At 34.4% G+C, this 71,510-nt stretch overlaps 4 protein-coding genes across 7 annotated transcripts in view; 2 read left to right on the top strand and 2 right to left on the bottom strand.

Annotated features, from left to right (window-relative positions):
- Positions 1-12,958: 12,958 nt before the first annotated feature.
- LOC105032364 (probable ascorbate-specific transmembrane electron transporter 1) lies at positions 12,959-17,456 on the bottom strand. Its single transcript, XM_010906806.4, has 4 exons — positions 17,212-17,456; positions 15,790-15,838; positions 15,507-15,706; positions 12,959-13,498 (listed from the first exon to the last, which is right to left on the bottom strand). Exons 1-4 carry the CDS (start codon positions 17,359-17,361, stop codon positions 13,190-13,192), a joined length of 708 nt encoding a protein of 235 aa, XP_010905108.1. The 5' UTR covers positions 17,362-17,456; the 3' UTR covers positions 12,959-13,189.
- A 20,090-nt stretch (positions 17,457-37,546) lies between these two features.
- LOC105032362 (uncharacterized) lies at positions 37,547-43,602 on the top strand. Of its 4 annotated transcripts, none has more exons than XM_029261002.2 (11): positions 37,547-37,570; positions 37,781-37,871; positions 38,036-38,221; positions 38,388-38,591; positions 38,661-38,783; positions 39,092-39,129; positions 39,240-39,369; positions 39,926-42,067; positions 42,617-42,709; positions 42,813-42,955; positions 43,097-43,602. In XM_029261002.2, the coding sequence occupies exons 3-11, from the start codon at positions 38,144-38,146 to the stop codon at positions 43,341-43,343; spliced, it is 3,198 nt and encodes a 1,065-aa protein (XP_029116835.2). In that variant the 5' UTR covers positions 37,547-37,570; positions 37,781-37,871; positions 38,036-38,143; the 3' UTR covers positions 43,344-43,602. The 4 variants fall into 4 exon arrangements, with proteins under 4 accessions (XP_029116835.2, XP_019701829.2, XP_019701830.2 ...); XM_019846270.3 differs by having other exon boundaries at positions 37,554-37,570; positions 37,970-38,221; XM_019846271.3 differs by lacking the exon at positions 37,547-37,570 and having other exon boundaries at positions 37,635-37,871.
- A 97-nt stretch (positions 43,603-43,699) lies between these two features.
- LOC105032383 (protein SHORTAGE IN CHIASMATA 1 homolog) lies at positions 43,700-53,976 on the bottom strand. Its single transcript, XM_073256470.1, is given in 11 exon segments — positions 43,700-44,047; positions 44,132-45,607; positions 46,428-46,937; positions 48,038-48,242; positions 49,458-50,646; positions 50,649-51,507; positions 52,923-52,997; positions 53,157-53,219; positions 53,322-53,393; positions 53,477-53,563; positions 53,644-53,976. Coding segments are annotated over 11 exon segments (4,977 nt in total). The 5' UTR covers positions 53,971-53,976; the 3' UTR covers positions 43,700-43,933.
- Positions 53,977-70,164: 16,188 nt separating this feature from the next.
- LOC105032382 (receptor-like protein EIX2) overlaps positions 70,165-71,510 on the top strand; it is a 3,595-nt gene continuing 2,249 nt past the window's right edge. Inside the window, 2 exon segments of the mRNA XM_073256125.1 lie at positions 70,165-70,938; positions 71,060-71,510. The exon segment at positions 71,060-71,510 is cut by the window's right edge and continues 153 nt beyond it. Coding sequence (XP_073112226.1) covers positions 70,180-70,938; positions 71,060-71,510 — 1,210 coding nt within the window. The 5' untranslated portion in view covers positions 70,165-70,179.

Below are 71,510 nucleotides of genomic sequence, written 5' to 3'. Positions count from 1 at the left end.
TAGTACATTATAATTGATCTATTCATTAATCATTGTTTAGAAGATTATTCGAATTGTAGTAATTAAAGGAATGTGTTTTTTTTGCATCTATTTCATTACACTACTTGACTGAAAATGTTATTATGTTTATGTTTTTGAAAAAGTTGTATGAATGCTTTTGATTAAAATATCCGTGCCTAAGCTTGTCCTATTTTTGTTATAGATATATTATCTCTCAGTGGGTCTTATGACTCACCCTATTACTTTAATTTTTTTTTTCAGATACTAATGTTGTGAAGGGTCCAAGTTCCTCAACTTGATAGGAGCAGTCATCCTTTTTGGTGAGCCCAGCACTTGCGTGTGTGGGCATTTACTTTTGCTACCCTGTAGTTGTGTTTCCTTTTGGATATATTTTGATTGTATATAAACTTTAGACGTGCTCCATTATCTACAGACAGGATCTAGCTTCCATTGTATTTGCTTAATTGGAATGACTGTATGTATACATCGTATAGATATTTTGTTTGTTAGAAATCTGAATTTGTACATACATATATGAATATACTGGATTAAGCAAGAAATCATACCTTTGGAAATGTCCAACTTTTAGAAAAAAATTTGTCAAGTTTCAATATAATTTGTATATTTGATTTATCCCATTTGATATATTTGTTAGGCTTGCTAGGTTGGCTAGTCCATCCTATGCACCGGTCATGACCCCGGGCTCGGGTCATGACATAGCTGTATCCTAAAGAGATTCTTCTTCTTTCTTATAATAAAAAATAACACTTTAAGAAAGTGATTTCTTCATACCTCTAAGCCAAATTTATCTTCATATATATTACTATTCTAACAATCTAAAGGTGTTATCTTCCATGAAGATGGATTCAAATTTTACTAGCAAAATCCTAAACTAAGATATCAAATTGGATCATTTTGGTGGAACAAATTTTATGAGATGGAAAGATAAGATGGTGTTCCTACTACCTGCTTTGGAGATATATTATGTACTTGATCCAAATCTACTACCATTACAAGAGTCTTCACCAACTGATTCTGAAAATATGAAGGTTGACAGAAAGAAACACGAAGAAGATAAAATTGCTTTTTGTCATGGGCACATTTTGAATATTTTAATCAATCATTTATATGATGTTTTTTTTAAAGATGAAGTCACCAAAAGAAATTCAGCATGCATTAGAGACACACTACAAGAATGAGAAGCAAGGTCTGGACAAATTTCTAGTTATGAAGTACTTTGAATTTAGATTACTAATAACATATCAATCATGAATCAAGTTCATGAATTACAAATTTTGATTTTAAAACATGTTGAACTTGACATCAAGATTCATGATCCACGTCAAGTCGGAGCTATACTATCAAAACTTTCTCCTACTTAGGATGAACATAGGAAGAAAATTCTATATTCATCCAAAAAACTTATTTTGAAATAGTTTCAAATGCATTTACAAGTCGAAGTTGAGACTTGTATCCGTGATGTATCATACATAAATTCTAAAGTAAATTTTGTTAGTGAAACTGGTTATAAAAAAACTTAGATAAATCTAAAAGTCCAAAAAAAAAGGGATATTTAAGAATAGCATGACCAACAAAAGGAATAGGATGTGCTGTCATTTCAAAAAAAAGGGCACTACATAAAGGAGTGTAATACAAAAATTTTAGAAAAAAGAATGGCTCTGTAAATAAGGTAGATCTGATTGAAAATTAAGTCAAGGAACTTGTTGCTATAGTTTATGATCTTTAAAAAGGAATGATTATCGAGTTGCATATGGCAGCTATAACCAAGTTTAGTGATTGGTGGCTTGTTTCCAGTGCGCCCATACATGTTTGCAATAGCAAGGCATTGTTTAAAACTTAGGAAGAGCAAAATGAGCTTGAAGTAGTTCTAATAGATAATGACAATTCTACCAAAGTTCTTGGAAAAGGAATAGTTGATTTGCTTTTCACTATTGGATAGAAACTTACTTTAGTTAATGTTTTTCATATTTCCAAAATTAGAAAGAATCTTATATTTACTAGCCTATTAATTAAGTAAGAAGGACTTTAAGATTGTTATGGAGTCTGAAAAAGGTTATTTTGTCAAAGAGTAGAATGTTTCTCGAAAAGGGTTATTCATTTGATGGTATGTTCAAACTCAGTATTAATGAAATAAGTTATTTTTTTACTTATATTGTTGAATCTAATTCTTCTTTATGGCATGCTAGACTAGGTCATTTGAATTTTAGAAATATGAAATATATGTCAAAATATAGATACATTTTATATCAGTATAATCATAGTGATAAATGTGAAATATACGTAAAGACAAAAGTGATCAAAAAATCTTTTCCTAAAATTAACGAAAACACATAATTGCTTGAATTAGTGCATTCTGACATTTGTGAGCTAAATGGTATATTAACTAGGGGAAGAAAAAGATATTTCATAACTTTTGTTGATGATCATTTCATTATGCTTACATGTATTTATTAAAAAATAAAGATGAATCCATTAAGAAATTCAAAGAATATAATTCTATAATGAAAAACTAAAAGAAAAGAGATTAAAACACTTAGAAGTGATCAAAAAGAAAAATATTTTTTTAATGAGTTTTTTACATATTGTGAAGAAGCTAAAATAATATTCCATCAAAGAACTGCACCCTACACTCCACAACAAAATGATTTTGCTAAAAGAAAATAGAACACTAATAGATATGGTGAATGTTATGCTAGTAAATGCAAATTTGCCTAATATTTTATGGGGGGAAGTACTTTTTACTGTCTGCCATATTTATAATAGTGATCCAACTAAGAAATTATAAGTATCACCTTATAAAATTTGAAATAATAGAAAGCCAAATTTAAGCTATTTGAAATTATGAGAATGTATTACTTTCGATAAAGTTCTTGACCCACAAAAAATTAAGTTCAGACCAAGAGATCATAAATATGTGTTTTTAGGTCATGTACAAAATTCTAAAGCATGTAGACTTTTGGACTTAGAATCTAATGTAACGGTAGAAGCTATTCATATTGAGTTTTTAGAAAATAAATTTATACATGATTTTACTATTAATGAACCTATAGAATATGGTTCAAATATGTATGATTCTAATGTACATGATTTGGATTCTAATTTTATTTCTTCAGATTCTATTATCTTTTTGGTTGAAGGAGATAGAATCAAACTATTCAATAAAACATCCATTTTACTAAACATATAATCCAAAGACCGTCAATGAAGCTATGTTTTCTATAGATATAACCTTTTGGAAAGAAGCTATGAATGATGAAATAGACTCAATTTTGTCAAATAATACTTGGGTTCAAGTTGATTTACGTCAAGGTTCCAATCCTATAGAATGTAAATAGATATTTAAAAGAAAACATAATACTAATGATTCTGTATAAACTTTCAAGATGAGATTAGTTGTTAAAAGCTTTATACAAAAAGAAGACATAGATTACTTTGACACTTTCGCATCAGTGATAAGAATAACATCCATAAAAGTACTAATTCCTTTAGCATCAATCTATAATTTATACATGCATCAAATGGATATTAAAACAATCTTTTTAAATAGGAATTTAAATAAGAAATTTTGTATGGAGCAATCTGACGGTTTTATAAATGAAAGCAAAGTATGTAAATTAATAAAATCTTTATATGACTTGAAGCAGGATCCAAGATAATGGCATGAGAAATTTGATAATGCGATCTTATCAAATGGCTTTAAACATAATAGTGCAGACAGGTGCATATATTTTAAGTTCATAAAAAATTAGGATGTAATTATTTATCTTTATGTAAATGATATGTTAAACTTTGCTACCAACCTATTTGAAATAAATGAAACTAAAACATATCTAACTTCTGTATTCAAAATGAAAGATCTTAATAAAGTAGATACTATTTTAGGAATCAAGGTTCAGAAACATAGCAAAGGCTATGCACTAAATCAGTCATATTATATTGAGAAATTGCTTCAAAATTTAAATATTATAATATAAAAGAAGAAATAATCCATATGATTTTGGTATGAAATTGACTAAAAATTATGATATGGTAATAACACAATTAATATGTCAGTATTTTTGAAAGCCTTGTGTATGTAATGCATTATACAAGACTAGATATTGCCTTTGCTTTATGCAAATTTTCAAGTACACAAGTAAGCCTAGTAAAGATTGTTGGAAAGCCATTTGTAAAGTCATGAGTTATCTCAAAAGAATCATTGATTTAGGCTTATATTATTTTGATTTTTCAACTATACTAGAAAGATATTGTGATGCAAGCTAAATAGCAAGTGCAAATGATAATAAATCCACATCATGATAGATATTTACTCTGTGCAATATCTTGGGCCTCTGAGAAGTAAACATGTATTTTATATTCAACCATGGAGTCAGAATTTATAGCATTATCTACTATGGGCAAAGAAGCAAAATGTCTAAAAAATTTATTGTCAGAAATAGAGTTATGGCCACAATCAATGCTATCCTAAAGCATATAGTAATATTTATAATGATAAGTCTAAATGTATAATTCTTCGACATGAATATATTCGAGAAATAATCTTGAGTGGACTCATTACTATTGTCTACATGAAGTCTGGTAATAATTTAACGGATCTGCTTACTAAAGGACTATTTAGAGATATGGTAAGAAGAATATCTAGTAGAATGGGGCTGAAATTGATATTTAAAGAAATCAATAATAGTAACCTGGCTTTAAATTAGTGAACGCTAATTTTTTAAATTTAATGGATAATAACAAGTTACTATTATATGCTTGAAAAGCATTGAAAATAAATAAATAAATAAATGTTGGGCTTCATTCTAGGATGTTTAGTGCTGATTGTCATGTAAGAAGGATGAGTAAAATTTTTAATGAAGTTCATCATTGTCTATAATAACAGAGACTTTAAGGAACTTCAGGTATATGAATATAGAAGTGATGTCGCTTCTAACAAGAGTTTGAATTTCTCTTATAAATATTCATGAAATTGGATAAGCACGTGGCTCTAATAGTGCTAAAACAATTATAAACTTCTTCAAGGATTTGGACAATATTATATGTAAAGTCTCTCAAATTCTATCTCAAGGAGTGTTGGTTTAAATTACAAACACCAATAGCTACATTAGAATTTTAAGGACTCACAGTAATTAAAAGTTTAATTCAAAAGATACTTTCTTATAAGTATGGCATTATCATGTGAAAAGAAACATACTTGTAACATTACAATCTAGTAGGGAAATGTTAGTATAGATTGTAATGTGAAAGAGTTTTTAAGTATGAGCTATGAGTATAAATATAATTTTAGATAAAAGTCATATTTGTTGGAGCCTGTATAAATATATATATTTAATTATCTAATGATGGTACTTGACACTTGGCAACTTAGAACATGAATTTGTCTGGTAAATGTATTTGGTTTTTTAAATTTTTGGAATTAGAGAAGTCAGTTATGATTTTAAACTTATACATTTTCAAATGATAGCTATTTCTCAATATCACAACTATTAAAATTATAACTGTCATTTCTAATAATTGTAATTGTTCATGTTCTATAAGTGTTCCAAGACAGACACAAACGAGATTATCTCTTCTCCTGCCTTAATCTTTTCTTTAAATTCTTAAGAGAGTTTAGAGGCTTAATTACATGCTAAAGATGTTTTTGTTCTCTTTTAAGTAGAAAATAACATCTTTAAGAAAATAATTTCTTCACGCCTTCGGGCTGAATCTGTCTTTATATATATTACTATTCTAACAATTCTTGCATCAAAGAAATGCTAAAGGAATACTATCTTTCTTGGAGATATTAACCAGACAAATGGATACATGCAAGTAGCATTTGATTAATATCACTGAGATCCACAATATTTGATTTCAATTGCATGAGTCCTTGATAGGTTGAATGTATTTATTAACAACAAGTCACTTACTCTTTCATGAGATAATAGATAAATTATGAAACCATTTCTTAAAAGTTTAAGAGAAAAAATGTGATTGAAGAACCGCAACTTGTAACAATCGAGTAAGGGACTGCCAAAAACTTTTACCTCTGCAAAACAATGGATGTAGGGTTCTGCAGCATGGCGCTCGTGACCACCTTAGTACACTACCACTGAGAAACTCGGTGCAGAATGGCTCCAACCATTGCAGAATGCCAAAGCCAACGGTCAAACCTCTTGTTCTTCTTTCTTTTCTTCCACCACATCCTAGTAGTAGAGATGCCCCTTGGATTTAAGAAAGTACCCCACCTACTATTAAATCTAAGAAGCAGCTAGCACATGTTTCAAAGTATCTTTGGTTATGTTATGTATAAAGTTAAAATCAACAAAGTTCCATCCACCATAATTTTGAACATCTCGAGACCAGAGAAGGTCTTCAATCCCCCCTACCGAAATAAAGAACTTCGATGCAGTACCACCCTACGGCCGACCCTTCCTTACCTAGAAACTACTTTTGAAATGAGCCAAAGCATTAGAGTATATATTCCCACACTGTTCCCCACCCGGTTGCATCCTTTCCTCCCAGCCCGCCCGCTGTAAAAAGACCCACTGTTTGCTCCAATCAAACAGAAAACTATTTAATCTCCATCATCGTACTAAATCTCAAGCTTAATATCCTAAAAAAACAAAAAAAAAATCCATGTGGAAAGCATCCTCTTTCTAAAACCAGGGGCCCAAACGTGGGGTCGGTGATGTGGATTCATACCAACCATTTTGACTTGGAGTCTACTTACTGAACTTCAGTCAACTTAAAGCCTCTTCTTAAGTCTTTGATTTTTTTTTTTTTTCCTTTTATTTTTTAAATTTTACAGCCCAAAGGTTGGGACTAAGACTGTGTCAAAACAATGGGCAATTTTTGTGCACTCATGCTACACTCAAGATTGGAGTAGGTTTAATCAGTTTGTATCAGTGACATGCATGACTTCAAATTTCAAATTACAAACTTCAAACAAATGAAATTATACTTTTGTGTTTTCTTAACCTCTATCAGAGCATGGTTTAGACGATTTAAAGCGAGAAATTCTTAAGTAGACTTAATCAATTATGAGGAGGTTATACAATTTTTCAATTCAAAATATTAATATAGTATATTTTGGTTGACTTTGCCTGTAATATATATATATATATATATATATATATATATATATATATATATATATATGTTAGATCAAGTCTCCCCAAAAATTCTTCCTTCAGGGTATCCCTGCCCAACGTATTGTACAGCCAAGGGAAACAAAAGCATTACGACTCCCCAAGTGTGTCCAACGGGAGAGAAGACACTTGATACAAGGACACCTGGCGGCCACGTATGGTGCTGGCCATTCCCAGCAAAAAAAAGGCCGTGGGGACAAATGGAAGGACCCAGCGCCACCTTTTTGTGAATACTTTCTTTTCCGTTCTTTGCTAGAAACAGCAGGAGGGAAACTGGGACTCATGCCCACTGGATTCCTCCCACCTCCAATTAATCCGTTGCCATAAATACCACCCCACCTTCATGGTAGCTTCACTTATCTCTTCTCCAAAGCTATACCCCACATTGTTCCCACTTGCCCAATTCTGCCCGCTTCGCTAGAATAATAATAGCAATAACAGGCATTTGGGGAGGGCGTTTTGGGTAATTCAAATCGGCGATGGACGTGTACATCTCGGAGGAGTACGTGATCAGACGGCGGAGAGAGAGGCAAATGCGGGCGGCCGCCGATGGTGGGAAACGGCGGGAGTTGGTCTCGGAATCGGGCGGCGAGGAGAAGGCGCCGACGAAATGGACGGCTTGGATGGCCGGGAGAGGGAGGGAGAAAGGTGGGGCATTGGTGGGGAGTGGGACAAAGGAGGAGGATATTGTTTTCAGTTGCTTCTCGGCTTAAGTAGGGCAGAGATTCTTTTTGGAGGTGCCATGGTTTTGGCTATTCCGGCTTAGTTTCGGATATCTCCTCCTCTTGAATTTGTAAGAGAGTTTGGGATGTGTTATTCGGGATAGTGCAGCATGGCCAATTTATAATGGTTTGTGGTTTTACAACAAGAATCAGAGTAAAATCACTGTTTAAAAGTAAAAAATCGGTAGATATTTTTATCAATTCATTGGTTTTGATGGTTAGCATATTAATATATTTACTAAACCTAGATGACATTTTAATCTTCAAAACGAGAAAATATGAGTATTGGGATTCTGATTGTAATGAAGCTTTGCTAAGGCTCTCATCCTTACCCAGAGGTTATTATTAGGATGCTAAATTTAGCTCTTGTTGTGTTTGATTATTTGGAAAGGTTTTAGAAAGAAAATTTTGACTTCTGAAAAATTTTGAGTTTTTCTGGCTAAGCTAAAATGATTTGTAAAATAATTAAATTTGATTCGATGTTTTTTTGGTGAAATCCTTCTTTTTTGCAATTCTTCCTTATCTTTTTCTGAAATTTTCCAAACAATCAAACAAGCTCAAAGATGTAAGTTTGTTTGAGTTTTATTTGCATTTCTAAGAAAAAAAGTTGAGTTTATTTGCTAATAGTTATAATACACGACAGAAGAATCGGAAATCTCGAACTATCAAAAGTAAAATGAGTTTATTTGCATTTCTTGAAAAATTGAGTTTTTTTGCTATTACCTTACAATATGTTTTCAATTGGAGGAAACGGTAAAACTACAGAGTACAAGTATTTCCCTCCAACTGATTGCCGGCAAAAGATGGGCCCGGAACATAAAGCAAACGTGAAAAAAGAAACCGAGTTAAAAAAAAAAAAAAAAAAAAAAAAAAAAAGTAAGAGCCATCTGGCCTCGATTAGGGCGGGAAATTAGTGCCTGGATCGCCAAGGTTGCAAATCGCAGACAATGGATACCAAGCGATCGAGAATTCATGAAATACAAAGGTTAATGTGGCGTATCATCCACTGTAGAATTGGGGTGGTCTACCTGGACGTGGACGTGGCCCAAGCAATCGTTTCTCGATTTGGGCCATGCCCAAGTTGCTGCCCTTGGTTTGCTTTGACATCAATTTTTTTATAGATAAAAAATTTATCTAAAAATTTATATTTTTTAAATAAATATTTTTTAAATAATATTTAGATAAAAAATAAATTATTCATATTTTTTAATATATAGAAAAGTACCTTTGAAATCTATTACACATGTTTTTTTACATTACTATTTTTCTGCGTAAATTGTAAGGGCGGCAATTTGGTCTGGCCAATTGGATACTTGATCTTACCTTATCTGAATGGGACAAGTTTTATCTGACCCGCTTAAAATTTAGGATGGATATGGATTTTAGAAAAATAATTCGAAGCGTGTATGGATCGGATATAGATAATAGTATGTCCTACTCCGAACCCGACCTTATATATATATACACACCCAACTACCTAATACAAAATCCTAGCCATATAAGCTTTATATATTCAGTCACTCCATCTCCCCTAAGCTTCTATATTCGGTCACTCCAAGCCTCCCACCGGATTGGGACTTTTGAGGATGGAAAAAATAGAGAAAAAATTGAGAGAAAATAAAGATAAAAGCAAGGAAAACAAAAGAAAAACGAAAAAACTTTAGGTAAGTCCTTTTCCTACATAGATATTATCATTTTTTTCTTTTTACTTTTTTTTCTTTTCTTTTCATTGCCTTTTTCAGAGATCTGTGAGAAAAGAAAGCACTTAAGAGAGATTAGAGAAGTTTCCGAGGTTCCGATTAGATTTCTTTTCCTTAAATTTGTGGGATTCTATCCGAGTTGTACTAGTGTGAGTCAGTTCCTTGAGGTTTTTAGAGCTTAAATCTTGGTAGAAGCATGTTATTTTGTAGGGTTGGAAATTTTTGATCGAAAAGATTATTTTTTGGCTATAAAATTTTTAATTTTTGGGTCTCTATTCCAATGCATAATTTTTTTATTAAACTATATAAGATTTTAAGTATATCCGATCTGATCCATTCTTTGAGCTCAGCCCAATCTGATCCGATCCGAAATGAAAATGGGTTAGAGATGGGTATGAGTTTTTTGCTAGCGGGGCAAATATGGGTATCGGTCGACTCGACCTATATCCGACCTATTGCCACCCCTAATAAATTATTAAAAATTATCCCTATTTTTCATAATACTCTTTATACTTTTTAGGTTTAGAGAAAGTAGATAATTGAGTTATTGGACATTGAACGATAAAGACATTGAAAATGATGATGTGATATTTTAAGAATAAAATTAAATACATACTTTATTGGTTGATGGAAAAATGATTTAGCCATCTTTTATGTGGGTAAGATTTTTTTTCTATTTTATGGGTACATACTATTCATAAAAAGTAACTTATCTATCTTGAAAAATGTGAGAACATGAACAAACTGGTCAATGAAAAAGTTGACTAATTTTTGTATGATTTTATGGGTAAAAGATTTATCTAAAAATCTATATTTTTCTAAGTAAATATTTCTTAGGCAATATTTAGATAAAAAAATAATTACATATATTCTTTTATGTATAGAAAAGTGGTTTCAAAATTTACTATTCATATTTTTTTGCATTACTACTGTCCTACATAAATTACTAAAATTTATTTATATTTCTCATAATAACCTTCATGCTTTTTAGGTTTGAAGAAAATGGATGATTGAGTTATTGAGTATTGAATGATGGAGATATTAGAAATGAGAATGGAATATTTTAGAAATAACATTAAATGCCTACTTTACTGACTGATGGAAAAATGATTTAGCCATTTCTTAGATGGATAAGATTTTCTTTCTATTTGATAGATAAATACTATCTATAAAAAATAATTTATTTATTTTAAAAAATATAAAAATATGAATAAATTGATGAATAAAAAAATTGATCAATTTTTTTATCATATTTATCTATAAAAGAATGGATCACGAGGTATAGTTCCTTGGCTGTAGCACCACTCACACCTCCCGTGCTTGACATAAGGCCGTGACAGTGCTATAATGGACATTTACCAATATGATAAGATTGTATTAAAGGAAGATTCAAAGACCGTGATATCCAGGACCAACGATAGGGGCTTTATTCAACACCCCAGCACAAAGGAGTATCCTCGCTCTCGGAGCACCATAACAAATTTCGGCTGCACCCATGTGTATCACAAGGCAAATCAAGTGGCCTTGCAAATCTTGGTATTGCTAGCATGTCGTGCAGTCGATAAAAGTGCCTTCACCTATAAATCTCCTTATAATGGCTGATGCACGAGGGATTTTATTTGACAGACTCTGGTGGCTCAGCCACTACTGTAACTCAAAAAATAAAAATGAGGTGAAAGATATCTGTATGTTTGAGGAGGCCAGCCAAATCTATCGGTAAAAACATTGGAGGTTGGATACAAGTAATTAGGAATGCAAATGAGTCAAACAGATCTTGAGTTGCTTGAATTTGATTTGATTTGATTATTATGGAGTTTGAGTAGTTCGAACAATTTTAATCGATCATGAATAATAAAATACTTAGTTTAAAGACTCATGAGCTTACTTTTTTTTTTTTTTTTATTGAGTTGAGTTTGAACCTCAATATTGAAACTTGATAGATCTCAAGTCAAATTTCAAATCAAAATATTTTGAATTGAATCAACCTTGAACTCGAGTCTTTAGCTACTCGACTCAGCTCAGCTCAACCGCACATTTACTAGTACTTTTATATCAAACGCCACCATCCTCACTATATTTCATGATATGTGTAAAGTTGAATGAGCTCTATCCATCTTCATCTCGAATGAAAATAGGGAAGAACACCGCAATGGATCGAGCCATTTGTATACTAGTTTACCCGTTGACAGCGTAGTTCTAACTATTCTTGTTTTTTTCTTCAAAAATTTCCCGAAGTGAAGTGACATTATTTAGGAGTTCCAGAGATAGATTAACATGTGATGTTCTGGAAAAGGCACGACTTTGCTTTCACGCTCATATTTTTTGCCCTCTTACCGTTTTTCTTTTCCCCTTTTTAGGGTGGGCAGGTTGGGTTCAGTAGGCAAGACATTAATATGGTCAGGAGGGTTGGCTAAAATCTAGAATAGACGCCTTCAAGTTCTTTATATTTTCTTTTCTTTTCTTTTTCCTACCAAAAATCTTTTTCCTTCCATTTCTTTTTTTTTTTTGGTACAACCTTCCATTTCCTTTTGAATACTTTGTTTTGTTATAACGTAGGAACAGTACCTAAAGAATTAAAAGTTATCACATATTGAGATATAAATCATTTTTCTTATTAGTCCTGGAGAGAAGTCCTCGATTCCATGTCACCTAAAAGTTCCCAGAGGAGTTAGAAATGTATCTCATATCATAAACAAGTTTTCAACTTACAACAAAACTAAACATTAGATCTACCTACACAATTATTTCTTTTCCGATAAACTTCTGTAATTAAGGTTGGCCTGCTGTTTCTGATGATTATGTTGATGGATCTCTGCCACAATCTTTTGTAAAGGGGCCTTTCAGAATTCCTAATCTGAAGTGCTAATATCATCTTGTGCTCTTCTAATGTTGCTTATCTAATATTTTTCATGACTCTATTTCTCCTCTAGCCATTATAAGACCTTTTCCCCACTTGCCATTGTTAATACTAATTGACAGTGAATACATCTGGCATCAGCTTTTCCCATAAAAGAATGTTGGCAGATGAAAGGAATACAAGTTTAGGCAATGCCATTTCAAGCAACAACAGCATCACCTTATGTGGACAAATATATGCCTTTATTAAAATTACCTTTTAGTAATATGTTTTTGTTCCATTGATGTTTAAGCCATTATCCATTAAATAATGTCTTCAATAACTCATTAAATTTTGGATTACAAAATCAAATTAGCATGAAAGCAAAAGAAAAATTAACTTTCCACAACCAAGTAATCTTTGCATAGTTTAAACATGCAGTCACAAATATTAATACCACTAGAAAAGAAGTTACAATGTTCAAAATATTTTAAATATTATTTAAGTTCCACTGAAACGTAAAGCAGAGGAAAAGAAAGATAATCCAGATTGCAAAAGTAAATGATTTGATTAGATATTTGCTCTTCTCAACAGGATAGAAACTTTGCATACAATAGAGCCTATACAAATCCCTCTTTCAAATAACCATTCAACCAGCAAATTACTCACAGGGTGTCATGCAAGCCTTACATAGAAGGATAATTCAGAGGTAAATATATGTAGAAGTGATAATGTTTTGATAAGAGAGAATAATGGTCATAAGAGAACTTGTAAAGTACACTAATTTTCTGATATTGGAGAATAACTATGGGGTTCTTCAACGTGGGCAGGAGCCATGGCAGATATCACAACAGATACTCCCAACAATATCACAACAAGAGCTGTGAAATTTACGAGAAAGGCTTCTGAACCATACTTGGCGAGGCCTGTGCTCTGTAGGAAAGTGAGCTTCTCCAGAAAGCCTAATTGTGCACTGGCCAAGGCCAATATGTAGACAAAGAGCCCAAAAAATACGTGCCATGGAAGAGCATCACGTCTGAGATTTGGGGCGGCACCAGGAAAGAAAAAGGTGACAAAACCGAAAATCCACTGAAAAAACAAAAGAAAAAGAAAAGCTGAAATAAATACCAAATATTGATGCAGCAAAGCTTCATAAACAGAAAGCATGAGAAGAAATTAAAACAATACAATGATATTATTTGTGTGTAGCAAATCATTTTGTGACACAACTATGCTGCTCTTTGCTCCAAAAAAAAAAAGAAAAGATATAATTATGCTGCTGACAGCTGATCTCCCATGATGGCACCAAAAATACGTGTAATTCTAATATCATTATGAAATTCTATTTTTCATTTATCTTATTTAAAATATTTTCACTTCCTCATCAGTTTATTCAATCTTTTCATCTTTTTGGAACTGCCATTTATATTTTCAGGTCTCCCTCATTTCATACAACTCGATGCATTTAATCCAACTCTCTCCTCTTTGAAACTTCTCAGCCTTCACAGCTAAGAGCCAAAAACATCTAAGATAGTTCTTCATAATCTTTATTAGGGTTATGAAAATTCAGGCTTCTAGATACGAAAAGTTCAAATTCTATACTTCAAAACTAATACCCTCCTTGACTTAATAACAAAAACTCCAAATTGCTCTAGCAGTATTAATATTGATGGGTTTCACCAAGAAATGATAAGCAATAATGGTAGTGCATATTAACACATAAAAATGTTTGGAAGATGATATAGTTACACACGTTACAGTACATGAAGATCATCAGGATAGCTGCTGTTTTGTGTTGCTTAAAATGCCTCTTCTGAGTGATGCTGGCTGAAGTGTTGCCACTTTGAATGCTATTGTAAGCAACATGTATAGAAATATCTTTTTTGAGAAATTGTCACTTCTGTTAATGCAATATCTGCTGCTTGCCTTGCTGTTTTTCACACTGCTACTGTTATTATGAACAAGGCTGTTCTCATTTTCAGTTGTAAATTTATAATCATAAATCCATGTCTACGTAGCATCAAGCATGGATGTAAGATTAGGACAATGATACAATAAAACACTATAGGGTTTTAAATATTGCCATGAGTAGACACCATCTAACATACTATGTGCCATGCCATGCTAAGGCCCACAATATCAACAAAGTATTTCCTATTTTCAGTTGTAAATTTGTAATCATAAATCCATGTCTATGGAGCATCAATATGGACATAGGATTGTGACAATGATACAATAAAGCATCATAAGGTTTTAAACATTAATGCGAGTGTGCTAGACATCCTCCAACATATTATGTGCCATGCCTTGCTAAGACCTGAACTTTGCTAGAACATATTCTTTTTTAAATAAAATTATTAAAGGAGTAAAGTGAGTGCTGTGCTGATCCATGCTAGGAGCTGGTACTGGCTTTGCATAGATTGTGCCAACCACCATTGTCAGCACTCAAGATCATATACAATACAGTTATTTTAATATGACAAATGTTGAAAAAATATTGGATATGATATAACTGCGATATAACAATGATAAACACATGTTTTATGTATATGCAAGTTTATATAGTATAATGAATTGTCACCATAACATAGTTCTTAGTCCATTCAACAACATCAACATAAACAAACTCCGTGACCATACACACACACACACACACACACACATGCACTTAAATACATACCTCTGTGTGTGTGTGTGTCATCATTCAAATGAATAGACCATCATCTGCATTCCATATACTCATATCAATAACACAAGGTCTAATTTCATTAATCCGTAGTATTCATCGTTAAAACATTCATCCAAAAAAGAAAGGCTTCAGCATCTCTCCATGTCAACCCAAAACATATCCAACAAGTATCCTAAATGTATCTGAAGTCTTTTCTCATATCCTAGCCAAATCTAACACCATGCTGTTATCTGATACATGTGGCACATGCAGTATGCAGCATGTATATTGTAGATTGGCGTGCTAACAGAGTAGGTGTCTATGTCTTCCAAATGCACCACATGCCTTCTCAGATGTATTCAATTCTAATATGCATAATATTTGAAACTAGTTTGTCTAAGCATTACAATGTAGATTGTTGTAATTTACCTGAATGCCATATAAGCAGATTGTACCAAGCCCAACCCAGGAATGCAGGCTGTACAAATTATCAATTCCACTTTCATTATGAAACTTGAATGCAAAATAGATTCCCACAGCTCCAAGTACAAGAGCAATTGCATGCAGAACCAAATGGACCACTTTATGTACTTCATGACTCCCAGGAAAAGCTTTGTAACTCATTATAGCTGCATATCAGTTTGAAAAAGAAAATTACATATCCATTATAAAATATACAAGGCTGATGATCAATGTCCTTCAGCTTGCTTACCTTCACTTCCCATGATAATAAATCCAATTGTCATAAGAACCGGATGAACCTGTAATGAAAAAAAATATTACAAAATGCAATGGTGAATCTTTAAGCAAGAAGAAATTATTCCGTATTTCCTCATTCATCAAATCTATTTCTTGTGACAAATAAAAAGAACATCACAAAGCTATAAATTATATGGGAAAGATGATAATTGCAGTCGGAATGAAGTTCTCTAATGCAATTTAGATTATAATTCAAAAAGGGGTGGTCAGAATGATGGGGAAAAATGATCAGCCTTCATGACAAAAAAAGGTTGTGTCCAATCAGCAACTAGAACATAAGCAATTGTGGTAAAATATGCCACCAATCATAAAAGTTCAAATTTAATCAGATTTTAATGTATTTAGTCACAGAACTTGATACATCAGTTATGCTTTATGCGTTAAACACTGGGTGTCCAATAACCTATAAAACAGGATGCTTGCCATTTCGCCTCGGCTTCCAATTAAAAATGTTTTGATGGGAATAGCTGTGAACCACTAAACTTGCCATTGAGGTCATAGAAAAGCATTTAACATTCAAAATTCACTGATTTGATAATCTTCAGCCTAATCTGCGGTCAGTAAAGATGAATTCTCCTCATTATGACAGACCATTGGTCAGATCCCACCAAACAAAAAGCATGTGTCATTTAACATGATCAATATTCTTTAGGCATCAAACTTATTTAAAAGAGCTTTTTAAGCTCAAACGAAAGGTTTTTTGAGTATCAAAGTTATCTAAAAGAGCTATCTTGAGCTGAAAAACAGAAGAAGAATGTCCTTTAGAAGGAACTTTCATACTGTTATATCCAAAGAAATGAATCACATAAACTGGCCCTAGAGAAGGTCTCACTTCTGAAAAATACCCAAAAGGTGTTCAAATCCAAGAGTCAAAGCTGGCAAACTTTTTTTGTTTGATAGAGCAACAGGTGTATCCCATGTCCATTACAGATTGTCCAAAAACACTTATAAGAGCATAAAAATACAGAAAATTCACAAATATTAGAGGGCATCAATTAGCTCCAATCCAAAAAAAAAAAAAAAAAAGAACAACACCACACCACACCTTCCAATAGAAATAAGCTCCCGTGACAAGCAACCAAACAAAATTCCTCCTCCTTTTTCGAATAAAACAAATAAAAGTAACAATCGCACTACATGAAACACCCAATCAGAACAATCAGACAAACTCCACGTATGCATGCCGTACCACCAGGTTATTTCAAACTTAAGAAAACACCAATGAAATGTCACCCTCCAACCAAAATAAATAAATAAATAAAAAGGACGAATTTGATGCATCAGATAAAATATCTCTCATAACAATCCCAAGAAAACGAAATAAAACGCAACAAACGATGAAACATAACGAACAAAGAAATCGAAGAAGACGTACATTAAAGATGAGATTTTTGTTGGTGGACTCGAAGGCGAGCCCTCCCCGAAAATGGATGTTCCACACGAGCACCATCACCGCCGCCGCCGCCGCCAGCACGTGCGACGCGTACGTGAACGGCAACGCCCTCACCCCCACCAATCTTCCCATCTCCTCTCCTCTCCTCTCTTCTCTCTCTTCCTCTCTTCTTCTTCCTTCGCAAGAGATTCACAACGCGGTCCCCGAATTCTCGTGTCTTTGCCTTCGGGCGACAATTATTAATCATAACTTTGGAACCGGATGCTGCGAAATCTTGGCCGTCCGATTCCCACCAGTCTGGGAAGGTGGTGGGACATGCGGCCGGATATCGGTGAGGAGAAGGTGGTGGGACGGCCGAGAAAGATCGATCACGATTCTATCTTCGAATTTTGAAGAACACCTGTATTTGCTCGATTGGTCCGGTCTCTGGTGGGGTCGGCAGTGATGCAACGGAGCGAGGTAGGTTGCGGAGCAACGAAGAAAAATATTCCGGTGTTAGACCGGAGAAACGAGAAATTGTGAGGTGGACCTGTTCCACCCTGGATATAGAATAAATTATACACAGAAAAAAAAGAATAATAAAATGATTCCATGCTAGATGCATAATGAATCTAGTCAGAAAAGTAGAATTCTTGCATTTGATAGCTACAACCACGTTTTAAGTGCCGCAGCATCACGGCTACCCCGCCGTCTTAGGATAATGAGGAGGGAAAAAAGGGAAAGTAAAGAGGAAAAGGAAGAAAGGAAGAAAAAAAAAAAAAAGAAGAAGAAAAATAAGAAAGGAAAAGAACTAAAGGGAGGGTGGATGAAATAAAAAAAAGAATCAAGGAAGGAATAACTTGGGAAAGAAAGAAACTAAGAAAGGCAAAAAAAATAGAAAAAGAAAAGAAGAAAGCAAGGATAAAAAATAAGAAAAAGAAATGAATAAAGAAAGAAAGAAATAAAAGCAAAAAGAAAGAAAGTTATAGAAGGCATCTACATGGATGATCGATCGGAATGGTTGCTGGGACAAGCAAGTGGAAAAATTGGGATATTCTTATCCTATGTGAAACCTTCTCCATAGATTTGGCACATGTCTTGGATTCTGTAACAAATCCAATCGAAATATCTTAAGGTGTACGTGTTAAATATTTTTGTTTTATTTAGCAATCAATTTAATATTATCGGCAATTGTTAGTATAGTTATTTGGTATCTTATTTCTAAAAACTTACTTTTTAGCATGTCCAAATTCAAATCCAAAACATTGGTCAAAATAATTAATTTGATATTTACTTGAGAGAGTTGTTCTCTTATTCATTTCTAAGGTTGAATCTTCCATTGAAGCAATATTGAAAACCGTCATGAATAGCCCTAGAAAAATCTACACAGGTATTCAACATTGTTGTTCATGGAGAAAGACTATCTAATTATGTAATTCCTAAAAATTACCATCAAAGTCGCTAATGAGATATGGATTCAATTCGCATCCCCGTGGCATTGTTAGATAAGGCTTTCATTCTTTCCACTTTTTTTTTTTTATTTAAGAAAATGAAAAGAAAAAATCAAGTGGGCATCAGATTGTTGCTTATAAGAAATCTAGCAACCAACCATGCATGTGGTCCTTTGATGCCAAACTATAGCTAATTCTCATTTGTTCCAAAAAGGAAAAAATTTCTTTAGAACATGATAACTGAGCATTTTTTAGCCAAATATTCTCTTTGAGCTATTCACAACCAAATCTTGCGTCCTTGTCCTTGAAGGCCAGTCGCCAGCATTTAAGAATGTATCCATCTAGGCGGGACCACTCTACAACTATAAGTTTACTAGTTGTTAGGTGAACTAGGTCTACTGTTGAGCTTGTGGACCCATCCAACCATGAAGCAGCACACGTAAACATATATGCATTGCACATTTTTCCATTTTAAGAGTGGCTTTGCAATTGGACTAGTACACCAACTCAATGGTTAGCTTGGTCCCACCAATGGGCTCCCACAATTTTGGCCATTAGAGGACGTGGATTTCTACCTTGGCGGCCTTATTAATGGCATATGGATCTGTTGTTATCAGGTTAAGAAGAATCCAGGGAGATCAATTGAAAGAAGTCCGGTGACAATGGTATATTTCGCCTCTTCTACCGTTCTAATCATTAAGTATTTTTTATTTTTAGATTCTGACCGACTATTATCATTGTAAATATAATATTTTAATATATATTTAATAAAAATTGATGGAAAGATCTTTCTTCCTTCATTTGTTACTCAAAAAAAAAAAAAAATCCTCGAAAAGTTGTCTAGCAGGTACAACAAATACAACCCACTTGCCATAAGTCAATATTAATTCTGAAACAAGACGGCTTTGGTGGTAAATAAATAGGAGAAAATATTCGTTACAACGTTGTTACCGTTGTAACAAACCAATAAAAAATTGAAATGGATGAAATACACGAGTAATGTGGGATATTATCTACGAAAATCGATGTAATATCCGGCAATCGATGAAATATAAAAGTTTTCTTTGATTTATTACAAATTTGACATGATACCACCGTTGCAATGAATATTTTTTCAATAAACAGATGATTATACAATACTTAAATTGGCTCTACTTGGTAAGATGGGATGACATGCTAAGCTTTGAAATGGTGAGAAAGGATTCATTTTTGTATGGCATGGGAGTTAACAGGTTGATACATCACGTAGAAGTCAAGAAATACTTTGAGCAAGTAAAAGCTGTTTATCTAATTTTAAAATGTGCTACAGTGGTACGTGTAATATTTATGAGCAAAGAGATTTCTCAAAGCAAACAAATGCTTATTATCACTTTTTAAAAACATGTCAAATTGATCGTTTTTGTGTTAGTGGACGATTTGCTGCTCGCCTTACGTGAATTAATGTATTTAACTGAACTAATTGATGCACAGAATTTGTTAATAAATGCCCACTTAAAACAAGTCAAATCACACGTAGATGCAGCTATGTGAACCCTAGAATCTGTCCTCAACTAGTGCAGACCCGGTCTTTTTGGAGCCAAACACGGTCGATAGTTTGTCAGGGGCCAAAATACAAGCTTTGTCCCTGATAGTTGAAGAAAAGGAATAAATGTTACGAGTTGAACAAGTTTTGGAGAGAGATTGTCATTTTGAGGAAGATGAAGCATTCCAGGACCATCTAGTGTTGGTCTACAATATCCTAAGCTAGGAAAGCCAAGACCCAGCTTTTTCGTACCAGGATTCTTTAGAGTCCATTGCTCCAAAACGATTAGAATAGAGAAGTAATGACTCTTGGCTCATTCCATACCCAATAAGATGTATGGTTTATAGGTCTCGAAGCTTATCTCCTTCGTAAAAATACGATTGGCTCTTTCGAAGCAAAGGCCTTTTTGAATTTTCACTCTAATGGATTATGGGCCGGGCATTTGTCTTGACTCTTGATAGGTTGCACCTTGACAATATCATGTTTGCAAAATTCTTTGTGCATCAGAGGCGGTGTAAAAAATCCAACATGGAGTGCACCATTTTATCTGATTGATCAGCGTAATCATCATTTTTTAACACACATTTAATGCCTGCAAATCAGCTTTTTCGTTTAAAAAATTTGTATGATAAAAATACCCGATGCTTTGAAAAAATAATGGCATTCTATATCCATATTATGGTATACTGCGTATAGAAAATTATAATTTTTATTATTATAATTTTTATTCACTGGATGTCATAATATAATGTAGAATAGTATAATATGCATAGGATGCCATTATTTTTTCTAAAGAACAGAGGTATTTTCGTCATTCAAAATTTTTGAACAAAAAAACTGACCTACAAGCATTAAATACGCGTTTAAAAGTGGTTGGACAAAAATATATCTCTCATATTATAATATCTTAAACCATATTATGACATCCTGGACTATATTATGTCACAAGATATCATAATTTTTTCTAAAGGACAGGGGTATTTTCATTATACAAATTTTTTAAATGAAAAAGCCGACTTGCAGACATTAAATACACGTGAGAAAATGATAATTATGTAGACCAATCGGACAAGACGGCGTGCTCCACATCGAATTTTCTGCACCGCTCATAGTGCACAAAGAATTTCTCTATCATGTTTTAGTTGGGCTTGTATTGGCTTGTCCTATTGGTGGGCCTCTAATAGTTGTTGCGGGTTGGGTTTGCTTTTGGGCTGGACTTTGATATTGGGCTTGTTGCACTCCTTCCCTTACCTTTCTTTCTTGTTTTTCTTCGTTTCTTTTTTTTTCTTTTCTTTCCTCTTTGTTGTTCTTTTTGTTTCTCTCCCTCCGGTACGCATTTGATTTCTAATGAAATATATGATAATCTTTCTTATCTTTTATTATTATTATTATTATTATTATTATTATTATTATTATTATTATTATTATTATTATTATTATTATATTTTATTTTAAAAAAGAAAAGCTTACGAAAGCGTTAGATGTACCTTAAATGTGCCAACAAATTGTATATCCTAAAGGTTGAGAAAGAAGCATTTTTGAGAAAAAGGTATCGTGGTTCAACTTTGCGTCTTTCTTGCTGTAATTTTACAGTGTAAAAGGCAGGTTACCGTAATTGACTTGTAACTTTATGCCAATATTGCAGGCTGAAAAATCTGTCAAATCTATCCATTCTCTTGTCATGCTGCCTGGCGTGTCTCAAATACATGTATCTAGGATTTACTTGAGGTGAATAATATCACCAGTTCCATCTCCTAATTTAGTTTTCAAATAAAATTTATTTAGTCTTTAGAGGGCATTCTTTAATACACCATATACGAGACCCTTTAAAACCAACCAGATCAATATTTTTGTAAATCTTAAAGTACATCTCAGCTATTATATTTATGTGAAGTATTATCATCTCTCTAGGGTTGCATTTGGTGCATCACCAAGCAATCTTGAAAGATAATTTGAATTTTCTTCGAGATAGATTATCATCATTAAATTGTCAGTGATATTAATTATTGTGTTTGATACATATAGGTAATGTTGCAGTAAATTTATTGAAAATCTTGATCGATATGTTTGGTATGACAATCAGATTATCGATACTATGAAATCAAATTTCTAAAATACCCTCTTAACTTTATAATAATAATAATAATATATTATATTATATTATTATGTAATATTATTATATATAATGATAATTTTTATAATATAATATAATATAGTATATTATAATATTATATTATGATATTATAATAAACTATTATAATATAATATAATAGATTATATTATTTTAATAATATAATAATATAATATATAATATTGTATGATAATATAATAATAAATTATTATAATATAATATATTATTATATTGTTATATATAATAATATTATATATAGATATTAATATAATATAATATATTATAATAATTATATAATAATATATTGTAATATAATATTAATGATATTTATATAATTAATATAATATATTTTAATATAATATATTATATTATTCTAATATAATATACTAATATAATATATCACACTATATTATTATATATAATAATATTATATGATATATTATGTTATATTAATAAAAAATATTATTATAATATATTATAATATTCATATATTAATATATTATAATATATTATAATAATATATAATATTATATGATAATATAATAATAAATTACTATAATATAATATAATATACTATATTATTATATATAATAATATTATATTATATACTATATTATATTAATATAAGATGTTAATATAATATAATATATATTATTATAATATATTATAAAAATTATATAATAATATATAGTAATATAATATTGTAATAATATAATAATAATAGAATATAATATAATTTATTGTTATATAATAGGATTTATATAATATATATTATCATATGCTTTATTATTGTAATATAATATAGTTACTATAAATATAATAATAATATAATAATAGTATATTATATTATATTATAATATATTATATTATTATATATAATAAGGAGAGGGTGAGAGCCATCGGAGAAGGAGAGTGGAGGGATAGATTTTGTATGAATTTTTTTTAGGAATAATTTTGTCTAAATTTTTTTTTGCAACATTATCAAACAAATAATAATTTGGATAGCCACTTCTTCTTAAGGCAATCTAAATTACCTCCTAAACACAACAAATTACCTCCTAACCATCCAAAAAATATATCAAACATAATAATTTAATAGATTAATTTTAAATTATCAGTAATCTAAATAGATTACCAGCTACCAAACACAATCTAAAGATTATATAGTAGTAAATAACATCATATTTTAGTAGTTATTTACTACTACTACTATTGATATTTATAACAATAATGCATAAATACATAAAAATTTTAATCAATTCAAAATATATGACCACTATTCTCTAAAAATTGATATAAAATCAAATTAAATTTAGAGAGGATGGTACTCAGCCGTTTCTGTTTAATTTGATTCAATCTATTATACATCGTGTCAGATTATCTACTTAATAAAATAATTAAATCTAAATCTAAATTTTTAACAAGTTTAATAAATGCATTGGATTCAGGTTAACAAGCTTTTGATCTATATATTTTATTTTCGATCTGACTCATATCTGATCTGATTGCCATCCTGACTAAATTACTTGAATATTAAGTCCCGTTATTTGCACGCAAATGGTAATCATGGCCAATGGGGCTTCTTCATGCGCGGATGAGTGCATTACGTGGACAAGCGTGCATTACACGTGCAGGTCCTGCGATCACTGTCGGTACGTGGAGATCCTACCTCACCCTTCACCAGGAAAACTTGTTCCTTCCAAAAGATGCTTGGAGATTTTGGTTCCTAATATTTGTATGCTTCTATATGCCCCATTTGGATTTCTTTCATTGTCCAATGATAATGATGGCAAAATAATTACAACAAAGCATATCTCTTTACGATCTAAGCTTTGAAATCCTGATGAACATGCAAAAAGACGGGAAAAGCAGATCTAATGATGAGTTCAGTGAAAAAAAGGAAGCCAACAGACATGATCTTCTTTGGTCCACAGAATTAAAGCAGGGAAAGATGAAGCAATTGATGCCACTGCCTTTGTTCACCGAATGTTGGATCCATTTTAGCTATCTGATCTAGAGCTAGCTTTACGGAACCCTCTCTTTTTCTTTTCTGAAATGCGTTAGTAAATATTATACTCCTGCTAATTTTATCCATTCCGCTAAAAATAAAACCAATTTTAAGATGAGATGCATTGGTTAATATTTTTTACAAATTTACGTAGGAAACAGGATTACTGTAGAGCAAACATGTGGTCAGAAGTGGAGGGTAGTATCCTATTGTCATACCCAATCAATCACACATATGAAACTAGAGCCATTTTAACACTTTGTCCCTTCAAATGCAAGTGGCATTTTGCATTCATTGTACTTTTTTAATCTTTTTATGAGGGAAGATACACCAAGGTAACTTCACCATGTCCAAATCCAGAAATCGAGGGGCATTACTTATTTTATTTTATTGTACTTAATTTGCTTTCTATAGTTTCCACAGATCTGCGCAATTGGTTTGTAATTCAGGATGCTTGTCGAATTATTCCCACTGCATCTTCGCTGCCAAGAAGCCTCGACATAAGGCTGTGGTGGGCTAGATTTGGGCCATAGCCTGTCCAACCAGCGAGATCGAGTCTTCCTTTTTTTTTTTTCTTTTTTTTTGGCACAAAGGGATCAGAGATCATAATTGAAGATAAGCAACTTGATGAGCATCAGTTGTGATCAACCAGTTCCAATCTGTAGGGAAATGGTCGAATCTCTGAACCGCTGCTCGGTTCATGCATGCCTTCTTTGTAAGATAATCAGCTACTTGGTTGCCTTCTCTAAAGCTCGAGTCTTCCATCATCGAAGGGCCACCTTAGTTTGTAACCTAAGATCGGGCTGTATATATGAATGTACCATTCATTCTCTCATTTTTCCTGTAAATTAAGATTGTGCATTAGAAGATAGTCCTTGCCCAAACAGAATAATACAACTAGCATGGAAAATACATATTTAATGGAGCCAGCTGAAAAGGCTTTAACTATTCCAGAGGATGCATAATAGGATTTTAATAGGAATTTCTCGGAGGAGATAGGAGTGCTAATAATCCTAAGAAAGACAACTTATTATAAAAATGAGGTATATTGTCTCTTTAGTTGAATCTGTTAAAAGTAAAATTAGGTCAAGGTAACTGTCAAGCTTGAACAAAAAGATATACCTTATTAAGACCAATGGTCTCTTTAACTATGTTAAGCAAGCCTCGTGATTTAGCTTGGGAACTGGAGGATTAGGATTTAATAAGCCATCCTTAGAATTTGGAGAGGTTAAAGCAAATAAGGGTCTTAACTATCTGGTCAGTTTTAAAACCATAAGCTTTTAAGAAATGGGTCAAACAATATATATCAAATTTGATGGGCACAAAGTCTAGCTAATTTCAATTTGTTTGCTTTCGTAAGATTACATATGCCATTTTATATGCAAGTTGACCTTCACAGCTAGTAACCTAACCACGTTTTTCTTATGAAAATATAATTTTTTTTCGTTTATTAGTTTTCTAACCATCTACTTGTCGGTGGATAAAAGTAAAATATCATCTATTGTTCATCCTGTTTAGATGAAGGGCAAGAGATAGAGAGAGAGGAAGAGAATGGAATTGAGAAAAAGGGAGAGAGAGACTGAAAATGAGATAAAGCTAGAGAGAGAGAGAGATAACGGAATAGATATATATATATATATAGAGAGAGAGAGAGAGAGGAGAGAGGGAGATTATTACAATCTAGAATATAACACAATCATGCTACTAAGAGATACTATTATAATCTAAGATTTCATTCAGAAAAACTAGTCAGAAAGTTTTTTTGAATTTCTTGGTCCTGTATAAGTATTCAAGATCTTCTTAACGAATAAATGATGTGAGAATAAATACATCTACAAGGGTCTTTACATACTTTCTCTATTTAATCTTGATGTTCTTACTAAGCTCAATATCCAAATCTATTCATAAACACTAAGATAAGCCCATTGTTAGTCCTAATGAATCCGTGTTATAATATCCTTTGGTACATATGGGTTATGAGCTATGTCATCTTTGATACTATTTGTTGTATCATAGGATGTCACAAAAAAAGCCTGGTTAAAAGGTAGTATTTAGGTTCTTTGGTTTATATAAATATTCAAGGTCTTTCTAATAAATAACCGATATGAGATTAAATATATACCTGCACGGATCCTTATAGAAGCTGAGTTCGGAAAATTTTTATGCATGTACTTTACCACTTCTAATCATTTCTAAAAGCTATAACTATTTATTATGTAGCTAGAAATAAAGATCTTACACTCTTTATTTCAAAAAAATATGGTTCAGAGAAAAAAAAATATAAGGAAGCAGAACTCTTCAAAATAACCTAAGGATACTTCTTCATGCATATTGTTCTGTTATTTTACAATCTAATTGATGAACCGTGTATCATAGAGACATGCTAAAGTCACATAAGAATCTAGCAACTATTTTGATTATCAGAAAGAACTTTGTGGGCAAGCTCTGTTTGATAAGAAAATTAGTCAAACTGAGATTGTCTTTTAGAGTTCAATTCATACACCAAATCGAGAAGTAGTCACCTTGGAAGATAAGTCCGTCCCTGTCCTGAGAATTATCTTGTTCATCTGTGTGTCTAGTATCATGCACAACAGACCCCTCAGATTGGTTTTTTAGAAACTTTAATAGCATATTATATACCCTATCACAATAATCTAGGGGATAATATCTTTCTACATACCGATTTTTCTCTCATTTATATCTGATTGATCAGACGCACGGCATGTGCTAAAGTAACACACTTTAAAGTCTAACAAGCATTTTACATGTCAGAATTAGGATTGTATGGCAGCACAAAAGCTCATCATCCACCCATAGAAGCCACAATTTGCCTATCTTCCTATGAATACCAGTGAGACATCACTTTTCTAGGCTGCACCAACTCACACTTTTAATTCCAGTCCTCTCAGATCCATCGCATTATTTCCGGGCCACAAAAGGAGCTTGGCAGGTTAAAAGACTGGTGTAACCCAGATCCACCATCTCACAGCCAATGCATGACCACCAGCTTTAAAGGCAAGTAAAGGAACCCAGCAACCCCTGCACCCAACCTGACCCATTGAGGTCCCACCACAAGCCCTCTCCACCTGCATTGCTCCCTTTATTTGCCAGACTTGACAGTTAGATCTTTACATGACCCTCTCTAATAGAACACTTGGTACTTCCATGAGTTTTTTCTTTGATATTCTTTTAGGTGGAACAGGGGATCGCATGGGACTAAACGATCTATTGCTTGTTTGTTATCTCATCCAGAAGTCCTCCATAAATTATAATGTCAGATCTGGACTTGGAGCGCACACCACGCTATGCAATCATTCTTTTTTTTTTAACTCCTAGAAGTTTGTTGTTATCTACTAGGAGCCATGTACAATAAATAACTAAAAAAATTTGGATAACATGTTCATTACTTTTTCATGATAAGTATCGATTAAATAATAAAGTAGAGACATATTATCAGTAAAATGTTTTTTTTTTTTTTTTTGCCATTTCATGCATCTGATGGCTTGGAGTTTTAGAATGCATGATTTCCTGAACACTTCTTTTCTTTTGTATACTTAGGCACATATAGTTGCACTCTCTCTGTCTCTAGTACACGAGCTTATCATCAGATAGACATGCAAGAAGTGGCGAGTTCCATGGGGAAACACCTACAGACCTTGAGGTTGGAGTTATTGCAAGTTTGAGATCCAAGTACTATTGTTTGAGGTCTTCCCTCAGCTGATGCAGTTCCTACTGTAGATTCCTTCAAAACGAGATTATAAGAGTTATTATCCTTTTTGGTCCCACCCTATCCGAGTCATATTCTATTTGGCACGTTGTAACATATATTATCCTTGTTTAATATAAAAGATGGCTTAAGAACCAACTTGTGCTCCATATATATTATTAGCCAAGTTGGTTTAGAATATGTTAGTGATTATATTAGAGAAAGAAAATGCTACGAGGTGGAACTCTCCCACTATCTACCACCGGTATGTCACATGGATTGAGGCAATTAGCTAGTGCTATACATCACAGCCCCAGTGCATATTTCAATGACTCCATGATTGCACCAATCCCCTTCCACCATGCTCTTCTTATTCTTTTTAATTTTATTACGTGTATTTATTTATTTAATTACTGTGAGATCTCGTTCTCATGAGCCTTCTTGTATATCCTTTGAGAGTCCTATTAAAATCACTGACTACCATTTGATTAGCTTAACAATGACTACTACTTCACATCTAACATGGGGTCCTTCTCAGGAGCCGACACATTCAGACCATGAAATTGCTAGATAAAGCTTGCAGGGTCTTCTTTTTCCTTTTTCTAAAGAGAAAAAAAGAGAAGGAAAAAAAATTGCCATAAACTTATAACATATATAAAAGAATCACTAAAGTTAAAAGAAAAAGTAAATGCCCTTAATTATGATTACATGGCAAAAGTTCATGATTGATTCAAAAGGGGTACTAGTGAAGATCATATGTATCGAAATAAGCTTTTAAATGACCTAGATCAAGCAAAATAGAGTATGTTTTAGTTTTCAGAAGAGCACCGATGGTAGTATGTGAAATAGTGTTTGTGAATTGTTTTAAGAGAAGATCTGGTTAAAAGCTCATTCAAGTAAGTGGAAGAGGAATCAGCCATTAATCAAGTTGATATTGGATGTCATGCATGGGAAGCAGACAAACAACAAATATTTGGTAAGATATAGCAACCACTAACAAGGCTGAACAGAGGTGGGGTGAGTTATAACTACTTTAGAGCAATGATAATGGATGTGGCTTCAAAATAGCTCTTTGGAAAGGTAAAAGAATATCTTTGGTTGGTTCAATCATGAGCCGAAATCTAATAAAGATAATGACAATGAGTGGATTACAAGTGGGATTGTAGAACATCAACATTTCAGATTAATCATATGAAATTCTTAACAAAAAGCAGGACCACAGAGAAGATCAACATTGAAGCTTTCCTTCGAAAAGTGCAGCAACAATAAGATCCTTGGAATAAGAGAGGAATAGTGCATCTCAAAAAGGTATGCAGCTAAAAGAGTTCAGGACTTTTTTAAAGACAAAATTTTCAAGATTAAGGGATGTACCCCAGTCTTTTGCTCAAGAATTAAAAGCTTAAAAGCCTAATAAAGCATGTTAAAAATGTCCTTAAAAAAGTGTGATGAAATTATGCATACTATACCCTAGTTATCTTAAAATTAACATCCCACCATGATTATCTCTACCCAAAAGAGTGAAAAATGAGAAAAGAACTTAAAAATTACTAGAGTCATTGTATGATCAGAGAATTGGAACTTCTTGGCAATGGCCAAGAGCCAACACAAGAAGCAAGACATGGGAAGAAGCAGAAAAATCTGGTTATAGAGATCACCATAAGTATATGAATTACCTCGTACTATGCTAATGTGCAATTACAAAAAAAAAAAAAAAAGAAGAATCTAAAGAATCATAATATAAAAATGTGAAGACTCTCAAAATTTTGGCTGAAGTTCGATCTATCTCTCAGACAATTAAAGTTCAATCTTGATGCTTTTTGGTCTGTAGTGGTTTTGAACCCATCAAATTATTAATGTGGATATGTGGAAGCGTGAAGAAATAAAGAAAAAGAAACAAAGTGCAAAGAAGCTCACGAAAGCAAAGAAAGGCATACACGGAAATATCCATGCCAAGGAAGACTTTTGATGATGGGCTACACAAGCAGTGCTAGAGTTGGCTCTCCCTCAAAAACCCTAAACTCTCTCATCCCAGGTGAAGGCAGGAATCGATTTAAGTCACTTGGTAGACCACCAAAAACAAGAAGCTATACTGGTAGGCTAGCTAGAATCTTCGAAGCAAGGCAAGACTTGGACCTGGTTTTTTGTTAGTTGAGAAAAAACATACCAAGGATTTGCCCAAGACAATAGATATATTGCTGACAAAGTGGAAGATTGAGCACCATAACTCTATTTATACCAACCTCTTGGGGATGGAGTTATGGACAAGAACACATTGTTCATCCATATTACAAAACTGAGCCACCAAGCTTGTTTTCAGAAGCTACCATGTCTCCCTAATCCCATCAAACTTTTATTTGCACATTACTCTAGTGGTCCAGGAAACCATTTTATGGAAGTGAGAGTTTTGTCAATGGAGGTAAAGACAACTACATCATTGCGTGTGCTTATGGAAGTAGAACTTGAAACGGGCAAAGGGCAAATTATGAGCAGCCAAATTTGGTCAAAGAGACAAAGGGTTTGTGTAGTTGGTACACTTTGTGACAAAAGATCTAGAGGCTAATGGCCTAAGCATATGACTGCACGTAGGGTATTTTGATCATTAGGGCGCAAAAAAAAAAAAGAAAAAGGGAAGGGTTCTTGAGGCCATGGGTCCATATAGTCCCTGGGATCATGATGGAAGTAGATCTACAATGTGCATTCCATCTGCTTGATCTAATGTAAAGATTAACATTTTGGCTCCATCATGTTGGCTATATGAAATAGTAGCATGCATGTTGAGAAGAAATGTAGAATATAGAACAAAGAGGGTTCTAATCAAATTAGTGAAGATCATGACAAAGCAAAGTTTGTCTTTCTTTCTTCTTTCTCCTTTCCTTTTTCTTTTTTTTTTTTTTTTCGAAAACAAAGAGAACTAGGATAGATGGCAGCGAAAATAAGGTTGATTTAAGGCCATTAATATCCCATGCTAAATACTTTATACCGACTCAACTAACTGGCACCCTTGACAAAGCAAAGTTGGCCAAGATATTGTATTTTTGATAAGTGATGGAGATTTATCCTGACCAAGATGTGGAACCTGGGAAAATTCTGAAGAAATTAAGATAATATAAGATCTCATTTGATATATAAAGTGACCAACATATGTAAATCTCCAGCATGATATATTAATATCAAAATTAAAGTACATTTTCTACATTCATTCTAAATTCTTTTTGAGGAAAGAGGGGGAAGTGGTCATTCTCCCAAGAACATTAGTAGCAATGTAGCATTTACAGCTTTTGAAGCGGTAGCAATGTATAGGTGAGTGAGTGTTGGGAGGGGTAAGTGCATATGTATGTACATTCATTCTAAATTTATTTGTTAAAAACTCAATTAAGATAGGAATAGGAAAACAGAAAAGTCACATCGCAACGGCTATAATCATATCATTTACTTATACTTTGTCGGCCAATATCAAGTGATATATCAATTTACATGAACTAAGATTTTAAATATATTTTATTCTCTTAAATATAATCATATATCTTGGCAAAGATATTGAAATTGACATTGAAGGGAAAAAAAAAATTAAGATTCAAAGTGAGATGAGCTTGGAATTGGAGGCCGATGATGATGATGAATTTATAGTAGGATCTTTCATTTAAAATGATGCACGCATTTCTAATCATGTTAAAATATATTTTTATGAAATATTTTAATCATATTTTATTACTTTTTGGTTAAGAGACCCACTTTCGTATATCCATCCCGACCTTCTGTTACCTAAGAGAATGAGAATTCACCTAGTTATAAATAGACTTACTTTCCTATCTTGTCTCAAGAAAAAGCGAAGAAAAAATAAAGAATAAAATTAATAGTTTACCATTAACATCATATTAGGATTGTTAATGTGGTTTGAGTTTTAGATATTTTTTATGGGCTCGAACTATAATCTGATCCGAAAAGCCGCATTGCAATTGAATGAAATTTTTTGGAGGTCTGTGTATAGCGGAGGGCATGGCCGATACAGACCAGTATAAATATTATATTTTTGTCAATCTCAGTAGTTTTGTGAGAGAGGTTTGGAAAATCAAATTACAGCTAGGGTTTGGAGAGTTCTGAGTGATTGTATCTCTCTTTTCATATAGTGAAATTTTTTTCTCGTATCTTGCTTATGGACGTAGGCTTTTCAGCCGAACCATGTAAATCCTGTGTTTGTTTTTTTTTCTTTTATTTTGTGTGATTGTACGATCTGTGCGTATCCTATTTTTGTGCTTGCTGCCACAAGGATTTATGTAGGAATCAAGATAAGTTGTTATAAAGAACGCATCGTATTCATTAATATTTATGATTCAAATTATGAAAAAGTTTTACATATTAACTCCATGCAATCTAAGAACTATTAAGAATGATACGAAATCTAGATGGGGCATGGTTTTGAATAATGGTGCTATAACTGTTATAATAGCTATCATTGGGCTCTTGGCTACCCCTCCATTATGTTAGCAAGATGAATAATATAAAAATTATAAAAATCATTATTTTTTTATTATTTTTTATGATAACGGATTACTGTGACATTAATAATGGATATTAATTATTTTTTTTTGCATCTTCTTTGAAATAAACTAGTGTTGCAAAATTCAAATTGTTTTGCCTGAAATTTTTTCTCTAAAAGCATTGTGCAGTACAAAGATTAAACTTAGTTAACAAAGTGTCATAAAGAATACTGTCAGTATTTTTTCACTATTATCTATTATTTTTCATTTAATACCATTATAATATATATTTTAGCCAATATTTAATTGTAAATTTGAAAATCACCTGTGCATCTTGCAGACTAGGGGCGAGACAGTGGAGTATATCCTTTTCTTGTGTCTGGGAGCCAGACAGGTTTGACAGTTTGCAAGTCTTCTTCAGCTAAGCATCCAGACCGAGGCACCAGTACAATCTTTTTTAAAGTTTCTAAGGTGGAGCATTAAGAATGAGGAGACCAGAACGGCAGGCATCTGAGCTGTTCATATCATCTACTATATGTCTAGGAACAGCTTGATGTTCGGGTCAGAAGATGCCCAATAAAATCCATTTTGAAGAGAGCCTTCATTCAAGTAGCAAAGATAATATAAGTGATCTTGAGGACCTTGGATACTTAGGATGCCCTAAGCACCGACCTTTAGGATTTTTATTTTATGAAAGCCCTCGCTACCGATCTATCTTAAGATCAATTTGATGGCAACATTAGATGAATGAGAGGAGGTGCTAGCTTTATGATCTGTGGATCTGATTTCAGACTAGTAGCTACTGGTGGGGAGCCACCTCTTTGAGCTATAGTATCGAAAGTGGAGCTTTGTGCCACCTGGGTTGGGAATTGCATACGCATGCAGATATTGTAAGCTGACCACCTGGTCACTGAAGGAGACTCCAGCATCGATGGTGATTTAATTGGATCCAAGGGCATGCAAACGGGATCATACTCACCTGCTACTGTAAGATATATTGAGACTGCTGATGGGGATACTGCAGTTGGGTAGCAATTTTTATCGTGGAGCATTCTGGAGATTTTTTGAAATAGATGAGGGGCGGCTTTTGGATCACTCTGGATATCTTATTTTTTGATTTTTTTTTGACGCGTTTACATTAAGCTTGTCGAATGCTCTGTCCTATAAAAAAAAAATACTTTTTAGGACACATAACATCTATTATAGTTATTATAACAATCAATAATAAGATGGGGGACTATTAATAATAATTATTATAACAATCAATAATGGGGTGGGGGACTGTTAACGTAGGATGATATGTTATTTAAAACTTTAGGAGTAGGACAAAAGGTTTGGTAGAAGATCATGGCAAAGTCATGATGAACTTTAGAAAATAAAACACGAAACTGGGACTACAAGAAGGATTAGATGTTGGTGTCAAGGTACGGTTGATTTTAGAATCAACCCATTTGCGGGTTGTTGCATGAGATGGGATAAACTTTAGGTAAGATGTAAGATAAATATTTGTAGAAAAGAAATTGGGATGAACTTCAGGGCTTGAGCATGATGTCAGATTCTGTATTGAACATTGCAAATGGTGGCAAGATAATGACTAACTCCTAGTTTCAGATCTATGGTAAAATCAACATTAGAATTTAGTTTTTAAAACCAAACAATGTTATATTGCAATTCAAGTTAATACGTCCTCTATTGTTTTACTTTGTTCGGTCACCCATAGAAATTCAGTTGTAGAGATTATGTACTGTCCTTAAAATCTTATTTATCTCCTTAAAATCAAGCAAGAAGATATTATTTGGATCCTTTGATTCTATGTTAGTTCTTAAGATATATTCAATGCATATTCGATGCGGAGCTAATTAAATATATATCTATATAGATCCTCACATAATATAGTACTGAAAATTTGAGTAAATTAAAAACTCATCATAAATATCTATTTATTTTAATTTTTGATCTCATATTTTTCTTTTAGCACTCTCGAGATATAACTTATATTATTTTTCTTGCATGCCTTTTTTTTTTTTTTTTTGGTATATTATATCTTTGCAAAGCCAAGAACTTGATAAACTTTTCAAGTAACCAAAAAAAAATGATTAATGATATTATATTAATAACATTTAGGAATTTGTTGTTGAAAACAGAAACTTACAAAGTATAAACGCCAAGCCAACTAACCAGCTAGATCTAGGTGTACCTTACCATTAAGTACTGACAGCATCTAATGGAGTAATGGACCACCAACCAATCTACCAAAATGCAGTAGAATGAGCTAACAACGTGGCAATTGCCCAGACCAAGGTCCACTGAAAGATAATTCATGGTAAGTTCTTGGTGGAGATTGAGAGCCCTGACAACCGTGACAGGTCCAAAAGCTTATATCTGGGTCCCTCAGTGCGTTATGTGCACCACCTTGTTGTAGGGCAGATTTGGCTAACATTAAATCCGGCAAGCCAGCCATGTGAAGCCATAAATGATGGAGAACAATAGCCTCTAAATTGTTCTGCAGGTATAACATATAAGGAGGATAAAGAGATCATCACATCAATAAGATTTCCAAACATGACAACATCAGGTAGAATTTCGCAGTAGGTTCTGATGGCTTTTTCTCCTCTTTTCTTGTTAGTCAGACCAACGGCTATAAACAGCATCAGAGTCTGCAATGTCCTTGGTGGTAAGCTACAATCCTCTTTTAATTGACTTTATAAAAGTTATGCACCAAAAAGAATTTGTAAAAAGTATATTATTTTTGCTGTGATCCTACTATATTTCATTTAGGATTTATGTTGTATCTTTTGCTTGATTCGCCTTCTATTGTGTGAATCCATCATTTGATCACTCAGCGCACAAATAACAAAGTAATCCAAGCTCCATTTATCTGCGGCACATATATCTAAGTGATCAGTGGGTGATCAAATAGTAATTTGTGTGTGAGAAGATAAACTCTTCTTTCATGAGAAAAAAAATTTTTTTTTTCTATGGTGCAAAAGATACGATCTCTATCCTTACATCCATGATGATACCTTTGAACATTATGCCTCTAAACAAAAATTTAGGTATATTTTAATCATAACTAAATGCTAAAATAGTAAATATAAATATTGAAATACATGCATATAGTACAACAAAATATTTTTGTAGGAGTCACAATAACCAAATTATATTATGATCTAAAAGTGATCGAAATGGATCTGTGAAAAAAATATTGAAAATGAACCCTTCTACAAAATTGAAAATATAGTGGTTTTTTTGATAAAAGTTACATTTAATCTTACTTTAATAGAAAAAAATTTCTTACATAGCATGGAATCATAAGTAAACAAATCACTTCGTGTGAGGACTGGTGTAAGCATTAAATAATAAATGCTGAGCATTCATTGTATAATAGCTGTTTAACAAAGTGATACTCAAACAATATCTATTATTTGAATTTATCATCATTTTAAATAGGAGTCAAAACTATTATGATCGTTATTATTTTAAATTATGAAAGCAAGAGGTTGAAATCATGTAACTTCTTATTAACAATATCTTCTGATATTGGTGAGTAGAAAAAGGAATTTTTTTCAGGTAAGAAGTCATTTTCCCAAGAATAATTAAAAATATGGCCCCAAGGGCATGATGTTGGCAGGACCAATGATGGGATTTGTCAAGTTTGAAAAAAAAAAAAAATGAGGCCGTTAGACTTTGCCTTCCTACCTCGGTTTTCTCCAATCTTTTTGTCTAGACCACAACACCCTCAATAGGCAATGAAATGACTGAGCCCTCCCATTCCCCAGGATCCTGGTGATCCTAGACACACAAGCCCTTTCGCTGGGAACCATAGACCAATATAGATATGGAAAACAAGCATTAGAAATATACTTGTTTTTATTTTCTTTTTTCATCTGCATATAAGCAAGATGCTCTTAAGATTCCAACTCAACATCAATCATATGTAGTTGGGGTCCATAAAACAGGGGGCAAATAGAGCCTTGCCTTTTTTTCAAGGGTAGCGAGGGTTGGTACTACTGTGTCCTATTAACCTGCTACATGGGTAATATTTAGTGACAATGGGTTGGATGATGGTGTCCGGTTGCAATTTGCAACGCAGGGATAGAGACGTGTAATAGTGGGACCATGAGATGCAAGGGGGCCAGGTGTTTTTAAGCCCCTTCTATGGTTCTCTCCATGCTGCCTTCCATTTGGAAAGAGTTTAAGGATGCCTAAAAACAGGGCTAATGGTCCATTAAGGTTTCCATTCCCTAGTCTCACAAGAAATATATGTTGGGTGATTGAAGCCAGTGGATTTGAACATGGTATTTTTCCACATCAGCCAAGATCTCAATTTAGTGATTCTGATTTGAATTGATATGAAGCAATCACAAATATATACAAATAAAATATCAAGTCCCAAGTTTTGGACTATGCACTCTAAAATATAGTTTTTTTTAACCAGTAAATATCAAAATCAATTTTTGAACTGATGCTTAACCTCACTTTCACGGTATAGAAATTAAAAATTGATGTCTTGGTTGCTATATATCAATCAGGATATTAGGATATCATAATCATTTTAGGATACTTAGCCTTGCATCTCAACCAATACGAAACAAGTATATCAATTAGTCCCAATACCAATCACCCACCAAGATAACAGAAACGTAAAGGGTTTCAATGCCTTCCATGGAGAGAGGACCATGTAACAGAGTTTTGAGGTACGTATATTTGAACAGTGAATTAGGTGAGCTTTGTTTAATAATCAATGTAGCATAAACAGAAAGATATTTGCTTCGAGTACCCAAAAGAATCCAATGGGCATCACATAAACCAGTTGTTGGATGAGGTGGATTCAGACAACAATGCAAGACACATGAGAAGGATGACCCACTGGATGGATGGTCCTGATCATCCTGTATGTCCTCAACTTTGAAGTAGAGGACCAGCATCCGATCTGGTCCTTCCAAAGGCTTCAAAGAAAGGAGCAACCCCCACATGCATTAAAGCCAAGACCACGCAGGCCTCTGCGTGCACATTTGTCAACCCAACGAGGATCACTACGACCATCCACAAAGCCCCCCACAGCGGCAAGCTCTTTTCTTTTCTTTCTTTATTTTTTTTTTTCTTTTACTGTAAGTCTTACGCAACTCACCAGCAGACAGTTTCTATCATCCTCTCCCTCACATCAATTTATCATCTTTTAATGAGATTTTTAATTGCAATGCATCTAGTTTATTCCACAGAAGCTTCCTAATTTTTCAACTTTTTATTATTTTATACCTCCGCTCCAGCAATAGCGAGGCTACTACGGGAAAAGAGTAGAGTTCTCAGATCTGCTTGCTTGTTGTCTTCCTGCTCTCATCCAGCCACCATATTCTCCTTCCATAGGTATTTGTTGTGTTTAAAATCTCAGCTCAACCCACTTCCAATACTTTCTCTTTTTTCGCTGCCACAAGGCTCCGTTTCTTTTCTGTACTTTACTCCAGGTGGAGTGAAGAGGACAGAAGAGGATACAGAGCTCGTTTCAGCCCTTCTCTTTGTTGCAATGCTAGGTCATTAATGGGAGCGGATGAGGTAATTTTTCTGCATTGCGACGCCGGAGGTCGGCGTCGACCGGAGAGCTTGGCTGAAATCATGAAGAATTGAGGAATTGATCGAAGATGTTTAAGGCGGCGAGATGGCGAAGCGAGAAGAACAAGATCAAAGCTGTGTTCAAATTCCAGTTCCAGGCAACCCAGGTACTCAAATCATCAATATTTGATATATGAATCTTAGACGTTTGAGATGTTTATGGAAAAAGCTCTCCGAATTGTGCACCTTTAAATGCAAATGATTCAAGGTTGTTCTGAGGGGATTAAGGATCTACAAATATCTTATGGTTCTTTGTATTGTTGGATTCTTTAGATACCTCGGGCTGGATGGGAGATGGTCATGATAACCTTGGTTCCTGTGGATGTTGGAAGACCAACTGTGAGAACAGAGAAGGTTGCGGTGATCGACGGAACCTGTCGCTGGGCAAATCCAATCTATGAAACTGTGAAATTAGTCCATGATCTGAAAACTGGAAGGATCAATGAGAAGGTCTACCACTTCCTCGTCTCGACGACGGTACGAAAGGTTCTTTTGACTTCTATATACACTTCTTTCCAATGTCACTGAGTTCTTATGGCCTCGCAGGGATCGACCAAAGCTGAAGTCTTTGGAGAAGTCGCCATTGATCTGGCAGATTATGCCGAGGTGTTTAAGCCCACCTCTGTTTCTCTCCCTCTGAAGGCATCAAACACTGGAGCGATACTGCATGTGAGCATTCCCAATTTTTTTGAATTCACTGCATTCATTTTCTCATTTGTTTGCTGGTACTACAACCTCCTAGATATCACAAGATTCCCACCAGATCATCCTCTGATATAAATAACAGATCAAACTGGCACATGGGCAGATATTTATTTCATACCAATATGTCTTAAATCTCATCACATTTTCCCCAACCTCGCTAGCAAGAAAAAAAGAGGGGGAAATTGTTCAGATGCTTCATGTGATCCAAGAGTCATGTGGCTTTGGTTGCTAAGTGTACATTTTCTGATATTGGGTTGTAACTCAAATGACAGGTTACACTGCAGAGATTGCAGGGTAATGGTGAGGGAAGGTAATGGTCTCACTGCTCAGAAAGTAGGGTATCAGTTATTTACTTTTCCTGTTTTAAGGTATGTTTGCTAATTAGTTGGTCTTTTTCATGGCCATTTTTTGAATGTTCAGCGAAAACAGCGACAATGGGGATACAACAGTCAGACAGCAACGTAGAACGTTGCAGAGCCAGTTAAGCAAGTGTGATGATGATGAAGTCACCAAAGCTATAGATGGCACAAATGGAATCAACTCTGTGGAAGTAAGGCCAAATCTTTTTAAGGATATGGATCTAAGAAAACGAAAGAAATAATGCTTGCTGATGTTTAATGCTTTAATAAAAGAATTATGCTTTGTAGTGCATCAGATGCATTATGAATAAAGAAGGAAAATGAAAATATGAGTTTCCCATTGGAGACTTTCAATGGAGAAAATTTAATTTTTGAACCAGCATCTACATGATCCATATTCTGGTCTTAATTAGATGTTTACGATTTTCCATGCATCTAATTGTAAAATCTGAGCCTCTATTACTTTAGTCATGAAAATAGAACATATCATGGTGAAGTGAATTTGGATTGTTCCATTTGAAAAATGTAATCTACAGTCCCCAATTGCCCTTGCATTCAATACAAAAAACATGAATATTTGAACTTCCTTGAGCTGAAATGATTCGAGAAATTGATTGCAAATACAGCATGTGTTCAGGTCGAGAGATGCTTAGTTGAAAAAATGAAATATTATTCATTCAGTTTTTATCATCCTTTTACATGCGATGTTCAGTGACTGATTCTGAACTTTGGTTTAAAATTTTCCAGGACACCTCCCTAATAAACAGCCAATCACAAGTGAAATTCTCATCGAGCAGAAACTTGCCACTTCATGATGATTCTAATGGCAACCTCACGAAATCTCATAGTTTTGATGCTATATCAGCATCAGGCTCAGATACCAGTTCGGTATATACACCAAAAGAAAATGGATTAAAGCATAACAACATCCATCAGGATTCACCTGGGTTGCTGTCACTTCTCAGCAACAGTGATGCTCAGAAGCTGATGACCAGTTCAGGTTACTGGTCTGGGACTTCAGCTCCTGATGAAAGCACGGATGGGTCGACAAACAGTTCAGGAGAGGCTGGGCTGAGAGAAAGATTGCAGGACTCAGATGAAACCCTTGAGAAACTAAGAAGTGATATTGTTTCTCTGACGAGAAAGGTGGAATTGTCAGAGCTGGAACTGCAGACTCTCAGAAAGCAAGTTGTCAAGGAGAGCAGGCGAGGGCAAGATCTTTCAAGAGAAATAAGTAGCCTAAAAGAGGAAAGAGATGCACTGAAAAGGGAACATGAAGAACTCAAGCTCTCAAAGAAAAGAACAAATGATGATAACAATTTTACAAGTAAGTTGCAGCCTGATGAAGAAGATCCATGTTCCCTGCTTGAAGAAATTAAACAAGAGCTGAATCATGAGAAAAATCTGAATGCAAATCTCCACTTGCAACTTCAGAAGACACAAGAAGCTAACTCTGAGCTGTTACTTGCTGTCAGAGATCTTGATGAACTGTTGGAACAGAAAAATAGGGAAATCTCCTCCAGCAAATGCAGCAAAGTGGATATCAAGGAGGAAATCCATGGGCATTTCCAAGAACTGGAATTTGGAAACAGACTCTTGCATCAGCAGAATTCTGAACATAGACAAGGGCTACTCAAAACAACTCCTGGGCATGATGGTGAAGAGCAATATGCATTGGATGTATTAGTAAAGGAGGGTGATGATATGAAACTGGCATTTTCACTGGAGAAGAAGATCATAGACCTCGACAGTGAAGTAGAGTTGTACAAGAAAGATCGCGAAGAACTAGAAATGCAAATGGAACAGCTTGCTCTGGACTATGAGATTTTGAAGCAGGAAAACCATGACATATCTTCAAAGCTGGAGCAGAGCCAGCTACGAGAACAACTCAGGATGCAGTATGAATGTTCAGCACACTTAGCTGCAATCAGTGACCTTGAAGCCCATGTTGAAAGTTTGGAGAAAGAACTACAGAGTCAGGCTGATTTATTTGAAGCAGATATAGCAACTCTAACAGAAGCCAAAGTAGAACAAGAGAAAAGAGCCATAACAGCAGAGGAGGCATTGAGGAAGACAAGATGGAACAGTGCTAGCACTGCTGAACGGCTCCAAGAGGAATTTAAAAGGCTTTCTGAACAAATGACATCTACATTTCATGCAAACGAAAAGTTAGTCATGCAAACACTAAAAGAAGCTAGTGAATTGAGTCTGCAAAAAAGCAAAGTGGAAGAACTATTAGAGAAAAGTAATGAAGAGCTTGCATCAGTAAAAAGCCAGTATCATGTTAAAATCCAACAGCTTCTCAACCTCATAGATTTCAAATCAAAGGAAACTGATAGGCTACTCCTGGAACTCAAAGATAAATGTGAGGAGCTTGAGAATCAAAAGAAGTCAGATGCAGCAAGGATAAAAGCTTCCTCAGAGGAAACATTGTTACTCAAAGCTGAGATTGAAAAACTTAAAAGAGAGAAAAATCTTCTTATTGAACAGATAGAACAGAAGGAAAAACTGGTAGCCGAGATGGATTTATTGAAGACATCAACTAAAGTAAATGAGAAGTTATTGCAAGATAAAGATTTGGAGCAAGATCTGCTTGCAAGAGAAATCACATCAATGAAGGAGGTGGTGAATAAACAATTGGCAGAGCTGAATGAACTTAGGTATACAAAGAACGAAAAAGAGAAAATAATCAGAGTGCTGAATTCAGAGATGGAAACCCTCAAAGTGCAGATCGATGACTTGAAAGTTTCCTCGTCTGAGGATCTGTTAGAAAAGGAGAACCTGAGGAAGCGAGCTTCTGACTTAAGGAGTGACCTTCAGAAGACGGAAGATATGATCACCAGTGTCGAGAGAAAACCTGAGGACAGCAATGTGGCAAAAAATGCAAATGTAAGGAATATTGTTTAATGATCTGGTCTAGCACCACATGGTGCTAAAGTAGTTGCTAGAAATCTTAGCTTCCTATGCAAGCACAAAAGGATGGACCAAAGCATGCACAGCATAGCCACACACAACACACACATACCAAAAAATGCATAAATACATTCACAATCACACTTCTATGTTCTGCCTGCCCCTTTTAGTTATGCTATGCATAATTTTAAAACTAGCCAAATCAAGTTTGGCACTTGCACAGTGCATGATAAGAATTCTTGCTCAAAAAAAAAATTTCTCATTCAGAATGCACAGAACCCTTTCAATGTCTAGTGGTTTTTTCCCTCTCACAATAATTTTTGGTAGTCATGCAGATGTAGATGTTATTCTTTCCATATGTTTTGACATTATACAAAAATCAAAATGCTGTCTAATTTCAACAAAGAAAGCATATCTACAGCATCATAATAAAACTCATTTGATAATATATTGCTTACTGGATTCAAAGTAGCAATCTTTAATTTACTAGTTTAAAATTCCTAATGCATACTTCACTGGTGTCAGGGCAATCTCTCTAACAAACAAGCTGGAGATACACCTGAAGATGGGAAGGTCATACTAACAAGTTTTGAAAGTTTCGACATGGCCCAAGTACAGGTATCCTGCTTTAGTATAATTTATATAACAAGCTAAGTCAATGGAATAAGTAACTGTGCTTTGACTCTATAAATACTAATTATGAATTGATCGCAAAATGCAGAAGGGAAAGCATTCCCATAAGAACTTCAAGTTTGTCAGCACCAATGATGTCAAAAAGAGTGAGGATTTTGATTGGTGCCGCAGGATGGGAGATAAAGCATGTATACAGGATATACATGGTGCCAGAAAAGAACCAGTCTTAAGGTAAACATTTGTGAACTACTACCTTCTGGACTTCTCCCTTATTAACATAAGAGTTCGATCAATATTTATTGGTATTTTACATAAAAAGGACCTTGAATAAGAATCACTTGCTGTCCTTGCAAATGTGAAACATTTCTGCAGCAATAATGGAGCTAATTCAGGGAAAGAAGAGGGAAGCATAGTACCCTGTGCCTGGGATCAGCACAATATAGCTGAAAAATTAAGTGAAATGGACGTACTGAAAAAACGAAATGAATCAATGGAAGCTGAGCTAAAAGACATGCAAGAAAGATACTCTGAGATAAGCCTGAAGTTCGCAGAAGTAGAAGGTGAAAGGCAACAGCTTGTGAAAACAATTCGGACTCTTAAAAATGCTTTGAAGAACTAGTTTTGAGTTAGCATATTTGAGATTGAGTTTTGTGTATAGGCAAGCAACTGGATGCACCAGATGCCAGATCCAGGACTTGCATGGCCACTAGGGCATGCCAGGAGATATATAGTGTGTACATCCATATATATATTTTTTTTCCATTTGGATGCTGTATGCTTCCTCTGTTGAAAAAATGTACAACTTTCAGTTAAACTTGATTGAGTGGCATACAAAGTCTTACACTGATGTTTGTGTGCTTCAAAAAAAAAAAAATGTACCATTTTAAATTCCTTTTTCAAGCTTTCACTTTAAATATGAGCCAGGACATCAACATTTGACAAAATTTAGTTGCAGAAAATATCTACATTTAATAATGAGCCAAAATACTTCATCATCATTTATTTTCCTTTTAGGTCCTTTAACTTTGGCTTTTAGTTGGCTGCATTTGTGTTACCAGATGTAACCTTCAGCAGAGAACTTCACATGTCACATGATCAAGCAATTACAAGTCACTTATACATAGGAGTTCAAATGATGTTTAAATGACTGAAACTAGTAATACCGATCAAAAGTAAAAAAACTGCACCATTGTGTTAGGCAACAAGCAATCAACCTTCCTCTCGGTATCTTTTCCTCGGATTACCACCTGTAGTAGGGCTATTTTTGTTTCTCCAGACCAGCTTGCTTTGTTTTTCATTTCCATTTCTCATGAAAGACAGATTCTGCAGCATTTTTATCAAATAACATAATTCACACCACATATATTATTAACCAATAATCAGCTATAGTGTTGCACCAATATATACCTGTCTTGCTCTCTTGTCAATAGGGGTCCATGTTGGATTTATAAGGGATGACTTGTTTTCCTCATTATTTGAGTTCAGCTGTACCTTAATATCCTTTCTCCACTTCTGCTTGACAGTTTGCTTGGTTTGTTTACTACCTTGGTACCTGTAACTGTCAAAGATAGAGGGGCTTTGACTTCTTGAAGGTGGATCTTTATTCTTCAATCTCCGAGTACAATTGAGACATGTATTGCATGACAAGGTTTGCTGATGGCCTCTGCTCTTCTTCTTGACCCTATGAAGAAGTTCAATTGTCCATCCAGGGACCTGATGTTGCCTGGTTGATTGATTTGGACTTGGGTATGGAATCTCACCATAAAGTGGTGGCAATCTTTCTTGAGTTGATAAATCAAGAATGTTTCTTGTGCAGTGCTGCATAAAATCCTCTTTCAAATAGTCTTGTTGTTTGAATTGTTTGTCACTTTTGCTGGAGTTTATGGCTGTATTTTCAAAGATCTTGTCATCCAAAGTTAGATTGGATGTCACCTTTAAAGAAGTCCATTTATTTTTGTCATGGTTGATCTCTGCAGAGGTTGGGAATGTACAATGACTGTTTGTGTTGAACGCTTCTCTCCTGGTAGGGAGAGAACTTCTGATTGCTGGTTCACTTCTTGATGCTGATCTCCTCAACAAGCTTGAGGTTTTTGACTTGCAAGGAAGCACTTCCTCCAGAGTATAACTATGATCGATGACCTCATCACTAAAATCTTCATTAAGATACTCATGTCCAAATTTGTCATGCCCATCGTGATTTCTTATTATTGAGGTACTCATTGCCTTCCTTTTACCTAAACTGTAGCCCTCAGTCCTCAATTTGTTCCGGATATTAGAAATTTTTCTCAACTGATATGGCTGGAAAGCTTGAGGCAGCCTCATCTCATTAACTGTTTCATTTGGTGGCCCATCAGAGAAGAAATCATTGACAGGCATGGAAAAGGTTCGAGAGGCATTCCTGGTCCTTTTACTTGGTGACTGCAATAATCCACTATTAATATCTGAATCTACAGAGGAACATTCTGTCATGACAGATTTAGATTCTCCCATCTCCCCATATCTGCAGAGAGTACTGAACAGAGAAATGCTTTCATCAGATACATGATATTTCCCGATAGCCTGAATTCTGTGCTCATGTGACCACTCCAGAAACTCCACAAGTGTGTCACCAGATGAAAGTATCGCATGAGCTGAGAGTGGATTTATAGAAGGAAACCGTGTAAGAAATGATTCACCAAGGGTTTCTGACTCAGGCATTGCTGGATAAAGACCTCTACCTAACTCAGTTACATTCCTAATGCAGTTCAGAATAATCTCATCAGTTGATTCGGGCATATATGAACAAAATAACTGTAAATTCATATCCAGGCTAGCAGCCGCTGCATAAAGTGCATCAGATGACTCCATTATGGCTGCAAGGAAGTCGCTTCCTCCCTCAAAAATCTGGTAGGCATAAATGTGCAAAAGCAAATCATGGACACAATTTTATGTCATTATGTAACTACATATAACTAGATGGCAGCAAAGGAACTAGATATATCTGGAGGATCATATAGTAAAAACAAGGCTTGGGCCTTTGAACATGTTAAGTAGATAGAAAATTGAAGCTGCAGAACAATCTGCAAATCAAGTAGATCACCTTGAACAACTCATCCATTAACTAGCTTTTGCAGTTGCCAAGTAGAGTTCTCAGTCAAACACCATTTATTGACAAATCAGCAATCAAAAACGAAAGAAATGTATAGACACAAGTTACTGAACGGCATAAGCTCCTATAAATAAATATCCTGAAGCTTGCTGGAGGTGTTACAAGCAAGAAACTCCACAGACTCCTATTTGATAAATAGCTTTCCTAAATGTAACAGTTATGATTAGGATAAAAAAACAACGGAATGAATTCCTATAAATCCCATTTGGTACCGCTTTCTTTTCTAACCTTTTTTCCTTTTTATTTTTGGTGCTTTCCTATAAATATGGTATGCTACAGCTTTCTTTCGTGAGCAATTCTTCTTTGATTTTTTATGCTTTCTCATTGGGTATCAGTGAGATTGTTCCACAAAATTTTGTCAACCTGAAAAACTATTTATCACCTTTCCGAGGTCTGAAGTACCAATATAACGAGTGTCTGGAATATTTTATTCATAATGAAAAAGACGAGTTATGAACTCTAAATTTACAGGTCATATGCTAAATTTACATTAAAAAAAAAAAGGGTCATATGCTAAATATTAAGCTTCACAAAAAAGGCAGAAAAGGCACTTACCAGTATGCAGCCACTGAAAGCAAAACTAAGTGACATCAGAATATTGGTAGCAATGTTCTCCATGAATATTGGAACAGATGATGTTTCTACTGTCAGGGATACGTTGTCCCCAAAATTTCCGGCCTCAAACCATACCAGGCAAATTGCAGCACTGAAGATTAGGTCCAGAGGCAGATCTATTTCTCGCTCCACAACTTGCACTCCCCTTTTCTCCATTGCTAAAATTTTTTGATATGAAGACCTTCGAGACACGAGCATTTTTTTCTTACAACTTTGGGTATTAACAATGATGACTACATCAGGGAAGGAATGCATGACCGACTCTATATTCTTGGATCTCATTGGGTACGGAATGTTAACGGACTCAATATCGTTAGAGACATCTACTTGATTTGCAGATTCCGAAGAAACACAACTCTTCTTCTCCGTTGGCACGAAATTTAGGATTTCTACCATGTGCTGGCTGTTCAGGACCCTCTGCAGATTTGGCATGAATTCTGAGACTGCTTCCTAAAAAAAAATCCAGGGTTTGAACTGTAAGAATCTGAATGGATGCTATGCTATGTTGAAATATCCAAGTGCTAGAACCACAAGATTGTGATCAATGAGGAAGAAAAGTCATTTAAAATGCAATAGAAAATTGCTAGACCAGAATAAAATGGAAACGAAAGACAAGTATTTTGAAATTCACCATATTACTCCAAAGCTGAACATAAGAGATCACTTTGCTGCTTTCCAACAAAGAGAAATATCTGTCACTGAAGTGATGATATCCATCTCCCTAGATTAAATTTCTTCATATGGGGTTCAAAATTATAAGGTCACATCAGTTTTTCATGCCAGTAACTACCCACCATTACATATCGGTTTCTACTAATATGATGGATAAAATCAGAAAATGTATGAAACCAAGCATGCAACGAGTTATGACTCACTCATATTAGAATTGGTGCTACCAAGATGTTAATGCCACAATTTCAAGCAGTAAGAGGAAGTTCAGAAGAAGTTTGCTGCCTTCCAACAGACGTGGATGGAGAAACGACAGGTAAAAGCAACACGGAGTACATGAGACACAGCTTGTTGTTGATCAGAAGTATAATGCTTTATCCTACTCTAAATGAAGATTAATGAGGTTTTGTCAGTCTACCAGGAGATTTATAGTCATAACAATTAACAAGATCAAAAGCAAGGGTAACCCCAGCAGTATGTCATTTGACTTTCAGACAAAATTTCTTCAGAAGCAAGATACAGCTGATTGTTTTTCACTAGTACAATGATCTACTCAATACCACACGAAGATTGATGTACTAGGATATTTATAGCTATGACAGGATAAAAACAAGGACTGCCCCAGCACTGTCATTTGGCTATAGTTTACAATTTCTTTATGGGGAAAAAGAAGATAAAGGTGAAAAATCACTCCGTAACTGAATATATCAGATGAAACTCAAAAGACTCAGACTAGGCAATATGTCAACAACAATATTATATTGTTCACTGCATTAACTCCAAAGAGAGGAAGCAATGATACAATTAAAACTCTTAGAATATCAATTATTTCATTATCTGAATAGACAAGCTACAAGTTAGACAAGCATAAAGAGGATTACCATTGTAGACTTGGGATGCTGGGATGCAAAGCCTTCACAAAGCGAAGCAGGGAGATTATGATTTTCCAATTTAACATGGAAGAAGTGAAGTCGAGGCAAACCATCTAAATTAGGACATATGGAGGATAACCTTGATGACCCATATGGACCTCCATATTCCAAGATGATGCTGAACTTGTTGAAAGGAAATGAAGGCAAAACATCCCTAGAGAATAGAAGAAAAGAAAACATTTTATGAAACATCAATTACCCAAGAAACATAAGACCTTTGACGATATGTCTTTCTGTCACGTATCAACGACCACAGCAAAATGGACCTAGAATGGGCATCTTATCTCATAAACTCAAGAGGAGTGAAAAAACCAGTATCAAAAGATATGCAGAAATATCCCAACAATTTAATGGTAACATTATATACCTGCCTAGAACACAACATTCAAAGAGGTAGCACCAGTATGTACTGGGAGATGTATTGTTGAAAGTATAAATACATACATTCTGAAAATTGACTTCATGCATCAGAAGACTTCCATTATGAATCATTGGTTCCCCAAAATGGTGCAGTAAAATTAAGGGACACAATTCTTCACTCCTTCCCTCCTTCCATCCCTCTAGGAGCCAGTTGTTACCATATTTTTGGCAGCATCAACAACCCCTGTTCCCACTCCCCCATCCCACTGCATTCAGGGATAATAAACAGATGCTTACAAATAAAAAACAAGGCTGTGAGACCCATGAATTTGAATCTATGAGCTAACGAAATAGGTGGGTGATATCCTTTTAATCAAAGCACTGGGCTGTTGCTTTTTCCTTCTCAAGTACTTCGATTGTTAAGAGACAAAAACAATCATTTAAATAATTTGATACTGGAGTTTTCCAAATATGTTCCTGAAATTATGTATAAGACTTGATATTGTATCATTGAGCATGAATGCCATTGGTGCTTCACATTGATGTTTGCCACCTGTAGTCCTAAAGCCAATGTTTGAATGCTGGAACAGAGTTATAGGAAATGAAGACAGTAAAGCAAGCTTAAACTAGAGCAGTCAGTGTCCTTTATGTGCAGCACCTGAATCCGTAGAAGTAAAGTTGGCTTTCCACATGGTCAAATCAAGTCACTCAAGGGCTAAAACATAATTCGACATGACTTGTGAGAGTATTATGGAAATGTTGCTGATACATTTGTTAAGGTGAAAGAAACAGGTTTACAAATATTTGCACAAATCCTTATTCAGAAAATTATGAAAGTGAAGAAAGACCATGATAAATTCAGGAAACAAAAAAAAAAGATACTGAAACAGTTGACATAATTAAATTTTTTTAAAGGTTCAAGATAACAAAAATATAGCATAAGTTTGATCTTTGATCAGCAGCAATTGCAACATGAAAATTTCCTCTATTTCTAGCCTTCAGGACTTACTCGTGGCATGTCAATAGGCATTCTGAATGCAGCAGACCTTCCAATACCGAATTTGTATACTCAATATTGTTCAGTGAACCAACTTGTTTTGCAGGTGAATCGACATGCCTTGCTTCATGAGATTCTATCCCCATGGAAGTCAATTTCCGAGTCAATGGCAACCAAAAAACTCTCTCAGCTACAATCAGTATCGTTTTGTCATTTGGAATATTTGACCTAAGAACACTTTCAATATGAGACAGTGATGGATGGGATTCAATTAACCGCTTCTCAGCTTTCCCGTGCACATCTTCAATTAAGGACTTGAGGCATCTTAATTTTTCTGCCATATAGTCGATGCTTCTAGTCAAATTGCATAGATATAGATGAGCAATATGGACACCAAAGATGCACAAGTAATATGCCAACTGTTTAAGAGCATAGATTCCAACAAGTGCCATGGCATCTTCATCCCTACTGCCTACAGTAAACTGGCTTGCAAATTTTTCATTAATCAGCTCCAGCAGCTTTTGCTTTGGAAGGCTTAAAACTTCAGAACAACTAGGCATTTTGAATGATCTTTTCTCTCTTGAATAAGCATTTTCTTCCAAGATGGCTACATAACTATTGTGAATATGATCAATAAGGCCTAAAATATGATCTGAAAGGCTAATCTGATGGATTTCAATATCCCACTTCCCAAACTTTTCTGTACGGGTGACACATGGAACTGATTGATCTGTCAAAGAAACAACAGGTTGTGTGACTTTGCCACCAGATCTCTTCAGGGTTCCATCCTTACAATTTATCCTAGGAATGCCTCTTCTCACATCCAAAAAGAAGTTGAGATCACTGGATTGTGACATTGACTCAAATAATGAAGAAATTCTTTCAGAATTCATGTTTGGCATCGAAATCCTTTCGGAATTCGTATTTGGCTTAGTTCCTTTGTTTTCTGAACAGTTAGTTTCATAATTTCCATCATTAAGCATCTGAGTAAGTTCAGATTTAGCATATAGATTGCTAGCTAGCATGACACCTGTATGGAGCTCAGTTGGTACTTCATTGCAATGTAATGTAGTTACCTTTTCCTGAAAATCATCCAAGAAATCAATGTTAATAGCTACCACTTCCTGAGATTCGTTTTGCAAATCACATTGTATCCCTTCACAACTAATCTCCTCTAGAATGCTCATAAAAGTAGAGCAAATTCACGATTGCAAGTTCCTTCCAGCAACAGATGCCAATCTAAGTATATTCCATCACATGCAGATGGAGAATGTGGTTTGAGGTCTCTTAGTATATCTCCAGCAATTATGGTCAGTGATTTTATTGCTTTATCATCAGAAAGAATGGGTGTAGGCAATGATCTGAACACATCATCTGCCAGAGCCAACTCAGAACTAACAACAGATTCATATAAGCTTTCTGCAATGTCCGTTTCATCTTTGAACATCTGTTCAGACACATCCACTTTCTTGGCTATTTCTGAGTTGATAAACATTTGGAAGACATCATCCAAAGGAAAATCAAAAATCTGGACTTCCTGTAAATGGACAGAGCTTGATGAACAAGAACAAGTTCCATCAGGGGCAACTTGATAGATTGTCGAACTACTTTCAAGGAGCATCTTATCTGCGAAATTTATATAGTCCATTTCTAACAAAGAATTGAGGGAGATAGATTCGTGTCCAGGACAATCTTGTGATGGAACATCCCCTGAAAAATGCTCCAAAAGATCTATATCAGCAGATCCCAAAAACTCTTTTCGATTAATTACCAGCCCATCATCTTGTGGCCCATGCCAGGGTTTGATAATAGGAAGTAGAAAATCAAGTGCTTCTATAGTGGAAATACTGTCATCAAGCTCCCGACTGTTCTTGCAGATCTCAAATTGGGGTAATCTGGTACACTGATTCAATGTCCTGTCTGGGGAGAAGCTATCATGTTTAACAGAAAAAGTGTCCTGAACATCATTGAGTCTGGCAGAAATATCTTCCACTGAAAAAAGTGACTTTGCAACCATAATGGGATGTGGGATTGTTACTCCAACTTCAATGTCAATATTATCCTACAGCGACATGAAACAGATTCATGACAAAAAAGAAAATCACAGCATTATTTTAAAAATGTTCAACATAGAAGTCTCGGATCAAATTTTATCCAATGCAGATTGGACAATAATTTCGGAAGACATGCAGCATATTTTCCTCCATCTAACTGAAACTATTGATAGTTGGCATCATTCAAGTTCCTGGCAAATGATGAAACCTGCCTCTCGGGACCATGATGCAGTTATCTTTTTATTGTTGCATTTCATTTGCATCTTCTTGTATTTTTACTTTACAAAATGCAATCATAATCAAGCCACACCTACTGCCACCTTCATCCTAAAGATCAGGCAGCTTACCTTAGCTTCCCCCTCATGGGATTTTCTTTCCTTTTCTTTTTCAAGAAAGAGGAAGAGACTAAGATCTGCTATCTTCGTTATGATTATGAAGCAAAATACAGATTGCCCTCACTATGTTGAGGATCAAGATACACCAGCTAACTTCTCACTGCACTCTTAAGGGTATTCAACAGAATGAAAAACAAGTCGATGACTAATTAGGCATTATCAGTACTCAGCTTCAAAATAACCTTATAGCTTTGAGGAAGATCTGCTAAGCAGTGGACTCTTTGCATAAAGATTTGGATGTTTCTCTCCAGCCATAAGGTCCACATCAAAGCTAATGCAACAGCGTCCAACACTCAGCTATAATTATTAGGCCCCAAGTTTGTATGTTTCCTCAGATCCAGCCCCTCCCATTGTAAGGTTATCATATTTGTTTTCAAAAGAATTAACAGCTCATATAATTATTCAATTAAAATTCAAGGAAACAAAAATATAAAACCCGAACCATGATAAAATGATTTGCAAAACAAATACTAGTTTTTCCAAAATTCAAGTGAAATAAGACTAGGCATGACCTGCAAATCGAGGTATTATCAACGCTACTCGAATCTGAGATTTTCTTTAAGCCACACTTTAATTTTTCTCCAAACCACAATTTTGTTGTCAATCTAGAGATTGAAATGGAAAAGAAAAGCTAGAATATGTAACTTTTGCAGTTGATTACCTGTATGCTATGGAAGCAAGCATAGACTAGTTTTCTTCAAATTTACAGAAAAATAGTAACTAAACTATAGGTGCAGACATTTCCAGTTTAATTTTGAAAAATAATGTTCATTTGAAAGTTTTCTTTCCTAATGTTCATTTCTTATCTGTTCAACTTGTCCTATTCTGCCCAGCTGACCTGCAGTTCTCCACCACAGCACAAAAATTTAAATAGTTTTATTCATTATGTCAGTTGCTGCCTAGTTAGCAAATAAATATCAAGATATTTGCTCACATAGAAATTGATTGCAAAGCAACACAAAGAAGAAGGAATCAAAAGGAAGAACATAAAATTTAGTATTTATTTTCACATATGGTTAATGATATACCAGAGGAATTTTAATATTTGGAAGTTCAAAGCAGAATCCAGCTTCCTCTGCTTCACAGGAGCTCATAGTTTCTCTCTGCAAAAAGAACCCAAAACATCAGCAGCAACAACAACAACTTTTATCACAACAGCAACAACAGAAAATTATTATTAATTTTTTTTTTAAAAAAAAAGTGAAAGAAGCACGCAGTAGGGACACAGAAATAAGTAATATAAATAAACTATGTAGTTTTACCAGGGGGAGTTCCATTTCCACTATTTCAAACTGTAATTCCTTCTGCAATTTGCTCCTCTGGCTCTATACAAAAATAAAAAAAAGAAGAGTTTTCCTGGATAGTACAAGGAAAAAGAAGAAGAAATCATCACTTTGCAATCCATAATATCGAAATATGCCGCATACCTCTGGAGCTGTAGTGACAGAGTCTGAACTCTTCTCTACTGTCTTCTCTTCATAAATAAAATCCACTACTTCCTGCCAGAACATCCGAAGTAGAAATAACCAAAACCACCTCCAATAGAGAAAATAAGATAAATAAAATAAGATAAAGTGTTTACATCTAATACATCAACAGCATCTGCTCCAGCGCCGGAGCATTCCCAACTCTCCCGGTTCTCTTCCTCCCAGGAGTCATCATCTCTTCTCTGTGACAACAAAACCAAACCAGAATAAAGCCTTCAACACCAAATCCACGATCTAAAGCGCGAAGAAATAGCCGATTCACCTCAGATACGCCGATCTCGGCCGATCCAGGCCTAAATTGCTGCAGCTCTCTCTTCCGATAGCTGGAATCAATGGAAGTCCCCTCTCCAGCATGAAGAAACCGAGGGACAACATCCAAGAGGAACTGAGAGAGGGCATTCTCGTTCGGAAATCCATCGATTTCGGAAGGAAAGCGGAGATCCAGATCGAATAAAGGGATCTCGACGTCTAGAGGAGGATCAAAAGGGGGGAGATCAGGCGGCGGAAGGGGGAGGAATTGGAAGTCTCTCAGGGTTTCGATCGGGGAATGGGAGGCGAAGTAGTCGGTGGCAAGGAAGCGAGTCCTCATGCCTAGTTTTGGTATCCGTTTTGGAATGGAAATGGCGCCTGGAGTTGGTTTATATACCGGTTTCGAATTTCGATGGGATGCTTATGCTATCGTGCGCTTCTGTCTCAATTGGCGCGGGATAGCTGGAACGGCCAGTCCCACGTCACTGGCCGGATTCCTCTGGGCCACGCGAACTTTTACGAGCCTCCGACCGCCATCCGTCCGGATTCCGTACTCAAACAGTTTGAAGTGGACCAGCTCTGACCCCAGTCTGCGGTTTGGGTTGGGTCTACGTGTGTTATTTGTAAATGGTGTTGAGCTTTAGAAGGAATTAAATATCATATCAAGGTAGGTTTGGCTCAAAGATTTGGGTAAATTATCTGGCGTTGTACCCAAATTAGATGTAGGATGTGTAGTTTGAGGGAATCCAAAATTAAGTTGTGAATCTTAATAATATTTTCAACTCCATCCAACAAACTAAAACTTGCATGAAATATATTATGGTCTTCTAATCATAATGGCATGACCTAAATTTGATCAAATTTATGAGAATTATATTATGGGCTGATGATTTCAAAGATGAGTTAAATTTGACTCGTTAGATTTATTGTCGATGCAGTTTGTTGATCGGATATTGAACCAATATTTCTATACATAGCTATCATAAAAATTACTAGATACAAATTAATTTAGTTGATAAAATTGACGACAGTTGTTACTAATAACATGATGCAGTTATACGTTATATCGTTTTAAATTTTGGAGTGACGTTTCCAAGCACCGCTCTATGGCCGGTGTACTCGAGGGTTGGTGTGGTAAACCTGACAAGTAGCACCCATACATTCTACTAATCACTAGGTGTGGAACGGGGATGAGAGTGGTATGGTGCAGCATGTTTCTAAAATCTATAAGTTTGATGAATCTTACAGGTCTAAATTCTAATTAATTACATTTTCATTAAAGCAAAATGACCAAATAAGTGGACCATTAAACGCACGTTGATGGTCAAAGAATTACAAACATCAATAATCGCTTTATCAAGGTGACAATTTGGAATCGACAACTTGCTCATCACACTCCTCCCGGTTTACGAATTAGGAACGGTCAAACCTGGGTCCAAGTTTGAACCAATGCAAGAGTATGGATTTTTTTTAAAATAATATTTTTTTAATATTTTATTTTAAAAATACCTTCTTCTAAACTTAATTTTCAAACTACCGTTGCTGTGCCATCTAAGCGGAAATCATGGTTGAACCTACGAGTTTACAGTGACGTGGCATAAATTCTTTGGTGATGTGGCCATGCGGGAAGGGGGGAATTTAAATTGAAATCGTGGCTTGAGACCACCATTCAGTGAATCGTGGTTTCAAGTCATAATTTCAAGTCCATAAAAAAAAAAAAAAAAAAATACCATGACTGAACTTATGGGTTCAAGTCATTTTTTTTTTTAAATCGTGATTTAAGTCACAATTTTAAGCCATAAAAATATTTATAAAAAAAGAAAATAAGAGAGAGAAGGGATGCTGGTGGCAGGAACTTGGCGCGGTCGATGGGTGAACGGAGGGGAGGGGAGAACGTCGGGGTCGATGTCGAGAGGGAACGTAGCCAAAGAGGTATGCGAAGGTGCAATTGGCAGAGGGCCACGAGGGAGACGACCACGGAGCAGCCGCGGTGGCATGATCATAGGAGGGGAGGCACGAGGAGCGATGGTGACACCGCACGCGAGGGGGGGGAGAGGGGAGGCATGGAGAAGTAGTGGTGGCACGATGCGGGTCGGCGGCCGACTGAGGAAGGTCGGTCGAGGGGGTGGGAAGAAGGAAGAAACGAGGAGAAAAAAAGAAAAAAAAAATAAATATAAATTATAAAAATTTTAAAAAATTTTATTTAAAATAAATATATATTAGAACTTTAAAAAATTATAAAAAATATATTTTTAAAAAATTATTTTATTACTTTAAAAAAATTATTTTATTTTAAATATAATATTTTAAAAAATTTCTTTTTTTCCTTCTCCTCCTGTGCTTTTTTGGTTAGGGATTTTTAAAAATAAAATTTTATTATTTTTAAAAATCTTCCTTCCTTCCATGTATTTTTCAATATTATTTTTTAAAATTTATATTTTAAATTTTTTTTAAAATATTTTAAAAAAATATTTTATTATTAATTTAAAAATCTCTTTTTTATTATAAAAAATATTTTATTTAAATTTTTTTAATAATATATAATTATTTTTACTATTTTTTAATACTTATTATTATTATTTATTTTTTTCTTCCTTCTCCCCCCCACACAGCCCAGATATTTTTTTAAATTATTTTTAAAAAAATAGTTTATAATTATATAAGTTATTTTATTATTATTAAAACTAATCTTCCTTCATTCTCCTCCTACGACTCTGCATCGAACCCCCTACCCGACGGACCCCTGCATAGCCACCGACCGAACTAATATGATTTTAAAAAATGATTCAATATTATTTTTTAAAAATAATATTTTATTATTATTTTAACTGAAATCGTAGGTCGAAGTGATGTTCCAATGAAATTGCTGGCCCAAGTGGTGATTTTAATAATAAATAAAATAATATTTTTATTAATCACTCGATAAATATTTAAAAAACTATTTTTTTCATTACAAAAAAATTATTTTTATATATTTTTTAAATAAAATAATATTTAATAATAAATAAAAATATATATATTATAAATTAAAAAAGAAAAGAAAAGAATTTATAAAATTATATTTTAAAAAATATTTTATTACTTTAAAAATTTATTGTATTTTAAAAATAATATTTAAAAAAAATTCTTTTTCCTTCTCCTCCTATGCTCTTTTGGTTAGGGATTTTTAAAAATATAATTTTATTATTTTTTAAAAATCTTCCTTCTTCCTTCCTTCCACGTATTTTTTAATATTATTTTTAAAATTTATATTTTATAATTATTTTTTTAAAATATTTTAAAAATAATATTTTATCATTTTTTTAAAAATCTCTTTTTTATTATAAAAAATATTCTATTTTAAATTTTTTAATAATATATTATTATTTTTACTATTAATAATACTATTATTATTATTATTTATTTTTTTCTTTCCTTCTCCTCTCCCCACATAGCCAGCACATTTTTTTAAATTATTTTTAAAAATAATATTTTATAATTATATAAATTATTTTATGATTATTAAAACTAATCTTCCTTCATTCTCCTCCTGCGACTCTGCGTCAAACCCGTACCCAACAAACCCCCGCATAGCCACCGACTGAACTAATATTGATTTTAGAAAATAAATCAATATTACTTTTTACAAATAATATTTTATTATTATTTTAACTGAAATCATGGGCTGAAGTGACATTTCAGTGAAATCACTGGCCCAAGAGGTGATTTCAATAATAAATAAAATAATATTTTTATTAATCACTGGATAAATATTTTAAAAAACTATTTTTTTATTACAAAAAATTATTTTTAAATATTTTATTTATTCATTTATTTATATATTTATATTTTTATTTATTTTTATGGAAAATAAAAAATGCTTAAAAATAATTTTTAAAAATGCTTAAAACTTTATTTATAATTTATAATTTATATTTATCCCTTTCTTTTCTTTTTTAATTTATAATATATATTTATTTTTAAAGTAAATCTTTTTCAAAATTATTTATAATTTATATTTATCTTTTTCTCTTCTTTTTTTTGTTTCTTTTTTTCCTATTGTTTCTCTCTTCCCTTCCTCCCACCCCCCTCCCTCCCGACCTTCCTCTGTTGGTGGTCGACTCATGCGGTGCCACCGTCACTCCTCTGCACCTCCCCTCCCCACTCTCCTTATGCGGTGCTAGTGCCACCCACTATTGCTCCGTGCTCCCCTTCCCCCACAGCCGCCCACCTACCCATCGTACCTCCGGCACCACCCCCGACCCTCCGATCGTGTTTCCCTCCCCTCCATTCGCCCACCGGCTGCACTCCCCTCCCCTTCGTTAGACCAAAAAAGAAAAAGAGAAAACTATGTTGGCGCCAATGCTCCCCTCTCCTCCCCCATGGCCACCCATACTGCCCGTCGATTGCCCGTGCTACCCTCTGGCAACCCACACCGCTCCTCGACCACCCGTGCTGCCCCCTGGGCAGCTGCACCACCTCCCGACTACTGCTCCGTGCCTCCGACATGACACTCCGACCCCGTGACTGCCCATGCCGTCTCCAACTACCCCTCTGTTCGCCCAAAAAAAAAAAATCCCTCCTCCCACCACCCACCCTCTCTTCTCGCATGCCAAGTCCCCACCACTAGCACCCGCCCTCAACCATCCTTAGCGGGGAAAAACCAGTGCCTTCTTGTTAAAAAAAAACATGCCGCCCATCCGCCCCCACTCTCGTTAGCCAAAAAAAATAAACATAAAAAAAATTAAAATCATGATTTGAAGCCACGATTTTTTTTTGTTAGACGAAAAAATAAAAAAATCTTGAAATCATGGCTTGAAGTCACGATTTCCTGAAATCGTGACTTGAACCCACGATTTTTTGAAATCATGGCTTCAAGCTACGATTTTACTGACACCACATCATCAGGTCGGTTGGCCATAAAATCGTGGGTTAAATCTATGATTTCATGCATGGCACATACAAAATGGTAGTTTGAGAAATAAGTTTGGAATGAGAGTATTTTTTAGAATAAAATATTAAAAAAATATTATTTAAAAAAAATCTAAGAGTATCGCAGTAGTTGCAAAAAAGCATAATAACTAGCAGTAAATGCTAATGCTTTATCAAGGGCGTGTATACATGCTTCCTTGAACTTTTCTCCATCTAAAAAATTTTTAGAAGTAATTAAATGCTATGTACATGCATAGCAGATGTCTATGCATGCATGTGGTAGCTGAAGAGATTCGGTCCACTTTCCTTTCTAGGGAGTTTTAAAGATATCGGCCTTTGGTGGTAACAAAAATGTTTAATTATTTATGACTTTGACGTTAATGGAATAATATTAGATTTGTTATATGTATACCTTTCTAAATATTTTAATTTATATGAGTACCCTTTCAAAATTATTATTTACATATATACTCTTATAAAATATTTTTTTCACATACATACTCATATCATCTAATGTCGTTAAAAATTAATAATTTAAAATTAAAATAACTAAAATATCTTTATGGATAGATATGCAAAAAGATAAATTTATAAGGGTATATATATGCAAATAACAATTTTATGAGGATATTCACGTAAATTTAAATATTTGAAAAGACATACATGTAAAAAAATAAATTAAATTCTTTTGCATGTAATACATCTCTCTTCATTTGTTAATTTTTTCTTTATTCTAATAAAAAAATTTTAACATGTACAACTAAAATAATGAATATACTTAATTTATTGACTTATATAGATGAAATGATCTTTTTATCAAATGATAGATCAAAACTATTTTATCTAAAAAATAAATAGATTGTAACCATCTATATTTCTTCTAATATATAATAATATACTTTTGAAAAAAATATTTAAACTTGATATTAGATGGATAGCTTGTAAATTTGTACAGAATGAACGTAGTTGCGGATTTGGACACACTACAAGAAAGCAAGTTATTAGCGATGGCTAAATACCGTTGCTAATAGTCATTTTTTCATTGCTAATACTATCAACGATAGATTGCTGTCACTAATAGTTTATTAAAAATAATATTATCACTAATTACAATTGTTAGCGATGATAAAATCCGATCGCTAATAAATATAATTAGCGACGGTATTAGCGACGATAATGCCATCACTAATATTTTTTTATTTTAATTTTTTTAATAAAAAATATTAATAATTTTTTGTTGCTAATGCTATTGCTAATAGTTTTTATTTTAATTTTTTTAATTAAAATTTTAAAAACTATTAGCGATTGTATTTTTCATCACTAATGTTGTAGCTAATAGTTTTTTATTTTTTAAATATGTAATTAAATTTTTGAAAATCTATTTTAATCACAGTAACAAGTAATTATATTTTTTAAAATTTATTATAAATAAAATAATAATTATTTAAGATAATCATAAATATAAAATTAATTATATTATATTAAAAATATAAATTATATAATTTTATAAATTTATACTGCTTTACAAGTATCAAAATTATATATATATTAAAAATATCATGTGAGATCCTCCTCGTCATCCTCGTTATCCTCCTCCTGCTCCTGTACGTCCTCTTCAGTAGCTAATAGATGAGAGTCGAATGTTCTAGCATCCTATAACAATGAAAAATAAAATATTATTAATAAGTTTTGATATGAAAGTGTAAATATCGATATGGAGACGTATGTTTCAATATACTATTTTGACTCTCGAATAAATTATTTCTATATATTTCATTCAATGATACAGAGCTATAGACACTTCTAATCCATCGATTGAATGGTTAGATTAAATTTTTATCTCCTAAGTCTCCTTCCCAGACTCAAGCTTAAATATGTAAAGTTTTTAAATATAAAAATTTAAAATAAGTAAAAAAATATATCAATAGACTTACCGACTGTGGTGGCTATAACAACGAGCCTAGCTGATCGCATAGATGTAGATCTCGAAGAATCTTAATGACCGTATCGCAGATGGCATCTCAGAAGTTCTAAGGTCACTAGCTCCAAAGCCTCTACACGACCTCCTCTACATATATATCACCCCACATCTAGATTGTCGAGGTCTGAGAGGAGGACATCAAAAAGTATCGAGCTGCTAGAAGATTGAAGCTATGGCCGAATCCTATGACCTGGCTTCTACTCACTCCTTCGATGGCCCTGAGCCATCCCTTGAGGTCCATGAGGGGCTGAGAGGGTGGGTCCTCACCATGCCGTGATATAAGATACTCTGCATAATCGATCTATATAGTTTAAAATTTTATTAGTCCATATATATCAGTATATATAAAAACTTAATAAATAATATTTTAAGTAGTCACTACGATCTATCAAGATTTAGGATCTAAGTAATCATCAGTCCTCCAAAACTGGTGTGGTGCCTCCCATATCTACAGCTGCCCTGATGCATGATTCAGCTACCGTGTCTACAATAAATAAATAATAAAATTAAATTAATAAATATATATATATGATCAATTCAATATGAAATTAATTTAAGTGTAGATCTTTTATCAATCTATCAGCCATAATATGTGTATCAATGGAGCCGTCAGTGTAATTGATCGGATCCTGTGGAGTGGTCTGATTCTGCCATACCCTCTACCACCTATTAGAGTACTCCTCAGTGCTTTATCGATCATAGAGGGCCTCCCATATGTCCATCCGCATCTAGTGATCTGTGTAAGACTTTAAGTCTGATGGTGATTCGAAACTGAAGTACTCTATGACAGACTGCCTAAGGCAGTACAGCCCATTTTGGAGCCTACATGTAGCTACCTTCTCGAAGGTCCGACGGCCAGCCTCTTCATCCTCAAGAGTCTCGAATTGGTAGTACTCTTGCAAATAAAAGCAAGTGTATATTAATAAATAGAATTCAAATCTATCGTGATTTTAAAAATTAAACACCTTTGACCTACCAGGAACATCTCCCAAGCTGCATCACGAGCTCCCAATGGCCAACTAAAGAACTCATTCATCGGCTCCGGCATCAATCATCGGATGATCTCGATAACTACACGAGGCACCCCAAGCTCTCTAAATGTACTGCAAAATCGATTTTGAACAATAAATGTTAGACTCTAAAATGACTAAATTTTAAACTTATTCAGTGAAGATATAGTACTTACGAGCGACTCTGAATGTAGATGAGCTCTCTGTCTTTCAGTTGAGTCGAAGATATCATGAGTTCGATGGATCCTTTACCACACCGCTGACTTTGAGAGTCAGATGCTGTTCTGTGTGACTGTGGAGTCACCGGTGACCTCACATCGTTCGAATTTGAGAGTATCAAGACATCATAAAGAATGTTATATTAGATAATAAAGGATAAAATAATATAAAAAAATTTAAAGTATTAGAGTTTACCATGTGGTATGTCTAGTGCAGAATCATGCATGCTGACTGCATGATAGCTCTTTCCTTGAGAGCTCTCTCTTTGGTTATGACGGCTCCGACCTCTGAAAGACATGATCAATAATCTCTAAAAATAAAAATAAATAGACTCATAGATTAATTATACAATTATGGGCGGCAATGCAAGATTTAAAATGATATATTTTGTTGACCAATAATCCAATGATTTGTAACTAAGTTAATTGAAATTGAAAAACTATTATAATTGATACGCCTCAAGCCTAAACCAGTAAGAGGGATATATTTTAATATACTGCTTCAATTTTTGAATGAATTATTCTTATATATTTTATTCGATGATATAAAGCTATAGATACCTCCGATCCATCCATCAGATAGTTAGATTGAATTTTGACCTCCTTGTACCCATCTCTTCTACCTCAAGTTTAAACCGATACAGAAGAGTATATTTTGATATACTTCTTCGATTCTCGAATGGATTATTCTTACACATCCCATTCGATGATACAGATGTATCTACACCTTCATCCCATCCATCGGATAGGAAGATTAATTTTTCATCCCTAGATACCCTTCCTTCAACTCAAGTCTAACTATGTGAAGCTTCTAAATATAAAAATTTAAAGTAAGTAAAAAAATTTATTAATACTACTTGACTTATCTGCTGTGATGGCTGTGATAATAAACTCAGCTGAATGAATGATAAATAGCTAAAATATTGATCTTTACATATGAATGTCCTCAAGATAGGGAGCGCAATATCCTAGAAGTTTGAATCTTTCTTATTTTTTGACTTGATTCTGCCTTTCAAGTGTGCATCTCGAGTCCAAATATTTTAGATTTCCTCATAATAAGTATGCAAAAGAGTTTGGAATCATGGTTAGAAATTAGCTTACTGCAGTTGATGCTTCGGTCTTGCCACCTCCAAAGGTATGTTACACTTGTATTCATCATATTTACGTGAAAGTAGTTTACCTGCAATAATGTGAAATTACATCTTTCAAATACTTTAGCTAAAGTATCATGATTCTGGAAGGGAGAAGATGTGCAATCCTATTATGGATTCGTGGAACATGATCAACTAGGAGTAGAAATTTTTGTAAAAAATAAAATAAAAACTTAAAAATAATAATTAAATCAGAGATCAACAAAGAAAACAACAGAAAGAGGAAAAGAAGAACGCTCAGATCTCCCATTGAAAAATAAGACATTGCAAGTTCCTCTACACCTTTAACTATGAGGTGGCTGCAAATGGTTGTCTGTGATGTAACAGACCATCCAAACTTGCCTCACAACTACAATAACAAGAACATAAATGCATCATCTCCATCGATCTCCCTCTAGACTCTTTAGACGCATCTCGTACAGACGGTCATCATAGCCTCTTTATGAATAGAGCACTGTCAATTTTGGATGGGCCAAAGCCGATCTGATGGTGGCTCGATCTCGAACCCTTGCCGTCGAAGGCAATAGGACTACTCTCATCAAAGAGCTTCCCAGAGTGATTCTACCTCTCAAAAATATTATTATTTCTTCGAGCACCTGACCACCTCTCTGAGCCCCGGCCGCCTCTCCAAGCCTCCGACTGCCTCTCGAGCCCCCCCACCCCTATACGAGCTTGGTTCGAAATTTTTTTTGGGCTTCGTGCTAGTCTTAGGCCTGCTGATTTTAGAAAAAATCAAGCCCAAGCCCGACCCTGGCCAAGCCCAAGCCCAGTCCGAACCTATTTGAATAGGCCCGAACCATGAGGTGGCAGCAAAGTAAGAAGGCTGCAAACTAAAAGTTGAATTTTTTTTAAAAAAAATAAAAACTTAAAAATAGTACTTAAATCAGAGACCAACAAAGTAAACAAAAGAAAGAGAAAAAGAAGAAGGCTTAGATCTACTATTGGAAAATAAGGCATTGCAAGTTTCTCTATATCATTAACCATGAGGTGGCTGCAAATGATTGCCTGCAATATAACAAACTGTCCAAGCTTGTCCTGCAACTATAACAACAAAAATAGAAATGCACTACCTCTATATCTCTCTAGACTCTTTAAGTGCCTTTCGCACAGGCAGTCATCATAGCCTCTTTATGAATAAAGCACTGCTGATTTTAGATTGGATGCAAACTGATAGTATCAGGCCCACTCTCAGGTCAGACTCAGGCCGGACTTGGATCGGGCCAAAAATATATATGAGCCCGACCCAAAATTCAAGTGGATCCTGTAATTAGGCTCAAGCCCATCCTAAACTATTTCAAGCCTAGCCTGAAGTTCGATCCAAATTCGGACCGACCTTACCATCGAAGGCAGTCGGGCTACTTTTGTCGGAGAGCTTTTCAGAGTGGTTCCATCTTTCAAAAATAATATTATTTAAATTAATAATATTATTAATTTAAATTAATTAAATATTATTAATTTAAAATTAATTTAACTAAATTTAATTAAATATTATTAATTTAATTTAAATATTAAATCTAATTTAACTAAATCTAATAAATATTAATTTAAAAATATTAAAAAATTTAAAACAATAGTATTTGGCGATTGCTATGGAGTCATCGCCTCCATCATCGCTAATACTCACCAGACCAATGAGGAGGTGGTGCTGCATAGCAATAGAAGAAGGGGGGAGGGGGAATAGGGAGAGACTGGCCGGGGGCTCGAAAAGGCTGGCCAAGGGCTTGAGGAGGCAGTCGGAGGCTCGGAGAGGCCTGGGGGCTCGAGGAGGCGATCGCGGGCTTGAAAAAGCTAGATCCGATGGTGCGGTAGGGGAAAAAGGAGATCGGAGGCCAGATGAAGTGGGGGGTGGTGGGGGAGAAGCAGGAGGTGGTGGGGGTCTGATCCGAGAAGGAGAGGGGCGAAAAGAAAAAGGAGGTCAGATGGCAGAACATCGGCTCCGGGAGGCTACCAAGAAGAAGTGGGGAGGTTAGGGATGTGGGCTCCGGGAAGAAAATGGAAGGTCGAGGGCACAAGGCTAGGGGAGGAGGATGGGGGCTCCAATAGCATGACATGAGCAGGAGAACCAGAAGAGGGGAAGAGGGGGGGTTCGATCGGTCATCGGTGGGGGAGGTGAAAATCGAGGATGGTAGAAAAGGGGAAAACAAGGATTTTAGTGGGGAAGCCAAAATCAAGGATTTGGAGGGGGAGGGTGATTGAGTTATTAGCGATGGCTTTTTTCATCACTAGTAGTGTTGCCACTAATACTGTATTCATCGTCGCTAATAATTTTAATAAATATTTTTTTTATGACGACTTATTTTTGGTCGCCATTGGTGGTCGGTAAAAACTATTATTAGCGATGACAAAATTGCCATCGCTAATAGCCATCACTAAAAGTTAATTTTCTTGTAGTGACATTGCGTAACAATAAGAATTTAAAATCTTATTATATTTTATTTAAAAATTTTATTAAAAATATCTTTTTGAAATATATAGGGTACATCATGTTATTATAAGATGGATATAGTCATCCCATCTTGCCTACAAATAAAATATAATATAGTATTCTAATATATAAAATATTATATAACATCATCATTATATTATTATATTACGCAATATGTTACTACATCAGAGTAAGAGGGTCCAAATCTATTTAGGTGAAATAGATAAAAATTAAATTAAAATTTTTTATATGTATATTTTTCTAAATATTCATTTTGCATAAATACCTTTGTAAAATTACTATTTGCATATATATCCTTATAATTTTTTTTTATGCATCTATCAATAAGGATATTTTAGTCATTTAAATTTTAAACTGCTAATATTTTAATGGTGTTAAATGATGTGGGTACATATGTAAAAAAAAAAGAAGATAAGGATATATATGCAAAATAGGTATTTTATGAAGATATATATTTCAATATTAATTTTGAAAAGATATTCATGTAAATTCGAATGTTTAGAAAAATATGTATGCAAAAAACTCAATAATATTTAAGCTAGCATTACTTTCTATTCTATTCTATATTCTTCTATATAGAGCTAATAAATGAGCAGCGTGACTATCTAATCATGCTACATTAGGAAACTAAAAGAAAAACTATCATGATAATCTTATGAAAAATTGCCATGATAATAAAGACTTACTTTTTCTGAAAATAATTACCCATACAGATGATGCTATTTATAACTGTAACATTTGGGAAATAGTATTTAAGCTGTCATTAGTTTCCTTTCTATTCTATACTCCTCTGTATAGAGCTAATATATAAGAAGTGTAGCGCATCTAGTCATGCTATATTAGGATATCAAAAGAAAATCTGCCATGATAATTCTATAAAAAACTATCATGATAATAAGTACTTGCTTTTTCTGGAAATAATTACTTACATAGATAGTATACAGATGGCAAAAAGGAGAGCCTACTAACACAAATCCTCTATTTTAATATAGGTATATTAGATGACAGAACTTTGATTAGTACTAATGGGGCTATGATATTTGATATCCCTAGAGAGGGTAATAGTGCACTAGTAGTGGGCTTACAACTACACATTAATCTTGATTCCTTCGAAATTCCGCATCTAAACTGGGAAGCGCCAATACAAAGAAATTAATTCCCTAAAATCAAGTTATTCCATTTTAAGAATGCGAGAACCATGCAGCATTTTTTTTTTTTTTTCCTTTCATGGTTCATTGAGATAATGAAGCTTACGGGACAGCTTGCCAAAGAAGTGGAATTAGACATCAAGATTACATGATATTAGTGTAACGACCGGTCTCAAAAGACTTCACAAGCCAAACTTCTGCACATGAATCTCAGAGCATGGAAAAGGTAAAAAAATATGATTCCTAACGGGAATCACATTCCTTCTCCAAGTCCAGTAGAAAGAGGGCTCTTTCTCTTAATTCAGGAAATGGGCTCTTAGATCACCCAAATTTCTTTCTAAAAACTTCAATTTTGCTTGTAAAAGAGTTCCCTTTAGAATCTGAGTGTGAGATGGGTTGATTAGAGTTGGGATTAAAGTTTTCCATGGAAGGCTTTACTACCGATTTGGCCATGAAGAGCTCACCGGTGGTGAGAGGTGCGACTATCTGCATTAGGTGTCGAGTAGAATACTTTGTTTTTGAGTTCGTAAATTGAGAAGTTTGTCGATTATTGCATATGAGTTAATCATCAGCCGAGGTAAGGATTTTTTGACACAATCAACTACATGATTATGAAAATTTTATTTATATCTATACCTACATGATTGCATGTTTTATTTATGTACCAGCTCGTGACCATGTGTTGATGAATTGATATTGCGTGGTTCATGATTAGTTGATATTTAATTATACATATCATGTTAAAAAAGAAAAACTTAATTTAACATAATTGATGGGGTGTGGCGATATCTAGATTAGTTGGTCATACAAGAAATATAGTGTATATGTCGGATCATCTTTGGGCTAGAGTGCGGTATTATTTTTAGCCTGCCATAGGTGGAGTATAACTGTGACTAATCTAATACTGAAATCAGATTATAGATAGGACACAGGTGATATTTGGATTGATTGGCCATACAAAATATATGGTGTGTGTGCTAGATCAACCTTGGATTGAGGTACAATATTGTGTTTGATCTACTACGGCTGAAGTATAGTTATAATTAATCCAATATCAGAAAGACAAATATAAATTTGCATAATTATAAGTGTAAAAAGAGAGCATGTGGACTAGTAGGCCATGTGTAAAATTGGCATATCAGCTGCAGGCTGAGATGTTTGGCCTATCATGGGCTACAGCATGATTGTAACTAGTCAGTACCGAAATCAAATCAAGATGATAAATTATATCAAATTGAAAGATATTTGGACTAGACAGCATATGTGAAACATAGTATTTGTGATGCTAGCTACAGCTAAAATGTAGTTGCCGACCATGGCGAAAACATGATGTGTGTTTGGTCTACCACGGGTTAGAGCATGAGTGAGATTATTCCAGTACTGAATTGATAATGTGTTTATGATCCAACTATGTTAATCAAATAATGAAAAAAAATAAAATTAAATTGTGTTTTTGTTTGGAAGATGTATTAGCGACATATTTCTCAAGATTTTTATGTGGGGATATGTATGCAACTGAGTAGCTATACAATTAGACTTGATATACATGTTGGCATGCCTTACACACACACACACACACACACACACATATAGCATACATGTTATCACATTGAGCATGATTGATATAAATCTTACTATTTTCTTATCGGCTAAATATCATCTCAAAAGTATTTCCTATTCATGCTTGTGTGAGTAGTGTGAAGGGTCCTTATTGGGTTGTAAAGCTCACAACCCTCTTGTTTCTTCAGAGTCGTAAGATGAGTAGCACCAATCGGGTTGGGCATGGAGTTCAAGCGATGGAGTCATTAGTTAGTTAATTTCTGATACCAAATAAATATTTCAATGTTATGAACTTTATCCAATAAAGATGGCTTGGTTTGGTTTGATAAATATGGTTGAATTTTTATAATTCTTTCGGTATACTTGTGGATTTGTTTATTGCTTAGGCCTTGTATGATCTTTCAAATGTTGCTCCAGGATTCACATGGCTGTATCATGTGGTCGACCTGAATGTTGGGTTTGGGGTATGACAACTAGATGTAAATAACATCACAGTTGCATTCCATCTCCATCTTTTAAGAGTTGGTAAAAGCAAGCTTCATTCAAAGATCAATCGGTTCTAAATTAAATATTAATAGTTTCAAGATATTAGATGTAATAGTTCGATGTAATAGTCCAAGACCTCATTGAAAAAGGCTAAAAAGATATTATTTGAGTTTTTGGCTCTATAAAAATATGCAATATTTGGGTAGTGTATAATTGATATTAACCTGAACAGCATATTTATGGTTCCTTACATATTTTCCTTGTCCAAGCTATGGCATCCTCACCAGATTAAGGATTCAATTTCAAACATAATTATATCTCAAACATAATTATCTTTTGTTTAAGCTTGGCATTCTTGCAAGCCTACCCTTCTAATTTCAAACACAATCAATCTTAAACACAATTGTCATTGTTTAAATTTTGGTATTCTTGCTAGGCTAAGAATCCAATTTCAAATAAATTATATTTTAAATATAATTATTTTTAACTTTATTATTATAGTTTCAAAAAATTGATGGAACAATATAAGAACTCACTCAAAAAGGCTAGATAATAAGGAAGATGTTATTTAAGCTAGCACCCCAATGGTATCTGATGACTGATATAGAACTAAACACACAATTACATACCATGATTGGCTCAAGGATAGTTGACAATAACCACGGTCAAAATAGATGTTAGACTGGATCCTATTCTCATAATATTGTAATGGTTTAGGATTTCATCAAAAAAAAAAAAAAAAACTAGTCAAAGAGGTGATTTTACCATCAAGATCTCTTCAATATATGGTTGATGTAGGATTAAATATTCACACCATTTCTCTCATTATATGTGGAAGTGTTACATCTATTCTAATTTTAGGGATGGTAATTTTAGCTGATCCATTGAATAGCTGATCTGATCCGAATGGGGCAAGTTTACCCAACCTAATTAGAACCCAGGGCTAATATGAGTTCTAGAAAAAACATTCAAAACGGATTTGGATTGGATACGAATAATGATATATCCCGCTCCAAAACCAACTTGAAATAATCTTAATTATCTAAATTATTCTTTCAAAATTATAATTATTTCATAATATTTATATGATGAGTTTTTTACTCAATTTGATCCGATCCATCTTATCTATTTGACCCGTTTTTCCACTTGAGTTGATCCTATCCGAGCCAAGATGGGTATGAAATAAATATAAATATAAAACTTTTAATTATAAGAATCAAGCTGGATATGTATTGACCGACCTGATCTCTTGCCATCCCTGTCGAGCCCTTTCATGACTTCACTAGTTTTGGTGCAACGTGCCTAGTTTTGGACCATCGGACAAGCTCACGGAAGTCTTGTGTGGTGTGGAAAGAAGTCTTCATAGATGTCCCGCGGACTTTTGATTCCCAAGAAGTCAAGTGTGGTGGGAAAAAAGTCTTCATAAATATCCCACGGACTTTTGACTGCTAACGTGTCATGTGTGGTGTGGAAGGAAGCTCGACCATGTTGGGAAGCTTCGACCTTACATTCCAAGGTGGAATATTCAGAGACCAATTCATTGGTTGGTCATGGACGGCAATGGAAGATGCTTTCTGTCCTGCTAATAATTAATATAAAGAGATCATTCTACTTCATCTCACAGCAACTATTAAATCCATGGATCTTAAAAGAACCCAACTTCTACTTTTGTTCTTTGCTTTCCTGTATGCTGATCAAGTGAGGAAACTCAATGGAATTTCGATCCCGAGCTGCATGCCCATCGAAAGGAATGCTCTTCTCGCCTTCAAAGAAGGCCTCAAAGATCCCTCCAACAGGCTATCTTCTTGGATGGGTGACGATTGCTGCACATGGGAAGGCGTGGCTTGTGACAATCGGACTGGCCGTGTTGTCAAGCTAGACCTCCGCAACCCACATCCATTCTCATCATTCTACAGTGATATTTGGACGAATAATTTTCGCCGCAGCAACAAGTGGTGCTTGGGAGGTGAGTTGAGGCCTGCCTTACTTGGTTTGAAACACCTGAATTATCTTGACCTGAGCATGAACGACTTTGGAGGAATTCGTATCCCAGAATTCATGGGCTCATTCCGTCAGCTCAAATATCTTAACCTCTCCTGTGCTTATATGCATGGATTGGTCCCACATCAGCTTGGGAATCTATCGAGCCTCCAATATCTCGATCTCAGTCATAATAATTATTATTATGGTGACAATTTTGAAGTTCCACCTGGATTTCTCATCATTGATAATGCCATCTGGATTTCTCGACTTTCTTCTCTGCGATATCTCAATATGACGGGTGTGAAATTCAGAGAAGGTGCTCACTGGCTGCAAGCACTAAACATGCTTCTTCTATTGTGGAGGTATGCTTACGAGGCTGTGGCATCAACACCATTCCGCTCTCTCTTCCACATGTGAATTTTACTTCACTTTCTGTTCTTGATCTTTCTTTTAATTCCATTAATTCAACGATACCTGGTTGGTTGTTCAACATAAGTAGCCTCGAGTACCTTGATCTCAGTGACAATTTTATTAATCCGATGATACTTGGTTGGTTGTTCAACATAAGCAGTCTCAAGTACTTGATCTCAGTTACAATTTTATTAATTCGACGATACCTGGTTGGTTGTTCAACATAAGCAGTCTCGAGTACCTTGATCTTAGCGATAATTTTTTTTGGGGCATCATTCCACCTGCAATTAAGAATCTAGCTTCGCTCAAGTTCCTTGGTTTATCTGATAATCTGATTCTTGAAGTCAAAACTACAGCTGCGCTTGGGGGTTTGTGTCAGCTACAGCATTTGGATTTGTCAGGTATTAATGTCAGCAAAAATTTACATGAATTTGATGAGATATTTACTGGATGCATCAAAAATAGCTTAGAGACTCTGGACATGAGTTACACCCAGCTTAGCGGTTATTTCCCAGACTGGTTGTGGGACTTCAGAATGCTCAAATCTCTTGATTTGAGTGGCAACTCAATTTCTA

Source organism: Elaeis guineensis, chromosome 4, assembly GCF_000442705.2.
Source record: "Elaeis guineensis isolate ETL-2024a chromosome 4, EG11, whole genome shotgun sequence".
Taxonomy (NCBI): Eukaryota; Viridiplantae; Streptophyta; class Magnoliopsida; order Arecales; family Arecaceae; genus Elaeis; species Elaeis guineensis.
Note: the sequence above shows the minus strand (reverse complement) of the source record. Positions and strands in the feature narration are given on the sequence as shown.

Coding starts and splice junctions, on each gene's coding strand:
- LOC105032364 (XM_010906806.4), bottom strand. CDS start 17,361: ATGGGAAGATTGGTGGGGGTGAGGGCGTTGCCGTTCACGTACGCGTCG. Junction 15,839..17,211: donor ACAAAAATCTCATCTTTAAT/GTACGTCTTCTT, acceptor TTTTCATTACAG/GTTCATCCGGTTCTTATGAC. Junction 13,499..15,506: donor TCTGCTTATATGGCATTCAG/GTAAATTACAAC, acceptor TTGTTTTTTCAG/TGGATTTTCGGTTTTGTCAC.
- LOC105032362 (XM_029261002.2), top strand. CDS start 38,144: ATGTTTAAGGCGGCGAGATGGCGAAGCGAGAAGAACAAGATCAAAGCT. Junction 42,068..42,616: donor ATGTGGCAAAAAATGCAAAT/GTAAGGAATATT, acceptor CACTGGTGTCAG/GGCAATCTCTCTAACAAACA. Junction 42,956..43,096: donor AGAAAAGAACCAGTCTTAAG/GTAAACATTTGT, acceptor ACATTTCTGCAG/CAATAATGGAGCTAATTCAG.